General features: G+C 48.0%; 3 protein-coding genes across 3 annotated transcripts; 2 read left to right on the top strand and 1 right to left on the bottom strand.

Annotated features, from left to right (window-relative positions):
- Positions 1-30,795: 30,795 nt before the first annotated feature.
- On the top strand, positions 30,796-46,298 carry sult5a1 (sulfotransferase family 5A, member 1). Its single transcript, XM_072518054.1, has 6 exons — positions 30,796-30,937; positions 32,224-32,432; positions 41,316-41,442; positions 43,069-43,163; positions 44,883-45,063; positions 45,154-46,298. The coding sequence occupies exons 1-6, from the start codon at positions 30,799-30,801 to the stop codon at positions 45,264-45,266; spliced, it is 864 nt and encodes a 287-aa protein (XP_072374155.1). The 5' UTR covers positions 30,796-30,798; the 3' UTR covers positions 45,267-46,298.
- LOC140430217 (uncharacterized) lies at positions 46,136-48,223 on the top strand. The gene is made up of 2 exons (XM_072517654.1): positions 46,136-46,921; positions 48,158-48,223. The coding sequence occupies exons 1-2, from the start codon at positions 46,136-46,138 to the stop codon at positions 48,221-48,223; spliced, it is 852 nt and encodes a 283-aa protein (XP_072373755.1).
- A 170-nt stretch (positions 48,224-48,393) lies between these two features.
- LOC140430216 (histamine H2 receptor) lies at positions 48,394-66,451 on the bottom strand. Its single transcript, XM_072517653.1, has 2 exons — positions 65,704-66,451; positions 48,394-50,906 (listed from the first exon to the last, which is right to left on the bottom strand). Exons 1-2 carry the CDS (start codon positions 66,449-66,451, stop codon positions 50,587-50,589), a joined length of 1,068 nt encoding a protein of 355 aa, XP_072373754.1. The 3' UTR covers positions 48,394-50,586.
- Positions 66,452-71,559: the final 5,108 nt, after the last annotated feature.

The following is a 71,559-nucleotide window of genomic DNA, read 5'->3' as shown; positions in this document are numbered from 1 at the left end:
ATAAGGCGGCGCATGCGTTCAGGGTTGGGGCCTATAACTCCATTTCGCACTACGTAGCCGAGTATGGCTAGACGGTCGGTGCTAAACACGCATTTATCTTTGTTGTATGTAAGGTTAAGGATTTTAGCGGTCTGGAGAAATTTTCGGAAGTTGGTGTCGTGGTCCTGCTGGTCATGGCCGCAGATGGTGACATTATCGTGATACGGGAATGTTGCCCGTAAACCGTACCGGTCAACCATTCAATCCATCTCGCGCTGGAAGACCGAGACCCTGTTAGTGACACCGAAGGGAACCCTTAAGAAGTGATAGAGCCGCCCGTCTGCCTCGAAGGCAGTGTATTTGCGGTCACTAGTGCGGATGGGGAGCTGGTTGTAGGCGGACCTGAGGTCCACCGTGGAGAAGACCTTATAATGCGCGATCCTGTTTACCAGGTCGGATATGTGGGGGAGAGGGTACGCGTCCAGCTGCGTAAACCTGTTGATGGTCTAACTGTAGTCGATGACCATCCTATGCTTCTCCCCGGTCTTTACCACCACTACTTGAGCTCTCCAGGGGCTGTTACTGGCTTCAATGACCCCTTCCCTCAGTAGCCTTTGGACCTCTGACCTAATAAAGATCCGGTCCTAGGCACTGTAGCATCTGGTCCTGGTGGCGATGGGTTTGCAATCTGGGGTGAGGTTCGCAAACAGAGAATGCGGGTCGACCTTAAGGGTCGCAAGGCCACAGACAGTAAGGGGGGTATAGGGCCGCCAAATTGGAAGGTCAGACTTTGCAGGTTACACTGGAAGTCTAAAGCCAGGAGTGTAGCCACGCAGAGGTGGGGAAGGACGTAGAGACGGAAATTTTTGAACTCCCTTCCCTGGACTGTGAGGTTTGCTACACAAAACCCCTTTATCTCCACTGAGTGTGAACCAGAGGCCAGGGAGATTTTTTGATTAATGGGATGGATGAGGAGAGAACAGCGCCTTACCGTGTCAGGGTGTATGAAGCTGTCCATGCTCCCAGAGTCGATTAGGCAGGACGTCTCGTGGCCGTTGATGAATACGGTCGTCGTAGCAGTTGAGAGTGTTCGAGGCCGAGACTGATCCAGAGTCACCGAGGCTAGTCGCAGCAGTTGAGAGTTCTCTTCGGGCAGTGCGTGGTCAGTTGAGCTGGGGTCCTTGGGGTTCATCCAAGATGGCGTCTACCATTGGTCGCACATGGCTGGGGGATGGACAAAATGGCGCCGCCCATCCTTCCAACGTGGCGTCCGCGGAACAAGATGGCGGCGCCCGGGGTCCGCACGTGGCCCTGGGATATGAAGATGGCGGCAACCACTGGTCGCACGGGGCTCGTGGAAAAGTTAGTGGTTGCGGTCCGCATTCGCCGCTGGATACCCCCTGCCATACCCCCACGAAATGGACCTTTTTGCCGCATCCCTGGCAGGTGGATGTGCGGGCGGGCAGCGCTGGCGGGGGTACCTGGCTGACTAATGTCCTTTTCTAACAGGCGCTGGCGGATTTGTGACAATGGCATACCTGCCACGAAAGCGTCCCGGACAAGAGTTCCGTGTGTTCGCTCGCCGAAACTTGTGGGCAGCCGCAGCTTCTGCCCAACACCAGGAGTGCACGGTAGAATTCCTCCAGTGATTCCCCAGGGGTTTGTCGCCTTGTTGCAAGCAGGTGCCGGGCGTAGACCTGGTTTACCGAGCGAATATAGTGTCCTTTTAGCAGCTCTATTGCTGCATCGAAGTCTTGCGCTTCCTCGATAAGGGTGTAAATCTACGGGCTCACCCTTGAATGCAGGACTTCCAGTTTCTGCTCTCACGCGGGTGCGTTTTCGGCCATCTCGAGATACCCTTTAAAGCACGCCAGCCAGTGCTTAAAGATTGCTGCTGAGTTCGCCACGTGAGGGCTAAGTTGCAGACACTCCGGCTTGATTCGGAGCACCATCCTTTCTTCTTAAAAAACTAGCTTATTAAATTGATGCACGATCAATGACCACTAAAGCGAGCTTGTAGTCCAACTGAAGGCTTTAATAAGCTAGATGTTTCCCCCAGCAGCTCAGGTACAGAATGAAGGCTTCTGGGGCGGCACGGGTTCTTATACCCCGCCTATCAGGGCGGAGCTATCATACATTCTACCTATAGAAAGCCTACAGTTTCCACCAATGGTGCTTTAGCCTGTCAGGTACTGTAATACGTATAATACCACAACTTGCACTTCTTTTTTCCCCCCATCCAGAATCATCAAGCAGAGGCTGGAAACACTTGAGAGCATTTTTTCAGTGGGTTAATCTTTTAAAATAGTGTTTATAAATATATTTAAAATGTATATAAAGTGAAAGAAAGATATCTATATTTAAACTTATTTTGACATGGGGCTGTTAATGCCATTAAAACATATTTTAATGTGTAAAGTGAGTTTGGAGTCACAGAAAGTGAAAGATTTTATGAAACTTGGTTTGTCATGCGGATTTTAATTCCTCTAAAGGAGCTATAATGGATAGGGTGGGTTTGGAGTGTATGTTGATCACCCGCTAATGAGTATGATTGTCCACCTAAGAAACTCTGTCTTATTGGTCATATGGTCTGTGGATCTTTGCGTGGCTGATAAGCTCGATCCTTGAGTCATATCTTTTTTTTTCAATGTTTTTATTCGGGTTTTTCTTTTTATACAAAGCAAAGATGAACGTGAACATACACAGAAACTATATTCATCGGTTACCATTCACTATATACATCCAAGTGCCTAGTTCTGGCTAGTCCCCTGCCCCTGACTCCCCCTTCTTTCCCGATCTCCCTCCCCTTCCTGTTATCTGGCATGCCTTCTTTGCTCGTTGGGTCTTCCAACCTGATCCTGTTGGGGTGGCATGATGCCACGTATACTGCTTTGTGCTAGGTATGGTTGGGTCCTGTGCTTCTTTGTTCCCTCCTCCCCTCCCCTTGCTCCCCCCTGCCCCTTCCTCCGCCCCCCCCCTCTTTTTTTGTTTGCGTCTATGGTTCTTCTGTGGATTCCCTCCCTCTGGCTTATTGGCTGTTGGTTACAAACAGGTCTTGGAACAGATGGGTAAATGGCTCCCATGTTTTATGGAAGCCCTCTTCCAACCCCTGGATGGCGAATTCGATTTTCTTCATTTGGAGAAATTCTGTTAGGACGGGCAGTCAGCCCGCACTTTGGGTGGTGCTGCGGATCGCCAACCGAGCAGGATTCTCCGGCGATTATGGAGGCAAAATCAAGGGCATCGGCCCTACTCCCATAAAGAGTTCCGGCTGTTCTGATAACCTGAAGACTGCCACTCTCTCGGGCATGGTTCCACCTTCATCCCCACCACCTTGGACATCTTCTCGAAGAAGATTGTCCAGAACCCGACAAGTCGGGGGCATGACCAGAACATGTGGATGTGGTTGGCCTGGTCTCCTTGACACCATTCAAATTGTCCTCCACCTCCGGGAAGAACCTACTCATTTGGGTTCTGGTTAAGTGTTCTCTGTGTACCACTTTCAGCTGCATTAGGCTTAGCCTCGCGTAAGTGGACGTGGAGTTGACCCTGTGCATTGCTTCGCTCCAGAGTCCCCACCCTTTTTCAAACCCTAGGTCGTCTTCCATTTTTCCTTTGTTTTGTCCAGCGGTGAGCATGCCCTTTCCAGTAGTCGCCCATCCAGGTCCCCGCAATTTCCTCTCCCTAGCATGTCCGGTCCAGTAGGTCCTCTAATAGCAATTGTTGTGGTGTTCGTGAGTATGTCTTTATTTCCCTACGTTAGAAGATTTTGACTTGCATACATCTCAATTTGTTTCCGATGGTCAGTTGGAACTTCTCTGTCAGTTCCCCTAGTGTTGTCAGTCTGTTGTCTGTGTAGAAGTCCCTTACTGTCAATGTTCCCCATCCTGTCTCCACCTTTTGAGGGTGGCATCCATTTTGCTGGTGCAAAGCTGTGGTTGTTGCAGACGGGGGCCTTAGTAGACACTTTGGTTAGAGCGAAGTGCTGTAGTAGTTGATGCCACGTCCGGAGTGCGGATATCACCACTGGGCTCGTTGAATGTCTAGTTGGTGGGGATAGGAGCACTGCCGTGTCCAAGGCCCAGAAGGATATCTCCGTGCAGGAGTCCTCTTCCATTCTTACCCATTCGGCCTCTGGTCCTTTATCCAACCCTTTACTCTTTACTGCTCAGTGATAATATTGCAGGTTTGGGAGGGCTAGGCCCCCCCATGCTTCTCGTTCGGACTTTTGGGTTCTTTCTTCCCCCCCCCCCCCCCCCCCCCCCCCCCCACACACACACACAGAACGCCATGATCAATTTTTCCACTGAGTTGAAAAAGGCCTTGGGGATGTAGATCAGTATGGATCTGAACATGAAGAAGAACCTGGGCAGTATGGTCATCTTGATCGTCTGCACCCTCCCTGCCCGGGCAGGTGGAAGTGTGTCCCACCTCTGCAGGTCCTTTTTAACTTCCTCTACCAGACTGGTCAGATTCCACTTGTGGATCCATGTCAGTCAGTCATGGGCAATTTGGATCCCCAGGTAGCGGAATTTGTGTTGGGCCTGTTTAAATGGCATTCCCTCCAGCTCTGTCCCTCCCCATTGCAGGTTCACTGGGAAGTTCTCACTTTTGCTCAGGTTGAGTTTGTAGCCTGAGAAGGTTCCAAACCTTTCAGGAGTGCCATGATCCCCTCCATGCTGCTTCGTGGGTCTGCGACGTACAGGAGCAGATCATCCATATAGAGTGAGACTGTGCGTGCTCTGCCTCCTCTCCGGAACACCTTCCAGTTCTTTCCCTGCCTTGTGCCTCTGTGCAGCTGGAAGTACTTAGAGGTGGTGGTATTCATCCATACGCTCACCATGGGAGCACTTTACAGGAGTTTCACCCAGGCAGTGTACCCTGTTCCCAAGCCCAAACAGCTCCAGTATCTCTATTAGGTACTTCCATTCAACTCTGTCGCAGGTCTTTTCTGTTTCCAGGAAGATTATCACCTCTGGTGTTCTCTCCCTGCATGGGATCATTATAATGTTCAGCAGGTGCCTGATGTTCGATGTTAGCTGTCTAGTCTTAACACAGCCCGTCTGGTCTTGTTTCAGGAGGCAGTCACACCCGGTAGAATAAGTACTGGTAATTCGGTCAGTGGTCAGGGACAGAGTGGTGTGACTGCAAGGGAGGCAGGTAGAGAGATCCTGAGTTTAGGAGTTGAGGAGCCTCAGCCCTTGACCTTGTCCAACAGGTATGAGGTACTTGCTCCCTGTGTGGATGAGGAAGAGGGCTGTAGGGAGGATGCGTTGACTGACCACTGCACCGTGGTACATGAAGCCATTCAAGAGGGGGGCGCAAAAAGACAAGTGGTAGTTGTAGGGGATTCTATAATTAGGGGGATTGATGGCATCCTTTGTAAGCCAGATCGAGAATCCCGCATGGTATGTTGCCTGCCCGGTGCCAGGGTGAGGGACATCTCTGATCGGCTTAAAAGGATTTTGGAGAGGGAGGGGGAGGATCCAATTGTTGTGGTCCACGTTGGGACTAACAACATAGGTAAGACTAGGAAAGAGGACCTGTTTGGGGATTATCAAACACTAGGGACTAAATTAAAGAACAGGTCCTCCAGGGTTATAGTCTCTGGATTACTACCCGAGCCACGTGCCAATTGGCATAGGGTTGAGAAAATTAGGGAAGTTAACACGTGGCTAAAGGAGTGGTGCGGGAAAGAGGGATTCCAATTCATGGGGCATTGGCATCAGTACTGGGGCAGGAGGGACCTGTACCGTTGGGACGGTCTTCACCTGAACCATTCTGGGACCAGTGTTCTAGCGAATAGGATAAATAGGTTGGTCACAAGGACTTTAAACTAGCAAGTTGGGGGGAAGGGAAGTGTAAAGCTATGGACAGTATAATGGTTAATGGAGATCAAGGCAGCAGGTTACGTGACAGGTTATTATGTAGAGATATGGGTTCAATGACAAGGAAAATTAGGAGAAAGGGTAAGAGGAAAAATAAATTGCGAAAAGTTACTGATCAAGGTGTTAGGATTCATAACAAAGACATAAAAAACAGCATAAGTGTACTTTACCTGAATGCTCATAGTATACGAAATAAGGTAAATGAGTTGATGGCGCAAATCATCGTGAATGATTATGATTTAGTGGCCATTACTGAAACATGGTTAAAAAATGGTCACGACTGGGAGTTAAATATCCACGGGTATCAGACTATACGAAAGGATAGACTGGATGGTAAGGGTGGTAGTGTAGCTTTGTTGTTTAAGGATGGCATCCGGACAATAGCAAGGGATGATAGTTACGATAGTCCCCATCCCACAAAATATGACACAGTGTATGGAAAGGCTCAGTAAACCAAGGTCCACCACACTAAGAAAACAAAAAGGGACGGTCAATAGAGAATTAAAGGTGCTATATTTAAATGCGCGCAGTGTACGGAACAAGGTAGATGAGCTTGTGGCCCAGATTGTGACTGGCAGGTATGATGTAGTAGGCATCACAGAGACATGGTTGCAGGGGGTTCAGGACTGGCATTTAAACATCCAGGGATTCACAACCTATCGAAAAGACAGGGAGGTGGGCAGAGGGGGCGGGGTTGCCTTGTTAATTAGGAATGAAATTAAATCAATAGCACTAAATGACATAGGGTCAGATGATGTGGAGTCTGTGTGGGTAGAGTTGAGGAACCACAAAGGCAAAAAAACCATAATGGGAGTTATGTACAGGCCTCCTAACAGTGGCCAGGACCGGGGGCACAAAATGCACCACGAAATAGAAAGTGCATGTCAGAAAGGCAAGGTCACAGTGATCATGGGGGACTTCAATATGCAGGTGGACTGGGTAAATAATGCTGCCAGTGGACCCAAGGAAAGGGAATTCATTGAATGTTTACAGGAGGGCTTTTTGGAACAGCTTGTGATGGAGCCCACGAGGGAACAGGCCATTCTGGACTTAGTGTTATGTAATGAGCCAGACTTGATTAAAGATCTTAAAGTAAGGGAGCACTTAGGAGGCAGTGATCATAATATGGTAGAATTCAATCTCCAATTTGAAAGAAAGAAGGTAGAATCAGATGTAAAGGTGTTACAGTTAAATAAAGGTAACTACAGGGGCATGAGGGAGGAACTGACGAAAATCGACTGGGAGCAGAGCCTAGTGGGAAAGACAGTAGAACAGCAATGGCAGGAGTTTCTGGGAGTAATTGAGGACACAGTACAGAGGTTCATCCCACAGAAAAGAAAGGTTATCAGAGGGGGGATTAGGCAGCCATGGCTGACAAAGGAAGTTAGGGAATGCATCAAAGCAAAAGAGAAAGCCTATAATGTGGCAAAGAGTATTGGGAAGTCAGAAGATTGGGAAGGCTACAAAAACAAACAGAGGATAACAAAGAGAGAAATAAGGAAAGAGAGGATCAAATATGAAGGTAGGCTAGCCAGTAACATTAGGAATGATAGTAAAAGTTTCTTTAAATACATTAAAAACGGGAGGCAAAAGTTGACATTGGGCCGCTCCAAAATGACGCTGGTAATTTTGTGATGGGAGACAAGGAAATAGCTGAGGAACTAAATAAGTACTTTGCGTCAGTCTTCACTGTAGAAGACATGAGTAATATCCCAACAATTCCGGAGAGTCAGGGGGCAGAGTTGAATATGGTAGCCATCACAAAGGAGAAAGTGCTAGAGAAACTAAGAGGTCTAAAAATTGATAAATCTCCGGGCCCAGATGGACTACATCCTAGAGTTCTAAAGGAGCTAGCTGAAGAAATAGTGGAGGCGTTAGTTATGATCTTTCAAAAGTCACTGGAGTCAGGGAAAGTCCCAGAGGATTGGAAAATCGCTGTTGTAACCCCCCTATTCAAGAAGGGAACAAGGAAAAAGATGGAAAATTATAGGCCAATTAGCCTAACCTCGGTTGTTGGCAAGATTCTAGAATCCATTGTTAAGGATGAGATTTCTAAATTCTTGGAAGTGCAGGGTCAGATTAGGACAAGTCAGCATGGATTTAGTAAGGGGAGGTCGTGCCTGACAAACCTGTTAGAGTTCTTTGAAGAGATAACAAATAGGTTAGACCAAGGAGAGCCAATGGATGTTATCTATCTTGACTTCCAAAAGGCCTTTGATAAGGTGCCTCACGGGAGACTGCTGAGTAAAATAAGGGCCCATGGTATTCGAGGCAAGGTACTAACATGGATTGACGATTGGCTGTCAGGCAGAAGGCAGAGAGTTGGGATAAAAGGTTCTTTTTCGGAATGGCAACCGGTGACGAGTGGTGTTCCGCAGGGTTCAGTGTTGGGGCCACAGCTGTTCTCTTTATATATTAACGACCTAGATGACGGGACTGGGGGCATTCTGGCTAAGTTTGCCGATGATACAAAGATAGGTGGAGGGGCAGGTAGTATGGAGGAGGTGGGGAGGCTGCAGAAAGATTTAGACAGTTTAGGAGAGTGGTCCAAGAAATGGCTGATGAAATTCAACGTGGGCAAGTGCGAGGTCTTGCACTTTGGAAAAAAGAATAGAGGCATGGACTATTTTCGAAACGGTGACAAAATTCATAATGCTGAAGTGCAAAGGGACTTGGGAGTCCTAGTCCAGGATTCTCTAAAGGTAAACTTGCAGGTTGAGTCCGTAATTAAGAAAGCAAATGCAATGTTGTCATTCATCTCAAGAGGCTTGGAATATAAAGGCAGGGATGTACTTCTGAAGCTTTATAAAGCATTAGTTAGGCCCCATTTAGAATACTGTGAGCAATTTTGGGCCCCACACCTCAAGAAGGACATACAGGCACTGGAGCGGGTCCAGCGGAGATTCACACGGATGATCCCAGGAATGGTAGGCCTAACATACGATGAACGTCTGAGGATCCTGGGATTATATTCATTGGAGTTTAGGAGGTTGAGGGGAGATCTAATAGAAACTTACAAGATAATGAATGGCTTAGATAGGGTGGATGTAGGGAAGCTGTTTCCATTAGCAGGGGAGACTAGGACCCGGGGGCACAGCCTTAGAATAAAAGGGAGTCACTTTAGAACAGAGATGAGGAGAAATTTCTTCAGCCAGAGAGTGGTGGGTCTGTGGAATTCATTGCCACAGAGGGCGGTGGAGGCCAGGACGTTGAGTGTCTTTAAGACAGAAGTTGATAAATTCTTGATTTCTCGAGGAATTAAGGGCCATGGAGAGAGAGCGGGTAAATGGAGTTGAAATCAGCCATGATTGAATGGTGGAGTGGACTCGATGGGCCGAATGGCCTTACGTCCGCTCCTATGTCTTATGGTCTTATGGATATTGGTGCTATGGAGGACAAGGTTGAATCAATTTGGGTGTAAATCAGGAATAGTAAGGCGAAAAGGTCACTGATAGGAGTAGTCTATAGGCCACCAAATAGTAACAGGATGGTAGGGCAGGCAATAAGCAAAGAAATAACGGATGCATGTAGAAATGGTACAGCAGTTATCATGGGAGATTTTAATCTGCATACCACCCTCACACCACCCCAATGCCCCTCCACCACTCCCACTCCTGTCCGGCCCATGGTCTAATCTTGCGCCCTGTGTTGTATCTTAGTGGTGATGGGGGTGGGTCCTTCTGGTGTCTCCCGCCCCCAGTCACATCCAGAGTCAGAGCCCCAGTGCCGAGCGGTGGCGAGGATACCGACATGGACGAGAGCCATCAACTCGAGACCCAGGACACCCCAGAGCTTAAGTCTGATGATGACACTGACTTCCCATCACAGCTGTCTCCAACACTCTCCACCATCCCAGAGACACTCACCTCGGTTGGGTACGTTCGTGAAGAGGCTCCTGGGACACTACCTGGTGTGCACCACACAGATGCTCCGGTACATCAGGTTGAGGTAGGAACTCCCGAGGGGACGGACAGTCAGAGAGCGGGCTGACCCCAGGAACTAGCTGGCATCCTGGTTTCGCTCTTCTGGAACGGATGGTCCCATTAATTGTGGAGATGCAGTCGCAGAGCCAGGGACTACATGAGGGATTGTTGGCGCGCATCCAGCGCCTGCAGGCAGAGGTGGTGGAGTCCAACCATGTGCAGGAGCAGGAAGTGGTGCCGGCCATGCGTGCCACCCAGGCCAATACCGCATGGGAGGCATCCATGGTGGAGGCCTTGCGGGGGGTGTGTAGCCATCTGGGATGGCCATTTACAAAGGAAACATGGATACTTGCAAAGACTCAAGGGAAATATGGCCAATACAGGATTCAGGCAAACTCAGAGCCTAAATGTATATTCGCTAACAGAGAACCAGACAGTATCAAAACCCCTAGCCAATTTACATTCTAATGGCTCATTTCCCCAGGACAAAGCTACTCAGGTATCAGATACAATTCCAGACACATTGGCTCCACTCCCTTTACTCAGGAAGGCCAAACAGCCACGGTCAATGACCGCTCAGGACACACCCAGCCATCAAGACCTGCCCCTTCATTGGCTCGAATCGAAAGCAGTGATCGAAGCCTGCCGAAATATTGGGTAAGGACCGTCCAAAAGAGCGTGAAACCCCAAAGGATAAAGAGAGACACTGCCATGTGTGCGATCTCTTTTGGCCCTGGCACACCGGCACTCTTCGGCCCGGCCTATACCTGAAGCCAACTGCAGCACCACGACCAGAAGCAAGTTCAAGATCAACGATCGCTACCAGACGAATAAGCCCAGCAGAGCCGAAGTTACTTCTCCAGACCCAGCCACTCCAGATCCGAACAAAGGCCTTGTTCCTCTGCCAAAGCCGGGTGTCTGAAGTTAAGTACAGGTTGTTGTAGTGTTAGGTATAATTTAGCTTGTAGTCTTTTTATGTTGCATGTATAAATTTATCTTGTGTGTAAATAAACCATTATTGAACTTGAACTAACTGACTGGTTGTTGGATCTTTGATCAATATCCGGTTGAACCTTGTGGTGGTATTATTTGATACCTGGCGACTCTGAAAAGCAATTTCATCATTATTAATTGGCAACATTCTTGGTGACGCTGGTGGGATAGTATCCCACTCAGTATTAAAAAGGACAACATTATTGGCGCCTCCAGTGCAAATTGGCAACAGGGTGGGGGGGGGGGAAACAAGGGTTTTGTCTATGGATCAAGAAGTCCAAGGCCTGGGGCATTCTGTGCAGGCGCTGGCCGAGGCCTCTCACAGGCAGCCATGTGCCAGAACCACCTGGACATTTCAGCGGCGCTCCTGTGTGTCGGTGGCATTGTCCAGGCGCTGCCCGACGTGGCACAGATACAGAGGGCGGTGACCCAGTCCCAGAGGGAAGAGCCACTTGCTGATGTGTCACAGACCCAGAAGGTGGTGGGACAGTCAATGGGTGATGTGGCGCAGTCCCAGACAGAGGTGGTCTACTCCCTGTGCTCCATGGCCCGTGAGAATGCAGATCCTGGTCGAGATGTCAGTTGGCCTCCAGGGCTGCTAGCGCCACGTGTTGGGGGAGCCTCAGGAGATTGGTCCCCTCGCACTCCCACCCCGTGGAGTAGCCTGGGGGCCATTGGGTACCCTGAGGGAGGATGAGGTGCTGGGCCCGTGCCGGTGACTCCTGCAGGGGAGGTGCCAGAACACCTTAGCACCTTGGTTTTCTCCCCCCCTCCTGTCCCTGGTGCACCTGGTGGGCAGCGGGCAGAACAGAGCATCACTATGCCACCTGGGACACCCGAGCTGCAACTGTTCAAGCCCAGTTGCCCCAGAACACGCCCATCAAAGGGGACCCAGGTCGCAGGGTGGAAATCACAGCAGGCCACCTCCCCTCCTAATGTACCATCTGGGGGTCAACCTAGACATAACGTTAGGGCCCATGAGACCAGAAAACTAGACACCAATTAAGTTGGCACAGGTGCAGGGCAGTTTAGTGCTAGGGGCTCAGGCAGGTATTTGTATATGTTTTCACATTAAACACCTATGCACAATGCTACAACCAACTCGGTGCTCTGTTAGAATGGTGTGAGGGATGGGCTGGCCGCGGGGGGCTTGGCTCAGGGACCAAAGTTCAGCCAGCGCTCACTGCTCCGGTGTCCCACCCACCGTCCCCATCTCTGCTACCCCAGAGAATCCGTTGCCACCCATGTTATGGAATGGCCAGCTCGCATGCAGGAATCACCCAAGTGGATGGTGGGAAGTTCTACCATTGGCAGGAGTCAGACATTGTCAAAACGATGCGGAGCACCAGAGCTCATCCCAGAGTGGGTTGTCATCATCCTTCATCCCATTGACCAGACCCGCTGTTACTGCCAACCCAGGGTCTGCACTCAATAGTGCGGCAGGTATGTATCACGAAGGGGGTTACAGATGGGGAGTGGGAAGTGTTGGGGTGGGATGTGCTCCTGGCCAGTGCACCCCCTCCCAGTTGGTGAACCTGGAGGCGATCAGAGCGTCAAGCGCATTGGCCCTGGCCTACCGTGCATGCCTGGGACCCATATCCTATCCATCTTTCCCCTCCCTTGCATTATCCTCTTTGGAAGAGGCCTGGCATTCACCCTCCTCCTCCAGCACGTCTCCCCTCTGCTGCACGATGTTGTGGAGGACACAACAGGTCGGCACGATGCAGGCGACCCTCTCAGTGCCATACTGGAGGACCCGCCCAGAGCAGTCCAGGCAGCTGAACTGCATCTTCAGGATGCTGTAACACCGCTCGATCACGCCCCTGGTCGCTGCATGGGTGTCTTCATAGAGGGTCTCCGCGTCTGTCTGTGGCCTCTGGATAGGCATCAGAAACAACCGCAGTGGATACCACCTGTCACCCAAGAGCCAACCCCCCTGCAGGGGGTGCACCTTGAAGAGGCTGGGCATTGTCATGTGCGCCAGGGTGAAGGCGTCGTACACACTGCCCGTGTATCGGGCGCAGACGCAATGATGCACAGCTGATGGTCACATATCAGCTGCACGTTTATCAAATGGAACCCCTTTCGGCTTGCATAGAGCAGCCTGTCATCTGCAGGTGCCTCATAGAGTGACATGCATCCCGTCAATTACCCCCTGGACCTGGGATATCTCCGATCTTGGTGATGGCAGCGAACCCTGCTACCCGTCCATCTTGGTGGGCTCGGTCCACATTGAAATGGATGTATTGTGCCGACTGGGCATATAGGGCCTCCGTGACACACAGATACACCTGTGCACTGAGAGATCCTGGACAAGTCCCCACTTGGCTCCTGGAAGGACCCTGTGGCCTAGATGTTCAGGATGACCATCAGCTTGGCGGCCACCAGGAGCTGGTGTCTCCCCCATTCCCCCGCAGTGAGAGGTGCGCCATGATCCGATAGACATGTCGCATCGTTTGCCTGCTCAGCCGGAGACTTTGATGGCATGCCCGGTCCGGCAGGTCCTCCAATGACAGGCGCCACTGGTACACACGAGGCCTCACATGGCGCCTCCTTGGCACCGCCTCCTCCTTGCCCTGTTGGGCGGCCGGCTCTCCATCCTCAGCGGCTACCTCCTGTTCCACCGATGCATGCTCCACTGATGCAGCTTCCACGTCCTCGAACAGCTCCAGCTCATACAGCTGCAATGCATCCAGCAGGGCTGCAGCGACTAGGAGGAAGGGCGCCATTGCTGGTTGTATTCCAATATCACTTGTCTGCAGGGAGTGCAAGGCCGACATGTTAGCATGGTGCGTAACCCCATCAGGTCAGCCGAGCTACACGGTGGCCCCTTTGGCACTGCGGACCTTGGCCCCACATCTTCCCCCCCTCCCATATCCCCACACCCCTAGTTCCATTGGTGCCCGGCACCTGTGTCCCTGGTGCCCGTCCCTGCTGTCAGGTGCACCGCTGCCCATGCCAATAGTATGCTCCGCAGCCCCCATCCGGTGCCTCCTGAAGGGGCTGTGGATGTCCCCCTTTGGGTGGGACACGAGATGCCCCGGCAGTGGATGGCGGACCGATGGTGAGGGTTGGTATGGAGGACAGTGGGGTGCGGGGGTTGTGGATTGGGAGAGTGGGGGCTGGGGTGGGAGCACGCATACAGCTGATGGCACTGCAGAACCAGGGGCTAAAGTGGGTGGTCATAGAGGTGTGCAGGCCTCGGCAATGGTGGTCCATGCCTGGACACCACCCCAATCACATGGGGCAGTCACCCCGGTCCCATGTTCCTCCCTCTCATCACAGTTCCCCTCCCCCCACTCACCCACCCCAGCCAGTGACAGGACCGGCACCCACGGTCACGCCTCTCCACGTCCTACCTCCTCTCTCTCCCTCATCAGCCAAGGCGCCGGTTTCTCGATTTTTAAAAGCACAAGTGAACTTCGATGTCGGGAATTCCCCCCAGTGGGGGCGGAGAATTGTGGAGGCCCCGGAGAATACCGGGTCAGGCCTGCAAGTGAATTGCAAATGAGCGGAGTGGAACGCATTGACACCGCTGTCGAGGCACCGGAGAATTGCGATTTGGTGTGAATCCGGCACCTGTCACGATTTCGGCCTCAAAACCAATTCTCCGCCCAAATGCCTTTCCTGATTTCGGCGTCGGCCAATGAAGAATCCCACCCAGTAAGCCAGAAATATGCAATTTATTTCTCGCTCCATTGACACTGCCTGACTTGCTGCGTATTTTCACCCAATTTCACATTTAGCTAATCCAGTTGTTTTAGAAATCTCAGAGCCATCCTCCCAACCAACAGCTGAATGAAAGCTGGAGGAACAGCAACTCAACCTTCTATTAGGTTCTCGATCAGGAGCTCAACAATTTCAGATCAGAACCACGGTCTATTGTTCAGACAGAAGCTGTTGGTTTTGATTCTGTATTACCATTTACAGCTCCTCCAGGCCATCTTTTGTTTCATTACCTGTCTCAAGCACTAAAAGCTCATGTTTCAGTTGGGTTTATTCATCAGAGCTGATTTTCATAGGGTTGCTGTTGATAAAGCAAGGGGACTTCAACAAATAGTGCTCAGCAACATTGACATCTTACGTACTTTCAGAAAGAGGGAAGTAACAGGTCAAAACCTATAAATTGAAATATAAATAGATTTAGAATTAACAAAATAAACCTTGTGAGGGTAACAAAGAGTTACCAAGAGGAGAAAAACAAAAAGGAACTGAAAGCTCCCAGAAGTTAGGGAAAGTAACAGATTCAACTAAAGCTTTAGCTGGTTTAAATGGATTCAAATGGAGTGTCTGGTCCCATTCGAGGCAAGTGTGGAAATATTAGCAGAAAGTATATTCGCATAATTGGACACTATTCTAGAACTTTTACAAGTTGGGCAGCATGATACCACAGTGGTTAGCACAGTTGCTTCACAGCTCCAGAGTGCCAGGTTCGATTCCCGGCTTGGGTCACCGTCTGTGTGGAGTCTGCACGTTCTCCCCGTGTGTGCGTGGGTTTCCTCCGGGTGCTCCAGTTTCCTCCCACAGTCCAAAGATGTGCAGGTTAGGTGGATTGGCTATGGCAAATTGCCCTTAGTGTCCAAAAAGGTTAGTTGGGGTTATGGGGATAGGGTGGAGATGTGGGGTTCTCTTTACAAGGGTCAGTGCAGACTCGTTGGGCCGAATGGCCTCCTTCTGCACTGTAAATTCTATGTCTATGTTTATGACTATTGTAGTTTCACAGGCGGAAATTGGAGAGACGTATTTTGCAGACAGACATCTGACTCACCGCCTGGGCGGCAGCGAAAGTGACTGCTGTCGCACAACTAATTCACTGGCCGCACATCGTGACCCAACCTCCTGCAGAATGAGGAGATGAATCCAAGCTGGAAGGAAGGCTGTTGAAATTTAATTCCCAGAAATTTGATATTCGTATGCTCGGTGTAAGGAGCTCAAAATTAAAAGTCATGCTTAATAGGTTCTCTGTAAAAATAGCAGCATTTAATTCAGTGAACATTTCCAATACTCCACAGCAGTCGATGAGAGGCCAATGTACTTTTACTGCGCTTATTATGAGGTGAAGGAAACGCAATGCTGGAAAAACTGACCACATTTGAAACTTGGCTGAAGGCATTGGATTCTTGTTAATGTTGCTGCTGAGTGGTTTTAATCCACTGGATAGAATTATAATGAAAAGATTGCTACGGCAGTTAGAATCTGTGGAAGACTTTTTCATGTAAAATTGAAGAATATTACTTCATAACAAAGAAATTGAGGCAATTGTGCTGAGCGTTAAAGACCCACGCTCTGTTCCATCAAAGATTTTGGGTCATTAGTTAGGACAGTTTAGGTTATTTCCATTAGTAAATGCTTTTGTACGCTATTGTTCACTGACATTTGATGTTCTTTTCGGAGGCTGGGGTGGGGGTTGAAACCACATTGATCTCATATTGCAATACAGTTCTCACATTTTAGCACACTGGGCTAAATCGCTGGCTTTTAAAGCAGACCAAGGCAGGCCAGCAGCACGGTTCAATTCCCGTACCAGCCTCCCTGAACAGGCGCCGGATTGTGGCAACTAGGGGCTTTTCAAAGTAACTTCATTGAAGTCTACAGGACAGACAATAAACCAAGAGGGCAGGCAACAGGAGCCATTCCTATTTCCAGGATCAGAACCTGCCCCTGAGGGGATTCAAGTCACTGATTGGCATTTTGACCTCTAAACTGAGATGGAGTCAGGTTCCTTGTTCAATTGATGGCAGCAGACAAGCGATAGCTCACAAAAAGAGAGAAAGTCAGAGACCCTGCAGCTTCAGCCACCGGCTGCAATGGATGCTAAGTAACTGAGAAGATGTTTCAACTTGAAGGCGCACGCTCAACCACTTCTCAATAAACGCAATTAAAAAAAAAAAGCAGCCATGGCACAGATGTGGCGATGTGTGGAGAGGAGTCCCTCTACAGGGCAGCCTTTGTTCACGTAACCATCCAGGAGGCCTGCAGGCCTGCCTCGAGTACAGGCGCCCTGGCTTGCCACTTGCTGTCCACCTCGCAGACAGTTGAACTGCTCCCCCATCCTGGCCCATCATGTTAGGAAACTGGAGGCTTTCTAGAAAAACACAGACAGACAGCCTCCGTAACTGACCTTTAACAAGGCTCTCAATGACTTCCGGTATGGGGGATGTGCTGAGAAGTTGCACATCGGGTGGCTCTCCTCCCACGAACCTGTAAAATAGGCTCTTTTTGCCCGAAAAACACCCGCTAATACCACAAAACATCCCCACACCACTGCCAAGCCACAGAAGGAGGAAACAGCAGCCAATTAAGAGGACGAGTGGTGACCAGGAGCGGAAAAAGCCTGGGCAAACAAACGACTGAACCGGCCGACGCACGAGGCGGGGAAACCCGGGCCTTGCCAGAGCGAGAGGGATCGGCCCACCTCACGAGAAGCCCCGACTACACCAGGGGATGGATGGAGGATGTTTCTTTCAAGAGAATTAAGAGAGCATCGGGACGAAACAAAATTGGACATCCAAGCTGTGGTGAAGTGTGTGGTCGCCGAAGCTCCGGTGACATCACTGGTGGCCCGAGATAAGGCGGAGAGGCGACTGGTAGTCCAAGAAGAAACAATCAAGGCGCTGGATACGGCTCAAACAGACCAGGGCGACCGGATCATCGCCCTGGAAAAGGAGGTAGCAAGGCTGGTCGCGACACAAGGGAACCTGAAAGGGAAAGTCGAGGACCAGGAAAACCGGTTGAGGCGGCAAAACCTACGAATCGTGGGCCTACTGGAGGGATGAGCCCCACAGGCAATATGGCCCAAATGCTGGGCAACCTGGTGATAGCTTCCCCAACCCACCAGAAATCAACAGAGCACACCTGTTGCTTCAACCAAAGCCCAAAACAGGGGAACGGCGGAGGGCGGGAATTGCCAAGATGCACCGGTACCAGGACTGGGAAAGAATCAAGCGCTGAGCCAGGCAATAAAAAACTGTAGTTGGGAAGGCTACCGGATCTGGATTTATCAGGACATTTAGTTTGTTCTAGTCAAGCGCCGGGCCGATTTTAATAGGGCGAAGGCCGCGCTCTACAGAAATGGGGTACGGTTTGGAATGCTGTACTCAGCCAAGCTCTGGGTCACGTTCCAAGGCAGGGAACATTTCTTCACGGCCCCTGCGAACATGGACAGGTTCGTCGCAGAGAACAGACTGGAAAAGCGACAGAAGGGGCAGCGATGAAGAGTCCACAGAAAGAGACTCTTCACATTCAGTGTTCAAGTTTTTTCTTTTCACACACTGTACAGCCAACTGTGAACCGTCACCAGAGCGATCACTTTACGCGGCAGTGGGCTGCCTCGAACTGGGGATGAGAGCGGTAAGAGAGGGAGGTATGAACGAGCACAGCAAAGCGCAGGAGAAGGTGGGGGGAATGGCGGACAGGGATCCCAGGGATCAGGAGAATGTACAACTAGCCCCGGGAGGGGGGCCACCACGCTAGCGAGGTAGCTAGCACCGGGAATTATGCAGGAGGGGCCGCGGAGCATGGCGGTGGGAGGGGTGGGGGGGTGGGGGTGGGGAGAAGAACCACATGGGAGAGGTAGATAAAGAAAGATTGAGGGCATTAGGCTGGGTACAACAGGCCACAGGTGGCAACTTGGAACAAAGTGACTCTGCAAGCAACCACTTGGGTGGGTCCATGGACAAAGGGAAACCCCGGTGTGCAGTGACGCATCCACCAGGTAAGTATGGTTGATCCCGCAGGAGCAGGGGGACACCCCCCCCCCCCCCCCCACCCCCCCCCCCCCAACATCAAGATAGTCACCTAGAAGGTCAGGAGACTTAACAGCCCAGTGAAAAGATCCAGTCTTCGCCCACTTGAAAAGTATGAAAGCCGACATAGTCTCCCTCCAAGAGACACACCTGAGGGAGAAGGACCGATTGCGGGTAAGTAAGGGCTGGGTGGGATAGACCTGCCATTCCTGCTACGGGACGAGGGCCAGGGGGGGTAGCCATACTGTTAAATAAGAGGACGATGTTCACGGCGAATAGGACAGTTTGGACCCAGGGGGACGGTACATCATTGTCAGCGGTGTCCTTGATGTAGCACCAGTAGTCCACGTTCACATGTACACTCCCAACTGGGACGACACGGTGTTTGTAAAGAAGACCATAGCGGAAAACCCTGACATAGACACACACCAACTAATCATGGGGGAGGGGGGAGACTTTAACTGTGTACAGGACCCACAGATGGACAGGTCAATCCCCAATCTGGCGAAGGAACTCAACCTATTCATGGCACATATGGGGGCGGTGGACCCATAGTGATTCATCCACTCAGGGGAAAAGGAGTTCTCCCAAGTACATGATGACTATTTACAGATTGACTTCTTTGTAGTGGGAAGATTGGTGCTTCTAGGGCTGCTAAGAGCAGAATATTCCGTGATCGTAATCTAATTATATGGATGTGAGGTTGGAGACGGGCGTGCCCAAGGCCCACCATGAAGGTTGGACACGGCCCTCGAGAAAATATCACAAGCCGAAGACAAGTGTATTACTAATAAGCAGAATGAGGATGTCTCACCCTCAATGTTCTGGGAGGCACTGAAGGCTGTGATCAGGGGTGAAGTTATTGCTTACAAAGCACAAAGAGGTAGGGAAGAGAGGGTGGCTAAGCAACAGCTAGGCGACTCCATATTGGAAGTGGGCTGGCGATACGCCGTGGCCCCGACCGTAGAGTTCCTGGTGGAGAGGAAAAAGCTATATGATGCACTATCAATTACGATGAGACAAGAGTAGAGAGTAATCGAGGCTTTATTACGCAGAGATGTGGAGCCTCCTACAGCTGCTGCCGAAATGGCTGCAGCTCGGTGAGCACATACATTTATACTCCACCTACTAGGCGGAGCCAGCAGGCAGGGATCTACCCCGTACCTGTAGTACCGGAGCCTTACCGTATTACTTCTCATATACGTCATATATACAAACAGTGGTGACTACCACACTATACATGATTTTGACCTGCTCTCTATGCAGAAAGCAGAGCATCAATTCCGCCAGGCACCGGGGACTCTGTACGGACATGGAGACAAGGCCATCACCAGCTGAGAAAGCAGGCAACCACGAATGAAATAGCCCAGATTAGGGATAGCAAAGGCAAATTAGTAGTGGAGCCGGACAAGGTCAACAATGCATTTGAGACCTTCTACCAGGGGGCTGTACACCTCAGATTCCCCAGCAGGGGACTCGGGGATGAAGAAGTTCTTCGATGGACTGGACATGCCAGTCGTGGGGAGGGTCTCAGCAGTGTCTTTATATATTTTATGGGCAACTCAGTAGCACAGTTGCTTCAGAGTCCTAGGTTTGATTCCCGGCTTGGGTCACTAACCATGCAGAGTCTGCACATTCTCCCCGTGTCTGTGTGGGATTCCTCCAGGCGCTCCGGTTTCCTCCCACATGTCCCGAAAGATATGCTGTTATGTGAACTGGATATTCTAAGTTCTCCGTGTTCCGAACAGGCGCCGGAATGCAGCGACTAGGGGCTTTTCACAGTAACCTCATTGCAGTGTTAACGTAAGCCTACTTGTGACAATAACGATTATTGATAGGAGACGGGGCATGGAAACACCGCTAGAACTGGGAGAAGTGAGGGAGAATATCAGCTCCAAGCAGGTGGGGAAGGCTCCGGGACCGGTCGATTTCCCGGCAGATCATCCACATAGAGAGAGACTCTGTGCTCTCTGTCTCCTTCTGGAAAAGATTCGCGACAGCACTGGTCCCGCATCTGTGGGACATGTTCACAGACTCACTGGCGAATGACACACTGCCTTCTACATTAGCACAAGCTACAATCTTGCTGATACCGGAGAAAGACAAAGACCCAACAGAATGCGGTTCCTACAGACCCATCTCGCTGCTAAACGCAGACCTGAAAATACTGGCCACGATCCTAGCCAAGAGACTGGAGGACTGCGTACCAGAGGTGGTAGCAGAAGACTAGACATGCGTTGTCAAGGGTAGATAGCTAACATTGAACATCAGGCACCTGCTGAACGTGATCATGAGCCCACCTGGGGAGAGAACACCAGAGGTGATTGTCTCCCTGGACGCAGAAAAGGCCTACAACAGAGTTGAATGGAAGTATCGCATAGAAGTACTGGAGCGGTTCAGGCTTGGAACAGGATTCACTGCCTGGGTGAAAGTCCTGTATAACTCCCCCATGGTGAGCGTACGGAAAAACACCACCAGCTCCAAGTACTTCCAGCTGCACAGACACAAGGCAGGGATGCCCGTTATCCCCGCTGCTGTTCGACCTTGCGATCGAAACACTAGCGATCGCGCTTCGGAAAGAAAGAACTGGAAAGGTCTGGAGAGGAGACAGAGAGTCTCTCTCTATGCGGATGATCTGCTCCCCTACATCTCGGACCCCCGAAGTAGCATGGAAGGAATCAAAGTGCTCTTGAAAGAGTTTGGAGCCTTCTCGTGCTACAAACTTAACCGGAGCAAAGGGGAGGGGAAGAGCTGATGTGGTTGCTGAGGCACGATCAATTTGACTGGAGACGAAGTTGAATTCAAACTGAGACTTTATTAGTATCTGATGTGTGGCCTCCTACACCAGCTGACAAAATGGCTGCAAGCTGAAGGCCACGCATATTTATAATCCGGCTCCTGGGCGGAGCTGGCATGCAGGGGCCCAGGTGAACCTGTAGTGCCGGTTCTACCGTACAACCCTTAATATAAGAACACAGTAGTTTACCACAGTTGCCTTTTAAACAGACCTGACACAGGCTTGGCACAAATTCCACGACCTGGAAATCCAAATTGCTCACGACTGGGTGGGGGTTCACAAGTGGGACCAGCCTGATGGAGGAAGTCGAAAAGACCTGTCGAGATGGAACACACTCCCACTCTCCCTGGCAGAGAGGGTGCAGACAATCAAAATGAACGTACCGCCCAGGTTCCACTTCTGGTTTAGATCCATCTCGATCTACATCCCCAAGGCCTTTTTCAGTTCACTGGACAAACTGAGTATGGCGTTTGTGTGGGGCAGGAAGAACACAAGGATCCTAAAGAGAGTATTGCAGAGAACGAGATCCATGGGGAGCCTAGCCCTCCCAAACCTGCAATATGACCACTGGGCAGCGACCACGGAGAGAGTCAAGGGGTGGATAACGGGACCAGAAGCCATGGGTGCTAATGGAGAGGGGCTCCTGCAGCGGGAGCTCACTCTGCGCCCCAGACACGGCGGCACTCCTATCCCCACCTAACAAATATTCAATCAGCCCAGTGGTGGCAGCAACATTCCGGTCATGGAACTAACTGCGACAACATTTCGGGTTAACCGAAAGGTCCGACAAAACCCCCATCTGCAACAACCACAGGTTCACACCAGCGTCTATGGACGCCACCTTCAAAAGGTGGAGTCAGGACGGGGCGAAGCTGACAATTAGGGACTTTTACACCAACAACAATGTGATGAATGGGTAATGTGCCTTTAAGGTCATGCATGTCATGACCCTTTAAGACCGGGTGTGGAACTCCGGGGGACTCCGCCTCCGGCTCCACCTCCCAGGGGCCGGATATAAGGTGACGTCCTGTGGGCGGCGCTCAGTGAGCACTCATCTCTCCGGCTGGCCAAGTTCTCTGTTTATTAAAGCATTCGTTTTTCGAGTACACTCTCTCGTGTCATAATTGAGGGTATAAAAACAGGCTAACAACGCTCGAAGAACTGACAGAAAGATTCCAACTGATGGAGGGAAATAAACATAGGTACCGACAAATCAAAAACTTCCTACGAAGGGAAACAATGACGTACCCACGGTTGTGTTTTGTCTTCTATATCGTACGAAGGAACTCACCAGACACTTCGCCTTGTCCAAACCAGAATCTTTTATTGAGTCTCAGGTGGTAAGATAGCAATCTGACACAGAGCACAGTATCATGGAGTCTTCTTATTACTCCTCCGGAATCTGCAAGTTCCACCGGCCATTCACTGGTACGTCTTATTACCCTCTCAATCTTGTTCTGAAGATGGCTGGATGTGTCTCCCCTTATATGTGAGTCACTGGTCACATGAGCTTGGTCTGGAGACCGCATGGTGTGTCGGCACTGCCACCTGCTGGTTGGAGGTCGCACGCCCTCCATTTATGATATCGCCCACAGGCATAACACCACATCCTCCTTCCTCACAAAACATTAAGATAATGGTACAGGCAACATTGAATGTCAAACTTTATACATTCATCATACTTGGCTAATAAAGTGAATGCGTTTTACTCAGGTGTGCAAAGCATGCTGTGCCTGACAAGTGTCCGTTTCCTTTGCACAGATCATTAAGCCACCCTTACGGGATCCCCTGTGCGCTCATTCCAGCTGTTGCCAGCCTCTGTGAAGACTGGTTTACATGCTGGCCTCTTGTTTCTCTTGATCTTCGCTCTGTGCCTTTGAAAGGTCAGTGTCAATGATTGCCATACTTGTGTCACTAGTCACTTTGTCTTTTGCTTCCTTGCATGATGCTGTTTGCTATTTGCGACTGTTTTCGTTTGCTGGGATGCGCTAGCTCTCCCAGTCTTCTCCTCTTTTTCCTCTCCACTTTGAGAACATGGTGATGGATTTTGGTGTGCCTCTTGGTTGAGTTGCTCTTCATTACTTGAGATGACAATGCTCTCTGACTGAGCTGATCCAGTCACTGGACCATCTTGATCAAATATGTGAGTAGTCTGTGGAGCTGCATAATGAAATTGTCCAGCTTTTCCTCAGGATCAGCCTCTGAGTTGCCCACTAATGCAATCTCCACGTCACTGTCATCAGCATCATCATCTATGTCCTTCCATTTGTCATCGGTGTCGTTGATAGCTTGGGAGTAAATTACCAGAGATGTTTCAAAGACTTGGAATGGGTTACCACATACCTCTGAGGCCAGCTTTTCCAATATTGAGTCGACTTCTTGGGGGTCACTTGTCACATGACCTTGGTCTGGAGACCGCATGGTGCGTCTACACCGGCACCTGCTGGTTGGAGGTCGCATGCCCTCCTTTTATAATATAGCCCAGAGGCATATCAACACACCATGACAATCACTGATAGAGGACCTATTAGATGCGGACACCAAAGGAAAGGAAAGTGATACGTACGGGGGACTGCTTAGGGGACCAATACCCAACTGGATGAGACAAGGGAGAAGTGGGGGGTGGAATTGGGGTTTGAAATAGGGTGGGGACTCTGGAGCGAGGCACTGCACAGGATCAACTCCACCTCCACATGCGCAAGGCTAAGCCTAATACTAAAAGTGGTACACAGAGCTCACTTAACCAGAACCCAAATCAATAGGTTCTTTCCTGAGGTGGAGGATAAATGCGAATGGTGCCAAGCTGGACTGACCCAACCATGCCCACATGTTCTGGTCTTACCCCAGACTTGCTGGACACCTTCTTCGAGGCAACATCCAAGGTGGTGGCGATGAGGGTGGAGCCTCGTCCGAGTGTGGCAGGATTCGGGGTATCGGAAAAGCCAGATCTTTCATGGGGAGGAGGGCCGACGTCCTTGCCTCCCTAATCGCCCGCCGGGGAATTCTGCTCGGCTGGCGGTCAGCAGCACCACCTAAAGCTGCAGACTGGCAGTCCGACCTGTTAGAATTTCTCCAAATGGAGAAATGCCACCCGTGGGTCGGAAGCGAGCATCCACAAATCATGGGGGCCATTCACTCCGTTGTTCCAAGACCTGTTTGGAGTCAACAACTAGGGAGCCAAAGAACAGGAGGGCGTAGCCACGACACAGCAAGGGGCAGGGGAAAGGGAATTGGGGGGGGGACAGGGAAACATGGAACCCAATATGCCCAACAAAAGAAGAATGAGAAACGGGGGGGGGGGGGGGGGGGGGGGTGCGAATTCAACAACCTGAACCAAGGGGAGTAAAAAGAAAAGCGGTGGGGAACGAAACCACAACTGGCACTGTAAATAATGTAAGATGAAAAAAACTACGATGTATGTATTCCCGTACCAGCCTCCCCGAACAGGCGCCAGAATGTGGCAACTTGGGGCTTTTCACAGCAACTTCGTTTGAAGCCTACTTGTGACAATAAGCAAATTTCATTTTTCATTTCTTTTCATTGAAATCGACCGGTGTAGTTATATTTTTAATTTTAATTTTTTCCTCTGTCTCCTGTTTGTCCATATTTATCCTTGTTTTGCATACCAAAAACAACTTGTGGTGGTATGTATTGGGGGTCATGTGGGACTGGAAGCCCTAATGTCATTGGCTGACAGATCCCGGGTCCTGGTTGGCCGTTGACCTCAAGCTCCGCCCTGAAGGCGGAGTGTAAGAAGCCGGAGTCTTCCCCCGCAGGCCAGTTTACTATCGAGCTGCGGGGGAACAGACACGCTTAATAAAACTTCATCGACTTCACTCTATTCGTCTCATGGAGTCTTTGTGCGCTACAATTTATTAAGCGTGCCTAAAAAGGACTATGGAGCTCAGCCTCATTCCGGAATGCCTGAGGATCAGCCCCCACGCAGTGAACGCGGCAGCAGCCTTCAAGCACTGGCAGACTTGCTTCGAGGCCTACCTCAGAACGACCACCGGCCGAGTCTCAGAAGACCAAAAACTGCAGGTCCTGCACTCGAGGGTGAGCACGGAGATTTTCTCCCTCATCGAAGACTCGGACGATTTCCAGACGGCGTTCGCAGCACTGAAAAGTCTCTATGTCCGCCCAGTTAACCAAACCTACGCTCGCTACCAGCTCGCGACGAGACGGCAAGCTCCCGGAGAATCGATGGACGAGTTCTACGCCGCGCTGCTGATTTTGGGACGAGCCTGCAGCTGCCCGTCGGTGAACGCAAACGAACACACGGACATGTTAATGCGCGATGCTTTTGTGGCAGGAATGCAATCCTCCCAAATCCGCCAAAGACTTCTAGAAAAAGAGTCACTAGGACTCTCAGAGGCACGGGCCTTAGCAGCCTCCCTAGACGTGGCCGCGCGTAATACCCGCGCCTACGGCCCCGACCGCGCGGCAACCCATTGGGCCCCGTGCGTACCCGTCGCGGCAAACCCCCTACCCCCCCCCCCCCGGACACCCCACAGGCTTGCGCGGTCCAAACGCCGAGTCGCACCGGGGGCACCCGCTGTTATTTCTGCGGCCAGGCGAAACACCCCCGACAGCGCTGCCCGGCCCACGCAGCTATCTGCAAAAGCTGCGGCAAAAAGAGCCATTATGCGGTTGTGTGCCGGTCCCGCGAGGTCGCCGCCGTCCCGGGAGCACAGGGAGCCCTGCAAGCAGTTTACGCGCCCCAACCCCCCCAGCACGCCATGTACAACCCGCAAGCGCAGCAGCTCTGGGTCCCGACCACCGCGGTCCCCGGCGAGGGAGCTCCGCACGGTCCCAGCGCTCGCGGCCCCACGCCTGACCCGCCGACTTGGGCCCCGACCACCGCTGTCCCCGGTGAGGGAGCTCCGCGCGGTCCTAGCGCTCGCGGTCCTAGCGCTCGCGGCGAGGGAGTTCCGCGCGGTCCTAGCACTCCCCAGCCCCCCCAGCACACCATGTGCGACCCGCAGACGCCGCCATTTTGGGTCCCGGCCACCACGAGGGGAGGAGGGGCGCCGATGTGCGACCCGCAGACGCCGCCATTTTGGGTCCCGGCCACCACGAGGGGAGGAGGGGCGCCGCCATCTTGGACCGCCCCAGACCTGTACGACGCATGGGGGCGGCCATTTTGTCCACCCCGCCGCCATCTTGTGACCCCCCAGCCACGTGCGATGTATGGGGGCGGCCATTTTGTTCATCCCCGCCGCCATCTTGGACGGCAACAACGGACCCCACTCCACTACTACAACCACGGCTCGCTTCGATTACGCTCGATCAAGCCCGGCCCCGGACACTCCAGACGACGACGACAACGGTACTAATAAACGGCCACGAGACACCATGCCTAGTCAACTCCAGGAGCACGGAAAGCTTTATACACCCCGACACGGTAAGACACTTTCTTGACCACCTATCCCAGCGCACAAAAGATTTGCCTAGCTGCAGGATCCCACTCTGTACAGATCCGGGGATTCTGCATAGTTACCCTAACGGTGCAGGGGAGGGAGTTCAAAAACTACAAACTAAACGTCCTTCCCCAACTCTGTGCCCCCACCTTGCTGGGATTAGATTTCCAATGCAATCTACAGAGCCTTACGTTCAAATTCGGCGGCCCCATACCCCCACTCACTATCTGCGGCCTCGCAACCCTCAAGGTGCAACCCCCTTCCTTGTTTGCGAACCTCACCCCGGATTGCAAACCCGTCGCCACTAGGAGCAGACGGTACAGCGCCCAGGACCGGACCTTCATTCGGTCCGAAGTCCAGCGGCTACTAACGGAGGGCATAATCCAGGCCAGTAATAGTCCCTGGAGAGCGCAGGTGGTAGTAGTGAAGACAGGGGAGAAACAAAGGATGGTCATTGACTATAGCCAGACCATCAACAGGTACACACAACTAGACGCGTACCCTCTCCCCCGCATATCCGACATGGTCAATCGGATTGCCCAATATAAAGTCTTCTCCACCGTGGACCTCAAGTCCGCCTACCATCAGCTCCCCATCCGCCCAAGTGACCGCAAGTACACAGCCTTCGAGGCAGACGGGCGATTATACCATTTCCTACGGGTCCCTTTTGGCGTCACAAACGGGGTCTCGGTCTTCCAACGGGAGATGGACCGAATGGTTGATCAACATGGGTTGTGGGCCACGTTCACATATCTCGACAATGTAACCATCTGCGGCCACGATCAGCAGGACCACGACGCCAACCTCCAAAAATTCCTCCAGACCGCCAAAGCCTTGAACCTCACGTACAACGAGGACAAGTGCGTTTTTAGCACCGACCGGCTAGCCATTCTGGGCTACATAGTGCGCAATGGGATAATAGGCCCCGACCCCGAACGTATGCGCGCACTCATGGAATTTCCCCTCCCACACTGCCCAAAAGCCCTGAAACGCTGCTTGGGGTTCTTTTCGTACTACGCCCAGTGGGTCCCCCAGTACGCAGACAAGGCCCGCCCCCTAATACAGACCACGGCCTTCCCTCTGTCGACAGAGGCTTGCCAGGCCTTCAGCCGCATCAAAGCGGATATCGCAAAGGCCACGATGCGCGCCGTCGACGAGTCCCTCCCCTTCCAGGTCGAGAGCGACGCCTCCGACGTAGCTCTAGCGGCCACCCTTAACCAAGCGGGCAGACCCGTGGCCTTTTTCTCCCGGACCCTCCACGCCTCAGAAATCCGCCACTCTTCAGTAGAAAAGGAAGCCCAAGCCATAGTGGAAGCTGTGCGACATTGGAGGCATTACCTGGCCGGCAGGAGATTCACTCTCCTCACCGACCAACGGTCGGTAGCCTTCATGTTCGATAGTGCACAGCGGGGCAAAATCAAAAACGACAAAATCTTAAGGTGGGAGGATGGAGCTCTCCACCTTCAACTATGAGATTTTGTATCGTCCCGGAAAGCTGAACGAGCCGTCCGATGCCCTATCCCGCGGCACATGTGCCAACGCACAAATTAACCGCCTCCAAACCCTCCACGAGGACCTCTGCCACCCGGGGGTCACTCGGTTTTACCACTTCATCAAGTCCCGCAATCTCCCATACTTTTTAGAGGAGGTCCGTACAGTCACAAGGGACTGCCACATCTGCGCGGAATGCAAGCCGCATTTTTTCAGGCCAGATGGAGCGCACCTGATTAAGGCTTCCCGCCCCTTTGAACGCCTCAGTCTCGATTTCAAAGGGCCCCTCCCCTCCACCGACCGCAACGCATATTTTCTTAATGTAGTGGACGAATACTCCCGCTTCCCTTTTGCCATTCCCTGCTCTGACATGACCGCGGCCACAGTCATTAAAGCCCTGAACAGCATCTTCACACTGTTCGGTTACCCCGCATACGTCCACAGCGACAGGGGGTCCTCTTTCGTGAGTGACGAGCTGCGCCAGTTCCTGCTCAGCAAGGGCATAGCCTCAAGCAGGATGACCAGCTACAACCCCCGGGGGAACGGGCAAGTAGAAAGGGAGAACGGCACGGTCTGGAAGGCCGTCCTACTGGCCCTACGGTCCAGGGACCTCCCAGTTTCAAGGTGGCAGGAGGTCCTCCCGGACGCTCTCCATTCCATCCGGTCGTTATTATGTACGAGCACTAATCAAACGCCTCATGAGCAACTCCTTGTCTTCCCTAGGAGGTCCTCCTCTGGAACGTCGCTGCCGACCTGGCTGGCGGCCCCAGGACCCATCCTGCTCCGAAAGCATGTGTGCGCACATAAGGCGGACCCGTTGGTCGAAAGGGTTCACCTCCTCCACGCGAACCCCCAGTACGCCTACGTGGAGTACCCCGACGGCCGACAGGACACGGTCTCCCTGCGGGATCTGGCGCCCGCCGGCAACACGCACACCCCCCCGACACCATCAACCCAACCCCCCCCTTCCTGCCACCGCCGCACCCCGCGACCGCCCCCTTCCCAGGAGGATTGGTTCCCCTCCCCTCAGCACCGACCAAGAATCAAACCCGAGCTGAAACCGTACGGCTCCTGGAGGCGACAACACTAGTACAAGTACCACCACCACCGCCGGGGCCGAGGCAATCGACACGGATGACCAGGCCGCCCGACCGACTCGTGGCGTCGATGTAAAACAAATATGGACTGTTCACAAGAACATTTTGCTTTTCTTCCTATACCCTCTGTAAATAGTTGCAACAGGACGAAATTGTCCAATACTGTATTGCCATGTGAATGTTTTGTCCTCCCAGGACCAGCCCTGTAAACCCTTACCACCATACGAAGCATCACCCCGCCGGGTTCATTTTTGACAAGGGGTGAATGTGGTAGTATGTATTGGGGGTCATGTGGGACTGGAAACCCTAATGTCATTGGCTGACAGATCCCGGGTCCTGGTTGGCCGTTGACCTCAAGCTCCGCCCTGAAGGCGGAGTATAAGAAGCCGGAGTCTTCCCCCGCAGGCCAGTTTACTATCGAGCTGCGGGGGAACAGACACGCTTAATAAAGCCTCATCGACTTCACTCTATTCGTCTCATGGAGTCTTTGTGCGCTACACAACTCAATAAAACATTTTTTTTAAACAAGGCTCTTTGGCTGCCTGACCTCGTGGGGCCAGTAGGTCCTGGCAACTCTGAACCCGCTTTGGCTAAAATGGCCGATACTGAGAATGGGTTTGGAAAACTGGCAAGGTCTGCTATTTTTGGACCCCATCAAGCTCCCTTCCCAACCTCGGCAGTCCATCCCAGAGTATCTTTTTCAGCAGGATTTGTAAAAGTGGATGTGAAATTGATATGGGGCTGGAATGCAAAACAGACAACAACAAATCAGCAGCCACTTTATGCCATCTCCAACCTTCTTTTCTCTTGTGGAGCAGTTTCATTCTCCCTATCGTTCGAGTATTAATTATTTGGATTGAAAGCTGGTTTTATACCAAATTCAAGGCAACTTTAGTAACTTCTTCAAAAATAGCATCAGCATCGCTCAGTAATGAACCATTCTGAGATATCTTTCATTGGTGACACAAAATCGATCAGGTTCTTTTTATATCATTCGAGTATGTCCTTTTGCTATCCGTTATTCTGAGATTTAACTGAAGGGTAAGGAAAGTGTTCTTGAACTAAGTACATTTTCAATCCATTTATTGCAATAGATATGCTTTAGCTTATCGCATATGGTCTGTTGACTTCCACAAGTTTATGCCGAAGTGTCAAATTAATAGTAACAGGAAGCATTTTTTAAGTCAATTAATTGTTACTAAAGAACTAACAAGGCAACTCCTGGCTGTAAGGTTGGGACCATATTCGGCTCTAACGCCCTCCGTGATAACCACACGCTTGGAATTGACTCACTGGAGCATGAGTGACTGTTGCTAAGGAGGGAAAACATTCCTTAAATGCCACAAAAAAGGAGAAAGCCTCAGATCTAACCACTTTTTTTTTCTTGTACGAATGGGTTTGACTTCCTGTTATCAAGACTTAAATAGAAAGCTTGAGCGCAGCTGGTCACACGCGGTAAGCAGCCATGGCTAATCTGGATGTGACATTGCGGTACTCTGGCATCAACTTTCCAGGACATCTGCACTCAGCTCAGTCGATGCGATTCGCCGAGGAGTTCAAGTTTCATGATACTGACACACTTATCGTTACGTACCCCAAATCAGGTAAGAGCATCTGTATATGCCAGTACCTTGGTGGTCAATTGCTACTTTGTGTATTCTTTTAACCCCAAATGCTGAATTCTGACAACTTTTTTTTCCTTTATTCATTCATGGGATATGGGCGTCGCAGGCATTTGTTGCCCATCCCTAATTGCCCTCAAAATGAGTCGCATTTTAAAAAAAAGAGCCAACCATTGCTGTGGATCTGGAGTCACGGTTAGGCTGGAAGATTTCCTTCCCTAAAGGACATGAGTGAACCAGATGGGTTTTTACGACAATGAACAATGATTTCATGGTCATCATTAGACTTTTAATTCCAGATTTTCATGTAATACAAATTTCACCATCTGCCGTGGCGCGATTCGATCCTGGGTCCCCAGAGCATTATCCTGGCTGCCTGGATTATTAGACCAGAGACAATGCCACTACTCTACCGCCTCCCCTGTCAGTGCTCTATTTAAATATGGTAAAGTACTGTAAATATTTTACAATGAGATATTACACAGATGTAGTTGTCGACTGTCACAACCTGTGTGCCATGGGGTTTTCACACGTGTTTTGTATTTGTTGAACATGATTTGTATGTGTGTGCATACATATCTTAGGATGGCGAGGGAGGTATCCTATTTGTTCTATATTTTAAATTTATTTTATTGTACTAGTTGCCAGTGAGTGGGTGTGCAGATGGTCTGAACAGCGTACAGCTCAATTGTTTCCTCGATTTAGCTCTTCACAGGTACAGAGGATCTAACCATTGCAGAGAGCTGCCAAATGGTTCATGTTTGGAGTTTAAAAACAATCCTAGTTGTTCAACCCAGCTCTGATCCAATCATTAGAGATACAGGCTTTGAAAAATAAGACGGTATCGTGGAACCATAATTGAACCCTGCCAATGTCTTGGTCTGCATTTCATGATCTATTATCAATGAGCATTTAAGAGAAATAAACTATACCTGTGTGCATTAAAGAATGATATCCAAGAATTAACAAAGTAAAACGGAGACTAACTGTAGGGAGCTGGCATTGCACCAGTGTTAGCGCCTGCTCCAATGCACCAGGTTGCTGAAAAATCAGGGGCAAAGGTTCTGGAACCAAAGTTTAATATGAGCCAAGGTTTAAACAAAACCAGGAATCCAAAGTCTACAACCCTATTCAGCTTTGTCATTGGTAGTTCTGCACACTGCATTGCATCATTATAGTAATAGATTGAGCTGCTGCAACCATTTCATTTACAAGTGATCCTGGTTGATTGATGTAATGCAGTAATTCAACTGGCTTAACTTCCATAGGTACAACATGGATGCAGGAGATTCTCACACTTATTTACAGTGATGGAAACCAGACACCAGCTAAAACCATTCCAAACTGGCTTCGAACTCCATGGCTGGAACATTATTATTGTGAGGATGTTCTGCAGGACAAATTAGACCATCGAATTATCACCACGCACCTTCCCCAACATATCCTCTCCAAGTCCCTCAAACAATCTAATGCAAAGGTACGCAAACTCGGAGCAGCCAGATTGCAAGTACAGGCTGTTTCAAAACTGTAACTTGACACTATTTATAAAAGATCTTCCAGAAATATCACTGTAGTAAAAGCCAGTTTGACGTTGCACTTTTGCAGATTTTAACTTCCGACAGGTTTGTACTTCCTCCTGAGCGTGGGTGAAAAAGTAGCATTAATGTTTTTTTCGATTTTGAGGCTAGGTTCGACTGAAACAAAACGTAGCATACCAATCAAAGCACAGCATTAGCCAGAATCAACTTGTGGTTATGAGTTAACTGCTAGAATTCCACTTTAGCAAGGACTGTTGAAAAGTTGCATGGCACTTGTTTTAACTGGTTTCTTTTTGTTTTTATACTTAAAAAAATATATATATTTTATTCAAGATTTTTTGGCCAAACATAACAGTACGTAGTGTTTCTTTTAAACAACAATAAAGCAATATAAATAACAGTGGCCAGTTTTAAACAAATAAATAAATAATATATGAACAGAAACAAAAACCAAATTAAATGGCAACTGCCTTGTCAAAAATAAATACTCTCCAAAGATACAATCCAACAGTCCAATAGACATTACCTAAAACAAGTGCCTATACATATACAATAACATCCCTGAGAGTCCGTCCGATTCCTCCCCCCCCCCCCCCCCCTCCCCCCTGGGTTGCTGCTGTTGTCTTCTTCTTTTCCATTCCCTCTATCTTTCTGTGAGGTAGTCGACGAACGGTTACCACCGCCTGGTTAACCCTTGAGCCGAACCCCTTAGTATGAACTTAATCCGTTCTAACTTTATAAACCCTGCCATGTCGTTTATCCAGGTCTCCACACCCGGGGGTTTGGCTTCCTTCCACATTAACAATATCCTGCGCCGGGCTACTAGGGACGCAAAGGCCAAAACATCAGCCTCTCTCACCTCCTGCACTCCTGGCTCTTCTGCAACCCCAAATATAGCCAACCCCCAGCTTGGTTCGACCTGGACCCCACCACCTTCGAAAGCACCTTTGCCACCCCCACCCAAAACCCCTGTAGTGCCGGGCATGACCAGAACATGTGGGTGTGATTCGCTGGGCTTCGCGAGCATCTCGCACACCTATCCTCTACCCCAAAAAATTTACTGAGCCGTGCTCCAGTCATATGCGCCCTGTGTAACACCTTAAATTGTATCAGGCTTAGCCTGGCACACGAGGACGATGAGTTTATCCTACGTAGGGCATCAGCCCACAGCCCCTCCTCAATCTCCTCCCCCTGCTCTTCTTCCCATTTCCCTTTCAGCTCATCTACCATGATCTCCCCCTCGTCCCTCATTTCCCTATATATGTCCGACACCTTACCATCCCCCACCCATGTCTCGGAGATCACTCTATCCTGCACCTCCTGCATCGGGAGCTGCGGGAATTCCCTCACCTGTTGCTTTGCAAAAGCCCTCAGTTGCATATACCGAAATGCATTCCCTTGGGGCAACCCATATTTTTCCGTCAGCGCTCCCAGACTCGCAAACGTCCCATCTACGAAGAGATCTCTCAATTGTGCTACCCCTGCTCTTTGCCATGCTCCAAATCCCCCATCCATTCTCCCCGGAACAAACCTATGGTTATTTCTTATCGGAGACCGCACCGAGGCTCCCGTCTTTCCCCTATGCCGTCTCCACTGCCCCCAAATTTTCAATGTAGCCACCACCACCGGGCTTGTGGTGTATTTCTTCGGTGAGAACGGCAACGGTGCCGTCACCATAGCTTGTAGGCTAGTCCCCCTGCAGGACGCCTCTCCAATCTCTTCCACGCCGTTCCCTCCTCTTCTCCCATCCACTTACACACCATTGAAATATTGGCGGCCCAGTAGTACTCACTTAGGCTCGGTAGTGCCAGCCCCCCCGGCCCACACAAAACTCATAATACTCTTCTCGATTCTTTTGAAAAAAGCCTTCGTGACCACCAACGGGAGGCACTGAAACACAAAAAGGAATCTCGGGAGGACCACCATTTTAACCACCTGCACCCTACCTGCCAGTGACAGGGACACCATGTCCCATCTCTTAAAGTCCTCCTCCATCTGTTCCACCAACCGCGTTAAATTAAGCCTATGTAATGTACCCCAATTCTTGGCTATCTGGATCCCCAAGTACCGAAAGTCCCTTGTTACCTTCCTCAACGGTAAATCCTCTATTTCTCTGCTCTGCTCCCCTGGATGCACCACAAACAACTCACTTTTCCCCATGTTCAATTTATACCCTGAAAAATCCCCAAACTCCCCAAGTATCCGCATTATCTCTGGCATCCCCTCCGCCGGGTCCGCCACATATAGCAACAAATCATCCGCATACAGAGATACCCGGTGTTCTTCTCCTCCCCTGAGTACTCCCCTCCACTTCCTGGAACCCCTCAATGCTATGACCAGGGGCTCAATCGCCAGTGCAAACAATAACGGGGACAGAGGACATCCCTGCCTCGTCCCTCTATGGAGCCGACCCCCGTCCATTCGTGACCACGCTCGCTATCGGGGCCCTATACAGCAACTGTACCCATCTGATATACCCATCTCCAAAGCCAAATCTCCTCAGCACCTCCCACAAATAATCCCACTCCACTCTATCAAATGCTTTCTCGGCATCCATCGCCACCACTATCTCCGCTTCCCCCTCTGGTGGGGGCATCATCATTACCCCTAGCAGCCTCCGTATATTTGTATTCAGCTGTCTCCCCTTCACAAACAAACAACAACGAACAAAGAAATGTACAGCACAGGAACAGGCCCTTCGGCCCTCCAAGCCCGTGCCAACCATGCTGCCTGACTAAACTACAATCTTCTACACTTCCTGGGTCCGTATCCTTCTATTCCCATCCTATTCATATATTTGTCAAGATGCCCCTTAAATGTCCCTATCGTCCCTGCTTCCACTACCTCCTCCGGTAGCGAGTTCCAGGCACCCACTACCCTCTGCGTAAAAAACTTGCCTCTACTCTAAACCTTGCCCCTCTCACCTTAAACCTATGCCCCCTAGTAATTGACCCCTCTACCCTGGGGAAAAACCTCTGACTATCCACTCTGTCTATGCCCCTCATAATTTTGTATACCTCTATCAGGTCTCCCCTCAACCTCCTTCGTTCCAGTGAGAACAAACCGAGTTTATTCAACCGCTCCTCATAGCTAATGCCCTCCATACCAGGCAACATTCTGGTAAATCTCTTCTGCACCCTCTCTAAAGCCTCCACATCCTTCTGGTAGTGTGGCGACCAGAATTGAACACTATACTCCAAGTGTGGCCTAACTAAGGTTCTATACAGCTGCAACATGACTTGCCAATTCTTATACTCAATGCCCCGGCCAATGAAGGCAAGCATGCCGTACGCCTTCTTGACTACCTTCTCCACCTGTGTTGCCCCTTTCAATGACCTGTGGACCTGTACTCCTAGATCTCTTTGACTTTCAATACTCTTGAGGATTCTACCATTCACTGTATATTCCCTACCTGCATTAGACCTTCCAAAATGCATTACCTCACATTTGTCCGGATTAAACTCCATCTGCCATCTCTCCGCCCAAGTCTCCAGACAATCTAAATCCTGCTGTATCCTCCGACAGTCCTCATCGCTATCCGCAATTCCACCAACCTTTGTGTCGTCTGCAAACTTACTAATCAGACCAGTTACATTTTCTTCCAAATCATTTATATATACTACAAAGAGCAAAGGTCCCAGCACTGATCCCTGTGGAACACCACTGGTCACAGCCCTCCAATTAGAAAAGCATCCCTCCATTGCTACTCTCTGCCTTCTATGGCCTAGCCAGTTCTGTATCCACCTTGCCAGCTCACCCCTGATCCCGTGTGACTTCACCTTTTGTAATAGTCTACCATGAGGGACCTTGTCAAAGGCCTTACTGAAGTCCATATAGACAACATCTACTGCCCTACCTGCATCAATCATCTTAGTGACCTCCTCGAAAAACTCTATCAAGTTAGTGAGACACGACCTCCCCTTCACAAAACCGTGCTGCCTCTCACTAATACGTCCATTTGCTTCCAAATGGGAGTAGATCCTGTCTCGAAGAATTCTCTCCAGTAATTTCCCTACCACTGAAGTAAGGCTCACCGGCCTGTAGTTCCCGGGATTATCCTTGCTACCCTTCTTAAACAGAGGAACAACATTGGCTATTCTCCAGTCCTCCGGGACATCCCCTGAAGACAGCGAGGATCCAAAGATTTCTGTCAAGGCCTCAGCAATTTCCTCTCCAGCCTCCTTTCATAAAATGCCTTGAACACTCCATTCACTCTCTCCGCTCCCCGCTCCATCTCTCCCTCCTTATCTCTCACCCCCCCCTATCTCCCTCGCTGCTCCCCTTTTCCTCAGTTGGTGGGCCAGCAACCTGCTCGCCTTCTCCCCATATTCGTACTGTACACCCTGTGCCTTCCTCCATTGTGCCTCTGCATTACCCGTAGTCAACAAGTCAAATTCTACATGTAGCCTTTGCCTTTCCCTGTACAGTCCCTCCTCCGGTGCCTCCGCATATTGTCTGTCCACCCTCAGAACTTCTTTCAACAACCACTCCCTTTCCCTACCCTCCTGCTTTCCTTTATGTGCCCTAATAGATATCAGCTCCCCTCTAACCACTGCCTTCAGCGCCTCCCAGACCACTCCCACCTGAACCTCCCCATTATCATTGAGTTCCAAGTACCTTTCAATACACCCCCTCACCCTTAAACACACCCCCTCATCTGTCAATAATCCCATGTCCATTCTCCAGGGTGGACGCTGTTCTTTTTCCTCCCCTATCTCCAGGTCCACCCAATGTGGAGCGTGATCCGAAATAGCTATAGCCGTGTACTCCGTCCCCGACACCTTCGGGATCAGTGCCCTTCCCAAAACAAAAAAGTCTATCCGTGAATAAACCTTGTGGACATAGGAGAAAAACGAAAACTCCTTACTCCTAGGTCTACTAAATCTCCAGGGGTCTACTCCTCCCATCTGCTCCATAAAGTCCTTAAGCACCCTAGCTGCAGCCGGCCTCCTTCCGGTCCTGGACCTCGATCTGTCCAGCCCTGGGTCCAGCACCGTATTAAAATCTCCACCCTTTACCAACTTCCCCACCTCTAGGTCCGGGATACGTCCTAACATACGCCTCATAAAGTTGGCATCATCCCAGTTCGGGGCATATACGTTCACTAAGACCACCGCCTCCCCTTGCAATTTGCCACTCACCATCACGTATCTGCCCCCACTATCCGCCACTATGGTCTTTGCCTCAAACATTACCCGCTTCCCCACTAGTATAGCCACCCCCCTGTTTTTTGCGTCTAGCCCCGAATGAAATACCTGCCCCACCCATCCTTTGCGTAGTCTGACCTGGTCTATCAGTTTCAGATGCGTCTCCTGCAGCATAACCACATCTGCCTTAAGTTTCTTTAGGTGTGCGAGTACCCATGCCCTCTTTATCGGCCTGTTCAGCCCTCTCACATTCCACGTGATCAGCCGGGTTGGGGGGCTCTTTACCCCCCCCCCCCCCTTGTCGACTAGCCATCTCCTTTTTCAATCCAGCTCCTCACCCGGTTCCCACGTAGCCGTATCTCCCCCCAACGGCGCCCTCCCGCCCCAACCACCCCACCCCATACCAGCTCCCCCTTCTCCCCAGCAGCAGCAACCCAGTTAACCCCCCCCCCGCTAGATCCCTCACTAGCGTAATTGCACCCCCCATGTTGCTCCCAGAAGTCAGCAAACTCTAGCCGACCTCGGCTTCCCCCCGTGACCTCGGCTCCCACTGTGCGAGGCCCCCTCCTTCCTGCTTCCCTGTTTCCGCCATGATTACCATAGCGCGGGAACAAAGCCCGCGCTTCCCATTTGGCCCCGCCCCCAATGGCCGGCGCCCCCAGCTCCTCATCCTCCCTCCCCCCCGACATGGGGAAGAGAGAAAAGTTACAGGGTCGCAGGATTAACAACTTGGGAAATCATCTCTTCCCCCTTTTCCCCCTCTTCACCCCACATATTCGCCCCACCACTTTGTCCCAAACGTTCTTTTTCTAGCCCGCTTATTCCAGTTTCTCCTCGACAATAAATGTCCACGCCTCTTCTGCCGTTTCAAAGTAGTGGTGTTTCCCTTGATGTGTGACCCACAGTCTTGCCGGCTGCAGCATTCCAAATTTAACCTTCCTTTTGTGCAGCACCGCCTTGGCCCGATTAAAGCTTGCCCTCCTTCTCGCCACCTCCGCACTCCAATCTTGATATACGCGGATCACCGCGTTCTCCCACCTACTGCTCCGAGTTTTCTTTGCCCATCTGAGGACCATCTCTCTGTCCTTATATCGGAGAAATCTCACCACTATGGCTAGAGGAATTTCTCCAGCCCTCGGTCTTCGCGCCATAACTCGATAGGCTCCCTCCACCTCCATTGGGCCCGTCGGGGCCTCCGATCCCATTAACGAGTGCAGCATCGTGCACCCATATGCCCTGACGTCCGCCCCTTCTGCACCTTCGGGAAGACCAAGAATCCTTAAATTCTTCCTCCTCGCATTATTCTCCAGCACCTCCAGCCTTTCCACACACCTTTTGTGTTGTGCCTCGTGCATCTCTGTCTTCACCACCAGGCCCTGTATGTCATCCTCATTCTCAGCAGCCTTTGCCTTCACGACCCAAAGCTCCTGCTCCTGGGTCTTTTGCTCCTCCTTTAGCCCTTCAATCGCCTGTAATATCGGGGCCAACAGCTCCTTCTTCATCTCCTTTTTAAGTTCTTCCACGCAACGCCGCAGGAACACTTGTTGGTCAAGGCCCCATATTAAACTGCCTCCTTGCAACGCCATCTTGCTTTGTGCCTGCCTTCCTGGCCGCTGCTCTAGAGGATCCACCGCAATCCGGCCACTTTCCTCTCCTTTTTCCATCCGTGTCCAGGGGGGATTCCCTTCTGGTTTACCGCACAGTGTTTTTAGCCGTTAAAATTGCCGTTGGGGCTCCTATTAAGAGCCCAAAAGTCCTTTCCACCGGGAGCTGCCGAAACGTGCGACTTAGCTCGTCATCGCCGCACCCGGAACACCTTGTTTTTATACTTTTAATTCAAAATAAACAATTTTTTGAGAGCCTGCTTATGGCTCGAGGAAAGGATGTAATGTCCTATTGTACTTTAAAGATTACCTGATGAATTTGCTAATACAATGGGGCAGTCAGTACGTCCTGGATTTCTGACAGACAATATCATCTGATACTTTTTTTTAAGAACTTTGCAGCTAGTGAGCAGTTACATGTGTTCCAAAAGCAAATCTGAACTTGGTTCAGCCAGCTCAACATTGCTGTATAGAATGTGATTTGTTTATAATTGATGTTTTATTACGAATATTAATACGGAGAAATTAAACATTTATTAATTTTCGCCACCCAGCGTCAGAGTCAAGCGTACCCAGATTGGATATGGCAGTAAACAGCTTTGACTTCGTTCTTATACCAAACTATATGAATAGTTTCACTTCTTATGCACCAGCCATCGCAATTAAACTTTCTACATGCCAGGTTTTATACGATTTGCCACTTGGAACTAATTAATATTTGCCGAGTGCATTCCAGACAAAGCTTTTAGCTAGCCAAGGGCTCTTTTGCTGTTCGGTTGGGTTGGATTTGATGGGGGTGCTGAGTCACCCAATCCTTACAGCTCAGAATTGAAGGCAACTGTGTCCAAGCAGTCTTCATTTAACTTATTTATGACCTTTTGGTAGAATCAAGCCAGAGGTCAGGTGTAAAAGCGGTTCTTGTCTGCTTGGGTCTAGTTTGTGGGAACCGTGAATTAGATTCTGTTTGAATTGGAATTGTTTTTTGGAGAAAGCAAGGGGATAGATTAAGGGCTTGCCATGGCCACACTGCGCATCGGCTTATTAAGTCTGAGAAAAGAATAAAACTTTAAAGAAAAAGCACTGGGTACGACTTACAGTCCCGTTTTGGGCACATCCGGCAGGGTGTCTCTCGGACTTGTAGCGCCCAGAACAAGCCCACTATCAAATGGGATTCGTTTTTTTTTGGTCTCAGTGAGGAATGCTCCGCCGAGGTTGCACTTCCCCAATTTCCTGCACGGATGAGCAGGAAGAGATCTGGGTGCCATTTATAAATGCCACCCAGTCTCTCGAACCCCCCTCTGACTCTCCACCGTGGCCGCCTGATACCACCAACATACCTCTTAGGAGGTCCTCAAGCCCCCGCTCATCCCACCTCTTACGGACATGGCACCCCCCGGGCCCGATGCCTTACCAAGGTTCCCAGGTGGCAGGAGTGCCAGGTTACCACCCTACGCAGAACCCAACCACCCACGGGCCTCTGATGGCCAGTCAGACCACCCCAGGTGCAGTTACGCCTGGTTCACATCTGTGCACACCAGTGCTAAACGACACCATGGCGAGGTCTCCTAGGCACGGTCTCCCAGGCATGTTCCGAGGCAGAGAGAATCGGGCGCCAACATATTTAAATCAGCTTAATGGCTCACTTAAATATGTAAATCTGAACGTCTCAAGGCGTTCCTAGTGTTGTAAATCTCATGAGAGGCCCCTCGCGAGATTTAACGGCATCAGCATGTCACCAAATGGAATTTCAAAACCATGGTACCATTTCTGCTGTATCAAAATATTTTCCAATTCGCTGAACACATCATGCGGGTGGGCGACACCAGAGCATGTGGGCAGCTTGGTGGTATAGCGGTTAGGACTCCTGCCTCACAGCATCAAGGATCCGGGTTCAATTCTGGCTGTGAGTTACGGTCTGTGTGGAGATTGTATATTCTCCCCATGTCTGCGTGGGATTCCTCAGGTGCTCCCTCCCAAGGTGGATCGGCTATGCTAAATTACCCCTTAATACACAGGTTGGTTTGGCTCTTTCAGAGGTTTCTAATTCTATCATTCTCTCCCCATCACACAGGTGATTTATGTTGCAAGAAATCCAATGGACATAGTCGTTTCATTTTATCATTTCCACAACCTTGCAAACTTCCTGCCAGAGCCTGGAACTTTTGGAGAATTTCTGGAAAATTTTTTACTTGGAGAAGGTACACATTTTGACCTTATTTAATTTACTTCCAAAAGTCGATGTATATGGAGATTTCTATAGCCGACATTTTAACCTTCTCACCAATGTAATAAGAATTCTGTCCTTTAAAGGAAGCTGTTCGGCAATAATTGGAGACGCTTACAGCCATGATGATGACTTGCACATTTCCTCATGAACATGAAGAAATATAATTTGTACTTAATGTTTACTAACCAGAAAGCACAGCGAGGAAGTGCTTTCCTTTGTGCCCTTGTCTGATGAATTCATTCCTTACATTGCACAGAAGTGAGATCCAAAAATGCAAGTCAAATTATCTGGACGTTGAACAACAGGAACTGTAACATAAATACACTGTCCTCAAAGTTGTGAAATTGTGGCTTTGTGAAATTGTAGTTTAAGGTTTATGTTGTAATAAACCACTGACATATCACAAATTTATTAGGAACAGGAGGGATTGTGAATATTAAGTTCAACAACCAGTTATTGGATTTTTCCAAAATTGGTTTGATTTCTTTATTCACATCCTTACATATTGAATTGGAAGGTGATGCATTCATTCAAAGTCACCCTCCAATGTGAGCACATTAGGCCAGGTATTACCACAAGCTTTGGGACTTGACATCAGGGTCCAAAGTTACACTGGGACTGCTCGACAATTTTACCAAAGGTGGACTCTGAACTGTTACCTGCAGGGCTGCTGTCCAATTAAGGACGTCAGGTGGGCACTCCATACTGCCAGCAGCTCAGGAGATGGGCACTGTTGAAGCAGGCAGAGTCCTCAAGAGTCCATCCTCTGGGGGCCATGGATGGGAGTTAAAATCACAGAAAAAGAGCCATGGAGTATCTGGCTTTGATGGTCCCTCTCACACCCCAGGCTTCATCTGGCAGTTTCTCCCTCGCATGGGGAAGGGGGCCATTCGGTTGTCAGCAAAAACTGGTGGTCCTATCATGGCACCCAATTGGGCCTTCAAATTGGCTTCCCACCTCCTTGAAAATTCCCAAGTGGTGGGACTGCATCAGGGAACAGTGGCAGGTATACTCCACTGTTTACCAGGCCCCCTGCTCCGCTTCCCACTCCAGGATCGGTAACATTCCACCCATATTAATAGACAGAAAGTACTAACCTAGCCATCATTCCTCTACTATCTAACAATAATGTTGCTAATTGTGGGATCCTGCTGTGCACATATTGACTGTCCTGTTTGCCTTAGAACAAAAACAACAACATATTGGGTATAACGTGTTCGAAAGATTCTGGAAATATGTTAAGGCATCAAGTATAAAAATGTTATTTATTTCTAAAGGGATTAATCTTTAAGACAATATATTTCACTGAATTAAGGGAAAACATTCAAATATGCGTAATCAGAATTTAAAAGAACTTTGTAAATAAGAAAGGCAAGGAAAGATAAAAACTCAATTCTATACCATGATGGCACAATTTCATTTTAGAATCCTACAGTTTGAAGCATCTATGCATAACAGATTGTGGTAGTGTCATAAGAATTTCACAGGCAAAATTTCAAAATAACCTCCAATGTTTGGAAATGGAATTCTGTTTCACAAACTCAAAAGAATTTAATATAGTCAAGTCTAAATCTGTTATTCTTGCATCATATTTTAGTGCATTTTGGATCATGGTTTGAACACATAAAAGGCTGGCTAAGCCACAGAGAAAAATTCAACTTCTTTTTCATCACCTATGAGGAGCTGAAGAAGGTAGGAATGAGGTTTTATGTGGTTTATGCTGGTGAACAACAATTGCTCGATTACATTTGAATTAGAATGTTTGCAGACTTATAAGCAAATTAATGAAAAATGTTTCCTATATCTCAAACCTTTGCTATATTCTGCTTCACTCAAAGAATCATACGACACTGAAGGAGGCCATTTGGCCAGTCATGTCCATGGTGACCCTCTGCAAGGACAAGCGTGTTAGTCCCATTCTTTGGCCTTTCCCCCATAGCCCTGAAAGTTCTTTCCTTCGGTACTCACCCAGTGTTCTTTTGAAAACCTCAATTAAATGAGGTTTACGCACCATTTAAGCAATGCATGCTAGGTCTTAAACACTTGCTGTGAAAAAAAACTTCATGTCGCCCAAGGTTCTTTGCGAATCATCTTAAATGGGTATCTTCTGGTTCTCAACACTTCTAGATACACGGGGCACCTATACCAAACCTCCTCTTAAAAGAACAAGTCGTCTGACTTCTCCAATATATCCACTTAACTGATTAACCTCATGCTTAGAACCATTTGCGCAAATCTTTTCTGCACTCTCTCTAAAGGCTTCACATTCTTTTTAAAGTCCAGTGCCCAGAATTAAAATCAAGACCAGTGTTTCATCGAGATTTATCATAACTTCCTTGCTCTTGTACTCCTCTTCCTTGGTTTAGAAAGCTCAGGGTCACATCAAGGACTTCAGCGGTTCAAAAAGGCAGCTTGCCACCACCTTCAACAGATTAGCAATAAATACTGGTCTAGCCAATAATGTCCACATCCTGTGGAAGATGCCTTTCAAACTCTTTCCCAGCCTACCCTGCCAGCAACAATTTGTTAGGATAGACCCCAAGGTTCTCTGGTTCCCTCTTTAGAATTGCATCCTTCACTTTAGGTCATCTTTCCCCATTCTTCCTACTGTCATTTCACATTTTTAGTGCATTAAATTTCATCTGCCATGTGCCTGCCCATTGCTCTGCTTGTCAATACCCTCTTGAAATCATCACCTTCTTTCTCACTGTGGGAAATACTTTGCAAGTTTGCAAACAACAACAAAAAATCCAACAAACTGTTTTAAATCTCTAAATTGGCAGAGTACTTTGCAAGTTTGCAAAGTACTCTGCCAATTTAGAGATTTAAACGTTTGTTGGATTTTTGTTGTTGTTGTTTGCTCTCAATGATTGAACAGTTGTCCCATAAACAGATGTATCCCCTATGATGTGAGCTGGTTATTATAATGTCTTTCCAGAGATGGCTACCGGAAAGACCAATTATCTCACTTGCAGTTACGTGATTACTGGATTTAATGCACCACCCTGCTTAATTCTTTTTGAAATGCCACAAAGGGTGGGATTCTCCAGTCCCGCCCAAGGCAACCCTCCACAAAGGGCTCCGTAGCAGCAGGATGGGCGAGTTACGCAAAATACCATGACATTGGCGGGACCAGGAGATCCTGCCAGTGGCCAATGGCCGAGCAGCCTCCACTGCCAGAAACCACGCCGCGAGGGAGGTGGGAAACCCCCCCCCCCCCGGCAAACGTTTTCACACGTCACACGCCAACCATCAATAAAACATACATCCCGAGACCCAAGAGGATGTGGGCCAGTTGAAATTTTGGCTAAAGGGCTAGACAAGAGGACTTTGGAAAACAAAAAGAAAACATTTAAAAATGTTACGTGGTGTTTTCTTCCAGTCTTCATTTTAATTTGTTATTTCTCACAGGACCTGAGACATTCGGTGGAAAAACTCTGCAATTTTTTAGAACATTCTCTTTTACCAGAGACAATCGACACAATTGTGCGGCACTGCAGCTTCACAAACATGAAGGACAATCAGATGATCAACTACACACTCGTTCCCAAAGAAATTATGGATCACGATAGAGGAAAATTCATGAGGAAAGGTTAGCTGAATTAACTGGATTAAATCAGCTAGAATATGGTGGTTCCCTTTGCCCTCCGCATGATGATCCTTCTGTCTTTTCTTTACTTAGGTGCTGTTGGAGACTGGAAGGAACATTTTACAGAGGAACAGAAGGAACATTTTGAGAAGATTTTCCAGGACAAAATGAGAGATTCCAATATTCGGTTTAGCTGGGCTTTATAACTCTTACTTTTAAGACAGACTTTAAGTCAGACAGACAATCGCTAGCCTCCCAAAACACATCTTATATTTCCTTTTTATGCACTGAATAGGCTTCAGTAAATTAGAAGGAATAAAATGTGTATTGTCAGCTGTATGATCACTATATAACCATGCACTGTACAAATAGAGAATGCTCAGTAGATTTAAGCTATATTAATTTTATTTGATTATGTGGAAAGAAATCAAGATCAATAGCTGTTATGGAAGCATTTAACAATGTTGAGAATGTAGACAAACGGAGACCCACCTTGCAGGTCTATTAAGATATTGTATTGGCTGCAACATCTTTAGTACTTATAATTCAATACAACAGAACAAAAAATAATGATGAATGTGTCTGGAAATAGACCACAGCCAGCAAACTGTATATTGCAAATCAGCAATGTCTTAAGCGATCTTAATTCAAGAGCAAACTGGGATTTACTAAATAGTTGCAGCGGATTAGAGTAGCTATTCGGTAATTCAGCTCAGTAAAAACATCTGCAAAAACAAACTCCTTGTGAAGATCGCCAGATGTTTTCAACACTTTTAATGGTCACCATCAAAAATTACTTGGGCAAATTATTTGCAGGAGCATGGAGATTAACAGGATCATGTGGGTAAATGCATCACATGGTTTACATGAGAAGAGAAATATTCTGGCTTCTGCCATTAATTCCATGCAGAGTTAGTTGAACTCAGTCGAAGGACACAGTTACCTCTCCGGAAAAGGAGAAAAACAAATCATCTAAGATTACTGTCTGTGAAGTCCCTATGGTGACCTCTTGACAGCAGTGAACATTTGGTCCTGAATCAATATATTTTGCATTTTAAAAAAATAACATTTTAACATGAATAATCCATGCTCACACAAAGGATGGCTTCTTACAAGAAGCACCAGAAATCTGCCAGCATCAGCCACGGATTTCAACAAAGGGGACGAGAATGGTCGGTTCGGGGGAAAAGGGGACGAGAATGGTCGGTTCGGGGGAAAAGGGGACGAGAATGGTCGGTTCGGGGGAAAAGGGGACGAGAATGGTCGGTTCGGGGGAAAAGGGGACGAGAATGGTCGGTTCGGGGGAAAAGGGGACGAGAATGGTCGGTTCGGGGGAAAAGGGGACGAGAATGGTCGGTTCGGGGGAAAAGGGGACGAGAATGGTCGGTTCGGGGGAAAAGGGGACGAGAATGGTCGGTTCGGGGGAAAAGGGGACGAGAATGGTCGGTTCGGGAGAAAAGGGGACGAGAATGGTCGGTTCGGGAGAAAAGGGGACGAGAATGGTCGGTTCGGGGGAAAAGGGGACGAGAATGGTCGGTTCGGGGGAAAAGGGGACGAGAATGGTCGGTTCGGGGGAAAAGGGGACGAGAATGGTCGGTTCGGGGGAAAAGGGGACGAGAATGGTCGGTTCGGGGGAAAAGGGGACGAGAATGGTCGGTTCGGGGGAAAAGGGGATGAGAATGGTCGGTTCGGGGGAAAAGGGGACGAGAATGGTCGGTTCGGGGGAAAAGGGGACGAGAATGGTCGGTTCGGGGGAAAAGGGGACGAGAATGGTCGGTTCGGGGGAAAAGGGGACGAGAATGGTCGGTTCGGGGGAAAAGGGGACGAGAATGGTCGGTTCGGGGGAAAGGGGACGAGAATGGTCGGCTCGGGGGAAAGGGGACGAGAATGGTCGGTTCGGGGGAAAGGGGACGAGAATGGTCGGTTCGGGGGAAAGAGAGAAATGGGGAGGGGAGGGGAGGGGTGGAGAAGAACAGTGGCTGAAAGGAGGGACAAATGAAAGGGGCAGGAAGAAAGATATGGAGGGAAGAAGGGAGGTAGATATACATTTCATGAACTACCATGCATCTTTACAGAAATATAAAGGACTTGGTTTACATAGATGGAAAAAACATAAGCTGCTTCAAAAAAAATATATGGAACAATTTATTTTCTGACAGTATAAATAAGCTTCTAAAAATTAGAACCGATGCTGAAGGACTTCAGGAATTTTAAAGAGTTGAGTTCATGGTGTGTCTAGATTGAATTCAATAAAAACATTGGAAATAAAGTTTATGCTCTATTTGTTCCTCAAATACGGACCTGGATTCTCCGCCCCGCCACATTTCTGTTTCACCCAACCGGCAGGATGCTTTTGTTTTGCTGGCTGGCCAATGGGATTTCCCATTGTGGGGCAGCCCCACGCCGTCAGGAAACCCCTGGGCTGCTGGCAAAATGGGAGAATCCTGCCAGCGGAGCATCCAGCCCAGGTGTCTGGTGATCTGTAAATGAAATGAATGTACATGGTGTACTGATATCATGGCTGTGTTGTAATTCACCGACTGACCACTAGGAGTCTCAATTGTCTTTTAAAATAAATTTAGGGTACCCAATTCATTTTTTCCAATTAAGGCACAATTTAGTGTGGCCAATCCACCTGCCCTGCATCTCTTTGGGTTGTGGGGGCGAAACCTATGCTGACACGGGGAAAATGTGCTCTCCACACGGACAGTGACCCAGAGCCGGGATCGAATCCGGGACCTCGGTGCTGTGAGACAGCAGTGCTAACCACTCCGCCACCATGCTGCCTAGGAGTCTCATTAGTATATAAGCAAATGTTAAGAGTCAGGTGACCTCAGACTGACTAAGGAGCTGGAAGAGAGGTTGCTTGTCCATATTAATACTGTTATTCACCTATTGTTTTGTATATATTTGACCACAGTTAATGTTAATAAATTGTTTATAGCTTCAGCTACAAGTGTTCTTGTAAAATTTTTTTTAAAAATCAGGCTATCTGCTGTTATCTGCTGTTAAAAATCAGGTTATTACACATGGAATGACATTTTTTGAACATATGCCATAAAAGTTGCAATTATTTGATTCTGTTTTTCTTCATCAGAATCCATTTGGCTTTGAAACTGTACGTAGATGTTTAGACAGCTTGGCTCCAAATGTGGAAGATTGAAATAAATTGATCAACCACTGAGACCAAATTACAACAAAGGGTAAATTTCCTTCATAAAGAGGAAGTTTACATTTTCTCATGGTCACGTTAACCACAGAATGTTTATGAACTGGTAACAAATTATAATTTAAAGTGTTAAATGCATGAGAAATGGAGAAGTGACAAGAATCCTCTTAAGGCATCATAGCTTTATTTTCAGATATATCAATTCTGTTTTATTGTCACAATCCAAGAACTTTTCAGAGCACCCAAGTCAAAGAGAAAGTGTTTAACTTTAGGTTATTAATTTGTATGCATAGATCCTATGAAAGCTATGCACAGACACAAATAAAACTATTCAACATGGCACTTAACTAAGTGAGCATCAACAAGTGGACACATTGCACAAAAATGTTAAGAGTCTCCTAATTCTACCCCCCTCCCCTGAAAATATAAGTTTTAAAACAGGACATCAAGACAATTGAAAAGACTTTCTTTCAAACGTTTCCAGTAAAGAGTGTTATTTCCGTACTCTGCAGAAACTTCTGCTAGCTATAACATGCCTTTATTTGTACACACGATAACACAAATACACGTGATTTCAAAGCTGAATTGTTAGCTTGCAAGATTGGTTCCCTTAATTGGAAGCTGAAGAATCTGTTCATAAGCAGATTTAAATTGAACATTAGGCACTTGAACACTGCAAAAATTCTGATAATCCCAAGACTTTTAAAGTTTATGTCAGAAAAAAGGGTAATTGTTAAGAAATTAGTCTTCACATTTTAATCACTTATTTAAAAAAAGTAAATTCACTTTTCGGTAACCATGCACAGACTGATTTCCAAAACTATTATATAATACATTAAAACAGATTTTCTTTTAAAACTTACTTTTCTATTAAAAATTCATGCAAATACTGTGCATGTTCATTTAGTAACAATCTACGAATATCAGTCATGGGGACTATTGTTCTAGAAATGTGTCGATGGTAGATTTACCATTCGCTAATGCAGGCTGGTCTGAAACAACTTCAAGTCAACATGACAGCAAGAGCTTGGTTTGGAGGAGAACAAAGGATTGCCGCTCACCCAATCTGAATGACTGGAGGTGAAGAAAGTGCAACCATGCCAGGTGAACTTTTTGTCAGGAAAAAGAAAACACAGCAAGCTTTCTAAATTGTGAAGTTGAACAAAAGTCAAGCACACTTGAGCATTTGCCACCCTTGAGCTCCACCAAGTGGATCACTTATTTCATGGTGATATCTTGGGTGGTTCTAACCAGACATCCTAAACCCTTCTATTCACCCCCGAATCACGCAAAAAGTCAGAGTCACGGGATAGCTTAATAGTTTTACCACTACCAAACATAAGAAAGGGAAGCAATAGCATAATGAAAAAGGTCCACTGGTTTACAATTAATGAATATATGATTCCTTTTTATTAAGTAGGGTTATTGAATCTTTAACTTGTTTTGGGGATAGCATTCCATGATCGTCATCTTTTCTGAAAAACAAGCTATAAATTAATGACCTTTGTTAAAACCTATAAATCATAGCTAGTGTTCTTATACTGATGTAGGCCTTAAAGTTCCCACTGTTGATCCAATGCCCATACATTCTGTAAGTTGAATATATGGACTGTTAGCGATTGGTTTCAAACAGATTTTAATTTCAACATGGGGCATTTGAACTAACAATGCTAAGTTCTGCTCAGCCTAAGAATTCAAACGTTTATGTCACACAAGAGTAGAAGAAATTCATCTTATTTTTTTGCAATCACCATTAGTAAAATATAATTTTAGAACTGCATTGGTTATTTCGCCATTGCTATGGAAAATAAAAGCATGGGGGCAGGCATTTTGGTTTGATGTAATTTAATGTCTCAACTAGAAACTCAAGCCTAATCTCAAGACTGGGGCTCTTTCTCTCTTCCCCCCCACACCCCTCCACCAGGACAGTAGCTACATAATTGTTTCGGGAGAAACTTAACCAGGAACCAAACTAATCTAAAAATAAGCTACGCAGATTTTTGGCATTTGACAGCTCCAAGATGGTGCAAGTATAGCTGGCTAACTTTAATAAATTCAGAAGACCAAACACTGAAAAAACAAATCAACATTGCTTGTGACGAACAAATTCTACCAAATTGTTTCATAGATCTCATCAGAGCAAAAGGTGAAGCTGGAATTCATTTCCAATTCTACTTCAATTCCAGCTATTATGTTAAAGGGAACAGATACATAAACAATGATTCCTCACCCAGCAGGTCTGTTGATACGCTTCCTGCTAAACCACACTATGTTACTTTGCCTTAAAAATAGTGTTGGTTTCACAGCTGCAAGGGCCTTTCTACAATCCATGTCTCTCTTTTTTTCATAGTTGCAGTCTATGTATTTGCTAAAATGGTTTCGCTGCTGGAGGACACCAGATTACAAGTGGATGAAGAGATGCTGCAAGCCCTTGCTGTTGTACTGCTGTGCTGTTTCCAAACTTTGATGATATCTTTTCCATCACAAACTTGTGAAATTGAACAATCTTGGGCAACAAAGCACTTACACCTGCAGAGATTTTGTCCCATTTCCTGGAACTTTTTTCTGAAACTCCTGTTTAACCAGAAGTATACAATGCAGTTGAAGAAACCATTTCCACAAGGTAACCACAGGGCCACGAATTCCAACCACTCTGGCGCCCTCTGCTCTGTTAGAGCTGAATTGGAAGGAATTAGCAATCAGTTAGATTCCACTCAGTTCAAGACACACGGCATTACTGAGCATTGCTTATTTGAAATAAGTAACCAATTCAAATTATATCCCCATCTGTAATCCTTTATTTGAATATTAAATCAGTCATTTAAATATTTTGCCGATCAAATCCATCTAAATGGGTCGTTTTTGAAAGACCATTAACTAACAAACATTCTCCTCTTCCTATCGGAATTAAAAATAGAATTCAGTTCCCTTAGCCAATCCCAATGAAGGCCCCTACTGCAATATTTTCAAATTTCTATATTAACCACATCATCGTCTCTGAAAAAGGCTCCTTGGTGTCAGATTAAGGGCAGTTATATGTTGTGGGTCAACAACCACAGGCGACTAGGTTACCACTGCTCAAAATTTCGGATAGTTCTCCTACAACCAAACATTTATGGATAAACCTGAACCATAGGGCGCGATTCTCCGGCCTTGTTGCTCTCACCTCAAGGGTAACTGGACAGTAAATAGCGGGAGAGCGAAAAACGAGATCTGCTCTAGGCAGCAAACAGTTTGCGATGCAGCCAGCCCGCCCCCGTAAGCAAAATCAGGATCTCACCGTAGTATGAAGAGAAAAAAATTATCACTACTTAAGCCCAATTTCCATACAATACAACCCCATATCCAACCACCTCCCGAGCGATGCTCACACTGGTGCCAATTAGGACCCCTTTTGAAAAACGTGAATCTGGCGGAAGGAATTTTGCGAAGAGCCGAGTAGCCATTTTTGCTCACAGGCAAAGAGCCCGGGGGTGTTGGGCTTGCCATCCCGGTGCTCGGGCTGGGGGGGCAACCACTCGCAGCACCACAATGCCAACCTTGGATCATGTTAAGGGCAACACTTGTCCCTTCCTGTCTGCCCCACTGATTGTCCATATCTCCACCGACTGCTGAGGACTCTGGCTGTGCGGCTGAAGGCTTTTGCTGATAGCGAATTGGCAATCGTGGTTAAGTGAACACTTTACAGATGCCAAGTGGGTTCCCATGGGTAGGTGGGCCAAGTAGCATGTGGGAATCATTGCCTAGCATCCCAATCATACCCTGATGCCTGAACACTGGGCTTGAAAATTGCCGGAGGCAGCACCACACTCCGAACACCTTGGGATGGGGCATAGCCCTGGGGACATTTCCATGGCAGGAGGGTAGTGAATGCTACAGTGGGCAGGGGGGGTGATATGCCTGAAGAGATGGGCAAAGGGTCCGGGGTCAGCCCGCGTTGCAGAAGAAAGTGACAGGGGCATTATAATGGTTGTGCAAAAAGTAGTTTCATGTGCTGTACAATACTCCATTCCAGATAGTGCCAGCTCCCGACCAGCCCCCAACCCAGCATGTATAGCCGGTGCCTTCCTGTCCCATGTGCTGACCTTGAGACATGGCCTCATAAGAGGGGTGGAACTCAGGGAGATGGTGCCCAGCATAGCAACTCCATGGGACGGGTCCAGGTTGGCACTCAACGCCCCCTCCTCCCGGTCGGTCCCCATCGGGCCCACCTTGGTACAGAGGGGCAGCTGGTTCGAGCCCCCCGGCTGGCCTTGCATCATCTGGCTCTGCCAGCCCTGGTGGTTCCCCAATGCCTGCACCATTGTGTCGACACCCTCGGCGATGCTACTCTGGAACATGCTCTGCAGCACCTCAGCAATGCCCACCTGCGACTGGGAAAAGGTCCACAGCGCCTTGGCCATGCCCATCTGAGAGTGGGACATGTCTTGAAGCACCTCATGTCTCGAAGTACCTCATCAAGGTCAGCCTGGTACAAGGTGACATCCCCCAGCGAGGCAGACATTCTGCTGAGGCCCTCAGACATGGCCATCACCGACTGCACAATGCCTTTGACATCTTCACTCATGGTGCCAACATCATGCACCAGGCTTTCTACTGCAGCACCACCCTAACAGTGTCGGCATCGGTGCCACTCATTGCCAGTGCCATCTCCTGCGGCCCTAGTCTCTGGGACTCCTTCAAACAGCTATGGATCTGCTGGGGCTAATGCTGACATCTCCCTCCGAATTTCTCGACTGCTCCCGATCATCTCCATCAGCAACAGGTAATCCACTTCCAGAGGCTCAGCATCAGGCTGGGACCCAGCTAGGTCCTGGGATCCAGCAGACCTTCGACTGCAGTTTCGCCTGGGGGTTCCTGCCTCTACCAGATGTACATCAGCAGCAGTGTGGTGCTCCCCAGATTGTGCCCCAGAAGCCTGTCCACTAACATTTCCCACCCAGGTGTGTGTATCTGCACTGGTGGAGGGTGGGGATGGCAGTTGTCCCACGACTAGAACAGTTGCATCCTTGGAGTTCTCATCCGAGGTGTTATCCTCAGTGTCAGGGGAGGGGACACCCAGAATGGACCGGCTCCGTCGGCTGGACGACCTGTCGGAGAACGGACATGTGGTCAGTGGGAGGGCTAGGTCGGTCAGTCAGTTAGTAAGGAAATCAATAATCACGTTTGACAGATCCTTCGGGTGGAGCCCTGTGGTTCCTTACCTCGGCAGCATCCGCCAACCTCCGCGTTGGTGACCGCCCTGTCCTAGGCCACATCAATCACCTCCAGGACCTGCTCCTCGAAGGTGGTGAGGATTCTGATGTCTGGCACCTCACCGCCAATCTGGGCCCTCGCCCGTGGGAGACCTATTCCTGAGGAGACACAGAGGGTATCGTTAGCCACACGTGTGGTTCACTGTGGTGGGGGAGAGAGTGAAGATGGGGTTGGGGGGGTCGCTGGTGTCTATTCGCTCTTGCTGCCCGGTGTAGGTCGTTCATCTTTTTTCAGCACTGAAGGCCAGAAATCCTGATCACACGCCTGAAGCTTTCGGCTGCTGCCACCTCGTCCTAGGGCACTGGCTGCCCTATGGCCCACCCTCTGGGACCCTCGGGGGAACACTGCTTATAGGAGCCTCTCTCGGTCAGCATCCCCGAATCTTGGGGCTGGTCTCCTCGGCACCATTGTTGCGAGCTGGCTGGGGTTGGCTGAGCCAAGTTCAGCTTGAACTTGTTAGCAGGGGCCTGGCGAGCACGGTCCCTGCAAATCAGCTGAAGAGCCATCATTTGCTCCCAATATACATATTGTACAGCCTGGACTTTTGTACAGAGAGCACAATTTCAAATGATACTTGGCAATGTGGTAAACAACAGGCAGGATAATGGCAGGCTTCAAGAGAACAGGCACACTAGTGAAATGGGCACATACCAGGTGTAAGCGATTAAGTGTGAAGTTGTGCACTTTGGACAAACAACATGGAGGCACAATAATTTAAATGCTACAATTTTGTGCAAGAGGGGAGGAATCTGGTGGCGCATATTTACAAATCTTTCAAGGTGCAGAGCAACGTAAAGCAGTTAAGTATGCATACGAGTTTTGCAATAGGGACATAGAACTTTCATCGTGTGTTAAATCACGCTGTGTCATATCGGGCCGGGTATCAGGCACAACTTCCCGGGGTGCTTCCCGCCAGACGAGGCAGAGAGACCAAGGCCCGAATTTAACGGCAATTAGTGCCGGAAATGAACACCCTCTAGTTTCACGGCAGATGGCTCCCCCACGACCTTCACACCCACGCCAGCCAGCTCTCTGCTAACAAGGGGGAGCAGCTCATTAACGCTCCTGGAACTAACTCCCTGGCAGCACACAACCATGGCACCAAATAGACCTGCACCACGATTCGGGTATGCCGACTAGGCCAGGCTGCTCGACGCCATGGAGGCAAGATGGGAGACCCTGCACCCCCAAGGGAGTTGGAGGACCATCAGGGTCACCGGGTAGGCATTGGCATCAACCGTCAGTTTGGGCGGTGTAACCAGGAAGCCAGCTGTACAATGCAGGAAGACGACCTCGACTGTGCTGCACGACCAGCTGTCTGGGCATACAGGGCATCCATGGATTATTGGATGCACTTGTGGGTTGTAGCTTGGGATGTGCTGCACAAATCCCCGCTCGAGCCGCCGCAGGTGCCACAATGTCTCCTTGTTGAGACAGAGCCTCCTGTGGCACAGGCTGTCCACCATCTCCTCGAACGACTGACGGCGCCTCTACACCTTGGGCAGTCAACAGTGTCCCCTTCTGGGTCCCTCCTCTGCCTGATGGGTGGCTGGGCCTACAGGGTGTGCGGCATGTTGCAGCCTCTAGCCTGCGTGGACGCCACTGCCTTCTTCTCCAGCGTCTGGCCATCTGGGCTGCCACCAGCAGCGGGAGGGCTGCTGGCGCAGGGTCAACAACACTGTCCATCATGCTGTAAGGATTTGGAGATGGAGGGAGGCCAACAATCAGTTAGGGCTGCCACACCGGGACACTAATCCCCCAAGCCTCCCTCTCCCTCCTTTACATATCCCGCCTTCTCTCAAGTGTCCAGCGAGCAGTTGTGCAGAAAAACCTGCTCTGCACACACCCCCTACCCACAGCAGGAGCCTCTAGATCCAGGACCCTCGACCCCCTGCCAGGAACATTTGTTACCCTGTGCTCAGATGCCCTCCTCTGATCCACACACACACCCTGTGGTCGCGGGGATATCCCCAGTGCCAAGGCCCAGCTCTGGAGTGTTTGATTGTGGGCTGCTGCCTCTGTTTTGTCGATGCCCCCAGGGTTCAGGAAAAGTGCTTGCACCTCAGTTTGATTGGAATGCTAAGCAATAACACTCGTCTGAGACAGAGCATGTATACCCATTGAAGTGCTCACACAACTAACAATGCCAATTCCTTACAAGCAAGAGCCTTCAGCGGTGAGGCTAGGGACTGCTCACAGTCAAGGAGAGAGTTAGGGTGACCACCAGCATATAACCACAAACAGGGCTGTGTCCTTGAAGTGTTTGGTAGGACAGACCGGCAGCAGCTGTAGTTGCCTTGGTTATGGGTATGCACAATATAGGAGGATGGCCTGTAGGCCCTGCAGATGCCAAGCCCCATGCCACTCCAGTGGGCAATCCCCAATTTATGGCCCCCAGCCCTCCAACCATACCCGTCAGCCCTCTTTTTCTCCCCCCCCCCCCCCCCCCCCAAAACGGATCCCCTACGTTCCCCAAGCACTGGGGCAGTAGTTCCAATGCCCCTGGGATGTATGCTAGGGAATGGCAATGGCTGAGTACCTCCCCAGCTCGTCTCAGCAGCTATTGCGTGAGCTTCACGTTTTTAAATAGGAGTGCTAAATGGCACCCGCGCGACCTCCCATTGGAGATCCGGTTAGTTCCCAGGAGGCCGTTAGATTGGGCATCTCGCTACATGATGGAGATCGCCCTAAATTGGTCTCAACTGGTGTCTCATCACATCTGGGTGGGATCCAGAACCCGCCAACAGGAGCGGGCCGGTTAGATCGCGAACCAATTTGCGCCCGGGGCTGATCCAGATTTCAGCCTCTCCCATGGTTTAACAGATACTCTCAGATCCACGCTGGGCACAACACAGTGGTTAAATCACACCCATAGAATATAAAAACAAGGAAGAATGGTTTTAATAGGGATGCGGTGGCATAGTGGTATTGTCGCTGGACTAGTAAACCAGAGACCCAGAGTAATGACACTGCAGATGGTGAAATTGGAATTCAATAAAGATCTGGAATTAAAAGTCTAATGATGACCATGAAAACATTGTCAACTGCCGTAAAAAAAAAAACATCTGGTACACTATGTCCTCAAGGGAAGGAAATCTTCGTCCTTACCTGGTCTGGCCTACATGTAACTCCAGACCCACAGCAATGTGGTTGACTCTTGACTGCCCCCTCAAGGGCAATTAAGGATGGGCAATAAATGCTGGCACAGCCTGCGACGCCCACGTCCCATAAACAAATAAAATAAACAGGGTATTGCAAAGTAGATAAACAAACTAGGTCATGTCAGAAAGATAATGAGTCTACTCACGGTGTTCAAGATAATTTGCTGCATTGCATTATTGACTGGAATTTACCACAAGACTAATAGCAATCTGCACTCATTATTATATGGAGAAAATCTGACAGCAACTTTTAGAGTCCGCACCTGTGCGGTTAAACAGGAACATGAAAATCTAGAAACTGCTATCCCACCCTGCTCACGATGCTGCAGCCCTTGCCGTTATATCAATTAGAGTCTATCAGCAATCATGTGAATCTCCTGTACATGCCACTAACCATCAAAACAGTTGAAAACTGGTCCTGTGTAATGAGGCAGTATTGATTAATGATCTCATAGTTCGGGATCCTCTTGGAAGGAGCGACCACAATATGGTGGAATTTAAAATACAGTTGGAGGATGACAAGGTAAAATCAAACACTAGTGTTTTGTGCTTAAACAAAGGCGATTACAATGGGATGAGAGAAGAACTAGCTAAGGTAGACTGGGAGCAAAGACTTCATGGTGAAGCAGTTGAGGAACAGTGGAGAACCTTCCGAGCGATCTTTCAGTGTTCAGAAAAGGTTCATACCGACAAAAAAGAAAGACGGTACAAAGGGGAAAAATCGACCGTGGATATCTAAGGAGGTGAGGGAGAGTATCAAATTGAAGAAAAAGACATACAAAGTGGCAAAAATTAGTGGGAGACTAGAGGACTGGGAAGTCTTTAAGGGACAACAGAAAGCTACTAAAAAAGCCATAAAGAAGAGTAAGGTAGACTATGAAAGTAAACTGGCTCAGAACATAAAAGCAGATAGTAAAAGCTTCTACAAATATATAAGACAAAAAAGAGTGGCTAAGGTAAATATTGGTCCTTTGGAAGATGAGAAGGGAGATTTAATAATAGGAGACGGGGAAATGGCGGAGGAGCTGAACAGGTTTTTTGGGTCAGTCTTCACAGTGGAGGACACAAATAACATGCTAGCGACTGATGGAAATAAGGATATGATAGGTGAGGACCTTGAGATGATTGTAATCACTAAGGAGGCGGTATTGGGCAAGCTAATGGGGCTAAAGGTAGACAAGTCTCCTGGCCCTGATGGGATGCATCCCAGAGTGTTAAAAGAGATGGCTAGGGAAATTGTAAACACACTAGTGATAATTTATCAAAATTCACTAGACTCTGGGGTGGTCCCAGAGGATTGGAAAGTAGCAAACGTGACACCACTGTTTAAAAAAGGAGGTCAGCAGAAAGCGGGTAATTATAGGCCGGTAAGCTTAACTTCGGTTGTATGGAAAATGCTGGAATCTATCATTAAGGAGGAAATAGCGGGGCACCTGGAGGGAAATTGTCCCATTGGGCAGACGCAGCATGGGTTCACAAAGGGTAGGTCGTGTCTGACTAATTTGGTAGAATTTTTTGAGGACCTTACCAGTGCAGTAGATAACGGGGAGCCAATGGATGTGGTATATCTGGATTTCCAGAAAGCTTTTGACAAGGTGCCACACAAAAGGTTGCTGCATAAACTAAAGATGCATGGCATTGAGGGTATAAAGTAGTAGCATGGGTAGAGAATTGGTTAACTAACAGAAAGCAGAGAGTGGGGATAAATGAGTGTTTCTCTGGTTGGCAACCTATAACTAGTGGGGTCCCTCAAGGATCAGTGTTGGGCCCGCAGTTGTTCACAATTTACATAGACGATTTAGAGTTGGGGACCAAGTGCAATGTGTCAAAGTTTGTAGACGACACTAAGATGAGTGGTAAAGCAAAAAGGGCAGAGGATACCGGAAGTCTGCAGAAGGATTTGGATAGGTTAGGTGAATGGGCAAGGGTCTGGCAGATGGAATTCAATGTTGCCAAGTGTGAGGCTATCCATTTTGGGAGGAATAAGAGCAGAATGGATTATTTAAACGGTAAGATGTTAAAACATGCTGCTGTGCAGAGGGACCTCGGTGTGCTGGTGCACGAGTCGCAAAAAGTTGGTGTGCAGGTGCAACAGGTGATTAAGAAGGCTAATCGAGTTTTGTCTTTCATTGCTAGAGGGATGGAGTTCAAGACTAGTGAGGTTATGCTGCAATTGTATAGGGTGTTGGTGAGGCCACATCTGGAGTAGTGTGTTCAGTTTTGGTCTCCTTACCTGAGAAAGGACATATTGGCACTGGAGGGAGTGCAGAGTAGATTCACTAGGTTGATCCCAGAGTTGAGGGGATTAGATTATGACGAGAGGTTGAGTAGACTGGGACTGTACTCATTGGAGTTTAGAAGGATGTGGGGGGACCTTATTGAGACATATAAAATTATGAAGGGAATAGATAGGATAGATGCGGGCAGGTTGTTTCCACTGGTCGGGGAAAGCAGAACTAGGGGGCATAGCCTCAAAATAAGGGGAGGTAGATTTAGGACGGAGCGTAGGAGGAACTTCTTCACCCAAAGGATTGTGAATCTCTGGAATTCCTTGCCGAGTGAAGCAGTTGAGGCTCCTTCTTCAAACGTTTTTAAGAAAAAGATAGATGCCTTTCTAAAGAATAAAGGGATTCGGGGATATGGTGTACGGGCCGGAGAGCGGAGCCGAGTCCACAAAGATCAGCCATGATCTCATTAAATGGCGGAGCAGGCTCGAGGGGCCAGATGGCCTACTCCTGTTCTTATGTTCTTATGAAAGATGTAGGTACATTTAGCAGCGAGTGAGAGTTTAAACTCAATTACTAAGAAACCTCTGCCGTGAAAAAATATTTTTTCAAACCTGGAGCCCGATTCAGTCAGTAGAAGATTAGTGTGGGAGGTTTTTTTTTTCCCTTTTTATTTATAAATCAGTTTTTAAAAATTAAAATTCTGTACCTATTTTGTCTCTCCTTCTAGCCATTTCTATTCCCCAATCCTTATTTCATTTTCTGTACACAATTTGAATTTCCCGTTTCTGAATCAAGTGATTCAATGAGGGTTCTTCAATCGGATTGATTGAGGAACTTCCCTATTGCTTGTCCTGTTCACAGACACCATATATCCCCCATAGAGGGTGCTGTAGTGAAGGTTGTAGAGAGTGCTGAGCTTGCTCAACAATTCGCAAGATAGAACTGGCTTATATCCCTAACTGGCAACACCTCATACTTAACCCTCCAATTAACCCTCCAAAACAGCCATGTAGAGCAAAGCAGCCAAGTAACAATGTAAAACTAAAAAAGCATAGAACAATGCAAAAAAGATCACAGATCTGAAAGGATAATGGTTTCTTTCTCCTCTGATACTACTGAAGCTGGTGTACTTTCAGCATTTTCTAGGTCGAACACATTCTTTCCATTATGTTTTATTTTTTTTCCTGCTTTGCATCAGTATTGACAGTAGAAGTGGTCAGCACCTTGACATCCCAGGAAATTAATATTGAATCAGGGACAGGGACTCTGAAAGTAATATCACAGTAATGAAGAAAACAATGGCACTGCAGAGTGACACATTCCCAGGACCAATGAGTTTCATTGCAAAGTTTTAAAGGAAATAAGCAAGAAAATTGGAAGATTAAAGCTAGGACACCTGCAAGAGCCTAGTTATGGCTCTTCTTGTGGCCTTCACTCCACTTGTCAGTCTGTCCCTCATAATCATTGATCCTTTGCTGATCAAAAATCTATCTAACCACAGCCTTGAACATATTCAATGACTCTGCCTCTACTACTCTCTGGGGAACAGAATTCCACAGAGCAACAACACTCTTTTTCCTCAACTAAATCTTTAATTGGAGAACCCCAATTTACAAAAAAATTAATTGTGCCCCCTAGATCTAGACACAAGAGGAAGTGGCCCCTCAGCATTCATCCTGTTAAGTCCCCTCAGGTCTTATATATTCCAATGGATATAGGTCCAACCTTTCCTCATAAGATAACTCCTTAATCACAGGAGTCAGGTCCTGTACAGCTTCAGCAGTACTTCCCCGCTTTTATACTCTATCACTCTTGGTAAAAACGACAACTTTCCATATGCTGTCGAATCTCTTGCTGTATCTGCCTACTAGCTTTTGTGATTTGTGTACCAGGACACCCAGACTCCTCAATACTGCAGAGTTCCAAGTATCTTTCTATCCAGAGTAAATATTGCTTTAATATACTGCTTTTACTATTCTTTCTACCAAGTGGACAAGTTAATCATTTTACCCACATTTTTCCTCCTATCTTTGTGCCATCAGAAAATTTAGCTACCATACATATTTGCTCCCTTGATCCAAATCATTGGTGCAGATTGTAAATATTTAAGACACCAGCACCAATCCCCATGACACTCTACTAGGAACAGCTTGCCAACCCAAAACTAGCTCATTTATTCCTACTGTCTGCTTCATCCCGGTGTCATGAGTTCTTATTTTATGTACTGCCTTTTGGAAATGTCGTTTTGAAATCCCAAGTACACCATAGATATACAGCTCCATCCCTTTTTCCGTCTTGCTCATTTCTTCCTCAAAGTATCCTAATAAATTTCCCTTTCACCAAACCATGTTGACTGCCTGATTGTATTATGATTTTCTAAATTCCCTGCCGTTACCTCCTTAATAATGGATTCTAGCATTTCCCCCATGTCAGACATTAGGCTAACTGGCCTGTAGTTTCCAGTTTTTGGACTCCTTTCTTCCTTCTTTTTTCTTATAAATTTAGAGTACCCAATTCATTTTTCCAATTACGGGGCAATTTAGTGTGGCCAATTCACCTAGCCTGCACATCTTTGGGTTGTGGGGGCGAAACACATGAAAACATGGGGAGAATGTGCAAATTCCACACGGACAGTGACCCAAAGCCAGAATCGAACCTGGGATCTTGGCGCTGTGAGGCAGCAGTGCTAACCACCGTGCCACCCCTTCCTTCCTTGAATAAGGTGTTACATTAACAATCTTCCAAACCACTGGGATCTTGGAAATTTTGAAAGAACACAACCAACGCAGCTACTATTACCGCAGCCATTTGTAAAACCCAAGGATGAAAGCCATCTTATGCTGGGGGCCTGTCAACCTTTAGTTCTAGTGGTTTTCCCAGTACCTTTTCTTTAGTGATTCCTCCCTTTTAATCTATTGATTTTGAAGCATTCTTGGTAGGTTTCTTGTTTCTGCTACCGTAAATGTAAAATACCTGTTCAACGCTCTCTCAATTTCTTGGTTTCCCATTAGCTATTGGCTATTCTTCGCAGTTTCCTAAAATTTGTCCAACCTTCTGACCTAACCTTCATAATATTGTACACTTTTTCGATCAATGCTTAGTTAACTATAGATGGTGTCTGCTTCTCAAGAGTTTTATCTTTACTGAGAGTTATGAAATATCTCCTCAAATGTCTCCCATTGTTTCCCCGACTGTCCTAGCCTTTTACCTATTTTCCAGTTCAGGGCAGGGATGGTTTAGCTCAGTCCACTGCAAACCAGCTAGACCACTGGTTTGCAATGCAGAACAAGGCCAGCAGCGCGGGTTCAATTCCCGTACCAGCTGAGAATTCTGAATTCTCCCTCTGTGTACCCAAACAGGTGCCGGAATGTGGCGACTAGGGGCTTTTCACAGTAACTTCATTGCAGTGTTAAAGTAAGCCTACTTGTGACAATAAAGGTTATTTATTTATCTAACTCATTTTAACCAACTCAATCTTCATCTTTCATCCATACCCCTCACCCTCAAATTGAATGTGAAATTCCATCATGTTATGCTCACTATTGCCTAGAGGCTTCTTTGCTAGGAGGTCATTAAATAATCATGTCTCATTGCACTTTACCAAGTCGAAAATAGCCTGCTTTCTTGTTGGCACTAGAATGCACGAAGAAATTGTCCTGAATACACTTATATTTTTTCAGACTATCTTTGCCAATCTGATTCATTCATTCTACATGAAGATTAAAATCACACATGATTATTGCAATACCCTGCATACGAGCCATTATTTATTTTCCTGTACACTATCCTACAGCGTAGTTAAATGTTAGAGGGCCTACAAACTACTCCCACAAGTGATCTCTTACCATTACTAGTTCTCATTACCGAAAGTGTAAAATTGCATGTGTCACTCCATTGCTTATGGCGAAAATAGGAGCAAAAAACCCAGAGAATTATAGGTCAGTTAACTTAACATCTGATGCTGGGAAATTGCTACAATTAAGGATAATCAAAGATAGACTGAACACGTTGAAGATTTTAGGCCATCCAAGATTTCCCAAAATTTGGCAACAGAGTAAACCTGAATTTGATGAGATCATAGATTTTTTAAACATTTATTTAGTTATTTATTTTTAAAAGTGGTGACTAAAGCAGCAGGCCTTTGATATCATTTATATAGATTTCCAGATAAATCCCCCTAGAGAGGCTGTTGGTAAAGTTGAAACACATGAAATTAAAGGCAAACTATTGACCTGGTTGGAAATTGCTGAGAGGTATGTGGCAGAGAGTAATGATAGTGGGCAGGTACTCAGATTGACAGAATGTGACTAGTGGTCTCCCACAGGGATCTTTATTGGGGCCTCAACTATTCAGTAATGACTTAGATAAAGCAACAAACAATTTGCCAATTACACAAGGAAAGGCGACATTATAAGCAGTACAGTGGAGAACATAAAACTACAAAGATATAGTCAATGGCAAAACTGTGGGAATATAATTTCAATATAGGAAATATGAGGCCATCAACTTTGGATCTAAAGAGGATAAATTAGTGTACAATCCACATGGTAAATGCTAGAACAAGCAGGGTTCAAAGAGATTTAGGAGTCCAGATACATATATCATTTAAATGCCGTGAACAGGTACATAAAATAATCTTTAAAAAGTTAATGAAATTCTGGCCTTTCATCTGGAGTGCTATAATAAGGAGATAGAAGTTATGTTGTAGCTACACATGGCCTCAGGTGGTCCTCATCTTGAATGCAATGTTCAGTTCTGGGCACTGGACACCACAGTGAGTGAGAAAATATTGGGCTTGGAGGGTATGTAGTGTAGATTTACCAGAATGAAACCTGGACGACAGTGGTTAAATTACAATAGCGTGTGGTGGCGGTAGGGTTAAAAAGATAGGGGTGTACGCTGAAATTTAGAATTTTAAGGGGTAATTGATTGAATTCTTCAAAATGTTAAAGGGGAACCAATCTATACAGTAGACAGAGAGAAGCTATTTCAGCTAGCTGTAAAGTATAGGACTGGGGGGAAGAGGGGAGGGGGGCGGTTATAGCTTAGAAAATAGAGCCAGAAACCAAGAAAAACACAAAGGGAGATAGAAGCTTGGAACTCTGCAAGGAAGGACAAGTTGATGCATTGCCACCTGTTAATATTAAACTGGAGATCAATTTTTTAATAAAAAAACAAATTTATTAAGGAATATGGGGTACATGGCATCAGGTCACTAATCAGTAATGATCTCCTTGAATACAGAATATGTTCAAGGGACAGAATAGACTTTGCCACTTCATTAAGAATATCCTGCTCAATCTTTACAAATTCCTGGTTTGGCCTCAGCAGTATTGTTGTGTACAGCACTGGGCACTACACTTTGAGAAACCTTGGAAAGGGTACAGAGAATTATCAGGATGGTACCAAGGAAGGGGAACCTCGGTTATGTGGATAAACTGGAATTCTTCTCCTTTGAGGAGAGAAGGTCAAGAGGAAACCCAATAGAGGTATTTAAATTGATGAATCTTGATAAGGCAAATAGAGATACCATATTCCATTGGCAAGTGGGTTAGTGACTGGAGGTAACAGTTTTAAAATAATTGGGAAGAGAAATCATCACACAAAGGGACTAACTTGGACAGCTCTTAATAAGCTGATGGGCTGAATGGCGTCCTCCAATTCTGTAAGATTTTGGTCTGAAATTTTTAACCCTGCCATCCCAGAGTTGGTGGGGAACAGGTCTCCATGGGTTCCCACAGGCCTGCTGCCTATTTACACTCTAATGAACGTGGATTTGCAAAAGAGGGCCTTCCACCCTCACCTGAACGGAAGCCCTGTCTTGGCAAGCCAAGAGTTAATCAGATTGGCTGACAACTTTCCAGCCCATCCAGGCACAGCACTGTAGCGGCCCGAAGAGGCACTTAATCGAATAGGTGTAACAAAAACCTGAGTAAAACCCTAAAGAGCCAAGATTTGCATTTTAAGGAGAGTTTTAAAAGGTGGAGAAAGAGATGCAGGGCAGAGACACAGATTGAATTACAAGTATTAGAACACAGAGGGTCAAATGGTGAAGCAAAGGGAGAAGAAAAGGTTGCACAGATGGCTGGAGATGGCCTACTTGGTCACAGTAGGCGAACTAATAGTACCTGATGTTACTAAACATCTGTTGCATAAAATAGCCCATACACACACTATGAAATGAATGAAAATCGCTTATTGTCACAAGTAGACTTCAAATGAAGTTACCGTGAAAAGCCCCTAGTCGCCACATTCCGGCACCTGTTCAGGGAGGCTGGTAGCTATAGAGGCTTTGCTTTGGAAATAAAACCTCTACTTGTGAAGGTGAATTCTTGGATTGACATAACTCAAGATTTGATTATAAGAGCAGAAGTGTTCCAAATTTTACTCATTATTTGTACAAGTTATGTTGGAGAACCCATGAATTGATAGGATTTCCAGACATACAAGTAGCACCGCTGGATATATTTAGGGAGGATATATCACTCAAACATCTTTAAATTAAAACAAAAAAAACAAAAAATCAATTTAAATGCAAAAACTCAGGTTCAGTCGAAGCAATGAAACCATGTGGCTTCCCCTCTTCACAAAGGCGCCCAATCAACAGTCAAATTGGTGTTCAGTGGTCATCAGGCACAGCCCATGGCTCAAAAACACAAACAGTGAGAGGGTCCCTGCCCAAAGAACATTTTCCTTTGTAAAATGTATAAAAACATAGCTTTAGTTGCTTCGCTTGCACTGAATCCGTGACACATGAAGGCTTATTCCAACTAAGATGAAAAGTAGACGCCAATAGAAGTCTGCTGCCTTTTGCAGTTTGAACACTCACCCTGATAGATCATGTTGCAGACACAGGGGCTCCAGCAGATGTAATAGACTATAACCACAGGCACTAATACTCTCGAAGCAGCATCGTGCCTCCGGCTCACCCTCGACACTTTAAATCGATTCTTCTGACTCCTGGCGACAAACCAGAGGCGGAAATTAGCCAAAGTCATGATGAGGGAGCAGGGGAAGAAGATGAAGGCGGTCAGCAGGAGGGAGTAGGCGACGTTGCTGGAGAAATCCAGATTGCAGATCAGAGAGGCCCTGGAGAAGTAAACCTTGACAATTCCTCGGGGGATGGAGATGGGAAAGGAGAGGACGGGCGGCAGGAGCCAGACCAGCGCGATGAGGGCTTTGACCCGGCCATTGGTCATCACCGTGCTGTACCTGAGGGGGAAGAAGACGGCGATGTAGCGCTCGATGCTGATGGTGGCCAGCGAGTAGATGGAGGAGGTCAGGATGCTGGCGTCCAGGAAGACCACCATGTGGCAGAAGGGCGAGTCGAGCTGGTCGCGCAGCTGCCGCACGCTGTTGCCGTACAGGTTGAGCGGGATGACCACCAGGGCGAGGGCGGCGTCCGCCCCGGTCAGCGACAGCAGCACAAGGCGGCTGTTCCTGGACCAGCCGGACACCGGCGACGAGATGACCAGTAGCACCGCCACATTGCCCAGGATGATCAACACGCACAGCACCCCAATAATCCACAACTTCAAACGGTCATCCGCCTCCCCCACAGCCCCGGCCAGTCCCATGCCGGTCACATTGACCCCAGCCTCCCCCACAGCCCTGGCTCCAGCCTCCCCCACAGCCCTGGCCAGCCCCATGCCGGTCACATTGACCCCAGCCTCCCCCACAGCCCTGGCCAGCCCCATGCCGGTCACATTGACCCCAGCCTCCCCCACAGCCCTGGCCAGCCCCATGCCGGTCACATTGGCTCCGATCCCGCCTCCCTTCCCTCCCGAGGACAGATTCCACCCGGTCAGTCTGCTGTGGCCGAGGAACATTGTGTTGGTCGGTGGACAGACTCGAGTTGCTGCCAGCCAAAAGTCCATTCGGGCCCAGCTTTTGTCAAATGTAGAAAAGCAACCGCGGCGGCCATCCCTCACCTTTAAATACTGATTACCACCTGGGCCAGGGGGGGCTAAACAGGCTGAAACAATCCTCGTTAGCGGCGCTTTAGTTTTATTTAAATGTGAGTTGGGAAAAAAAGGGACACGTGTCTCAATGACTGAAGCCAAGTGGAAGAGCTGGCCACCCATTGGGTACCGTTTGAATAAGTCAGCGTGAAAACCGTCCTATTTACATTCCTGTGTCCAGGAGGCCTCAAGGTTTTGTTGCAAAAGTAGCCTTCTCTTGGGAAAAGTTCAGGTCCACATTATTTGCCAACAATTGTAGATGTGACAAATTGAGCAGATAAAACGTTTCACTTCCATGGAGAAAATGGTGCTGCGTGTGACTCCATTTCATCCCAAACAGGCTGAACAATTCTGATTTCCCCCAGAGGTCTTTATTGGTTAACCTGTCCACCTTCCACCTCACAAGTATTCCTCCCCTCCACTCTGCTGACTCTTCAATCTACTTCATTCATTCCCCATGTTAGCTTTGTCCACTTTAATGTCTCCTTATGCTTCCGGCCAGGCAGTATTCCAGACTGTGAAGGTTAACACTTCAGGATAGCAGGACAGTTTCTATTTCACAATTAACATGTGTTCTATTATGGGTCCTCCCAACTCAATCAAGACAGGATTTCCAGGGTGCTGCAGAAAATATAGGGTGCGTTTCAACCGGACAAAATCTATGTTCGGTTTTCGGTGCCTTTAGCAGGGTATTTCTCGCCACTATTCAACAGTACTTTGCGAGATTCAACTGCCTCGTCCCGACACCAAGTCGAACACGACAAGGCCGTTTACTTGCATCCACTGTCTTTATATTGAGAGGATCCATGATAATTATTGGCCATTAGTGGAGTTTCTACACTTTTTTTTTGACCATGAATATTTTCTGTAGAACTGACAGCAAACACTGGCCCAATTCTGAGTGGTTACAGAAGTGGAGAGTTAGGCAGCACCTTTCCAATGTGGGGCACAGCTGCAGATAGGTGGAGGAACCTTGAAAGAGAGAACAGTAAACTGAATATCCCGATTGGAAAAAAAAAATCTAAGACGAGCTCTTATTTTACTCGTGATTATTCCCTTATGAGAACCAGCTGCATTGGACCATAACTTGCTTAGGATATTGGGGAATATCCTAAAGATCTGCTAGGAATCCCTCTCTGAATGTCGTAGGTAAGAATTTGGATGGCAATTGTCCAGAAGTGCTAACTCACTCTGGGCAATTGCACTGCACTAGGATCCTTCAGGAAAAAGCAATTTACATCACTAACTTCAGAAGGCTTCTCTGTCACGCTAATAGTTATTCTGAAAAAGCTAGAAGTAATAAAACCTCTCCTGATCCCTGCATGGGACTCCCCCCTCAAACCCCCCATGTGGGATTCTTCCCCCCCCCCCATCCCATCCCAAACCTGACTCTCATACCCGAGCCAACCCAGCTGAATCCCCCCCATCCCCACCCCTCCTGAACCAGCCCACGAACCTGACCTCCCCAACCAGGCTGTATCCTCCCCCTGACTCCGATTGGACCCTCACCCAACCCGGCGTGACAACACTCCCTTCCCCCTCCCCATCTCCGGTGTCTGCCCGCTCAACCCACCCACCCACCCAAAATATCTGACCCCTGAACCAATGTGTTGGAATAGTCAAGTGTAGCGACACAAAAACACTGATGAGGGTTTCAGCAGCACATAAGCTGAGGCAGGAGTGGAGTTGGGAGATGTTACAGAGGTGGAAATAGATGGTCTTAGTCACAGTGTGGATATGTGGTCAGAATCCACTGTAACACCCAGGATGCAAACTGTCTGCATTGAGTTAGGCTGAACCCTGAGTTTTACGACAGGCTTAAAATGTAATCGAACATAGGTGTCTGATAACAGCATATAACAGATGAGGAAAGGGGCCTGAATCATACCATTAAATCCCATATGAGGTCTTCTCTTTGTGGGGTTAACGGTTTGAATGTATAGCAATGAGGGGTGGAACAGTTACGTATGCTGATTGATACTGTAAAGGCCTTTTCAATCAATGAGGGGAAAGTGTTTCCCTTGCCTCAGTGCACAGCATTATTCCTCCTGTGTTGCTTAAGCTGGTCAGGTCTTTAAAATTCATCTTTTAACTTTGAATAGCGGTCTGGAGAAGTGGGAGGGTAAGAAGTGGCACTTGCAGCTCCCCCCATTGTGCCTGAGCTGTTTGCTTAACATGTCTGGTTCCCTGTAATTTGAACAGGATGTTCCTCCTGCACAGCCTCAATGTTCCAAACCTAATGCTGCTTTTCAAAGTTAGCGGCCCACTCTCCAGGAGCTGACCAGCCTGGCATTTGGTTTTTGCATTGCTCCTCCGCAGGTCACAATGAAACTCCTCCAGTGATGCCTGGCCTTTGAGCTTCTACAGGCAATTAAATCGTGAAGCAGCATTTCATTCTCGCTTCCCCAGTGGTCGCTCCCATATCATTAATTAGCTTTTCTGTTGGCTACTCCATCAAATATTAAAGTAATAACCTTATTCCGAGTGAAATTTGCCAGGTCAGAACAGGTCTAACATCAATTTATTGTGTCTCCTTCACAAATTTGAAGATTCAAGTTTGGGTTGAGATATTTATAATGAATTTTGGGGTTGTATAATTAAGGGTACAGTGGAAAATGTTCACTTGTTCAAATCACAGACCACTCCTAATTAGTTTCCTATATTTGCTGAAAGGACCACCTATTGTAATGAGTGTCTGTTTAATTTCTATGAATTGTCATTTTGAATTTATTCCTGAAGTTGGACCTGATGTTACAGTCATGTTGGTCAATGTTAGTCAAGTTATTCTGTCCAGAAAGATAAACAAAATTGAGACCTAATGTTTAATTTATCTCTTTATTAGTTTTGCTTATCAGAGCTAGTATTGCAGCTTGCGTGCTAATGCCATCGCAAAAACCACAGAATACCACTTAATTAGGTGTGTGTATTCCTCATCAGTAACTTCACATTGTTGTGAAGGGAGTTGACCAGACTGTGCTTGCAGGCTAGCTTTGTCCTTTCGTGAAAAATGTAGCTTGCTGAAGAGTTTTACCGAAGAGTAATTTTTAATCTAATATCTCTGTAATAACTATATATTGTTTGACCTATTCCGTGAAATGGTGGGTGGCCACTTCAAGCAATACGTGGCTTGGAGGGGAATACCAACTTCCCTTTATCGGACCTAAATGCTTCAAACTTTAACTTTGGACTCTTGCATATCATCTCCTTTATGTCCTCTGCTGACAGCCCAGACGTAGCTTCCTGAATCACTTCCCTGGCTATACAAAGATAAACTCCCTTTGTTCATTCACGTTTGTATTTTGGTTTCACCTCTGACCTGAGCCTATTATTCTCCCTCCATTTTATTCTCTTTGGTCATTCAGCATCTTCTCTCTTTTCTCCTCCTCGCTTTGCCACATTCTCATCTATCCTTCCTCAGGAACTATTTTCCCAATCCCATTAGTATCCCAGTCCACTCTTTCCATTTCCCACTCACCTCATACTCTGCCAATATATCAATGATTATCACCACTCTCCTCATTTCCCTCCAGAATTATGTTGTCATCAAGACTTTATGGGAGATAATTGCATTGATGTTGTGGGCTTTGACTGAAACTTGGCCACAGGTTGCAATATATTGCCTCTTACTGAAGCCAAACTGCCTGGTTATATTTTCCATCATCTGCTCAAGTTAGTGGTTGTGTTGTCCTTGTCACACCTTTCCAGTTTCTTCACCATTTTCACTCCTCAAGCCTCCTTTAAGATTCTCACTTTCTACTGAGTTCTCCCAAAACCCCATTCCAATATTCTCCATCAGTTGCCTTTCCTCCCTCAGCTTCTGCACCGAGCAACATTCCATCCTCACTGACTTCCAGGTTCACCCTAAGTTGCCTTATCCTCTCCTCTTTGAATTTACTGCCCTCACCACCGCCAAACCACATCTCTCCCCCCTCCCACCCCGCCATACCTAAACCTCTACCTCAATTATAAATAATCCAACCCCTATTGATGTCCAGCCCAGGCCTGGTTAACGTCCATGGCTGCCTTACCCACAAGTCTCAATCATTGACAAAGCCATTTCCTGTCTTGTATGTCTCGATCTATATTTCCCACCGTCCTAGTGACCAGATCTTACTGACGACTATCTCAGACTGCACTATTTTTGGAGGCGTTGTGAATCACGCTGACCACTGTCCAATAATTCATAAATATCCCCAATTCTGCAGGACCTACAGGAATGAACATGAAGGCTGAGCCCAGTCCTGGCTGCATCTGACAGCCATACCCTGCCAGTAGGAGTTGCTGGAGAGCCATTGGAAGTTGTGGCAGCATTTGCAGGCACATTTTGTGAGTAATTCCAGTTCTAACCCAGTGCGGTAGCGAAGTAAATGTGCAGTTCTATTTGGATTATGTAAGAGTCAATTTATTCAGGATTAAGTTGGTCACAAACTTTACATCAGAGCCAAGGACAGCTGGTGGCAGTATAGCACTATACACAACTCAGTGGTTGCTCACAGGATTCAAAATAATGCTCAGTTCAAAGCATGCAAGCTGAGGGATGTCGGTTTTGTAACACAACTGGTGTGAGAAATGTGCTCAAAGGTTTTCTCTGCCTGTTCTTGTCTTCCTTTTCCAGAGGACAGATCCGGGCAGCATAAAATAAAATCACGAGCTATTTAGATTGTTTCAATGGTGGTTTATGGTATCCACATTTCATGGACAGGGTTTTTTATTGGGGATGGGGT

This window comes from Scyliorhinus torazame, chromosome 10 (assembly GCF_047496885.1).
Source record: "Scyliorhinus torazame isolate Kashiwa2021f chromosome 10, sScyTor2.1, whole genome shotgun sequence".
NCBI classification, from domain to species: Eukaryota; Metazoa; Chordata; class Chondrichthyes; order Carcharhiniformes; family Scyliorhinidae; genus Scyliorhinus; species Scyliorhinus torazame.
Note: the sequence above shows the minus strand (reverse complement) of the source record. Positions and strands in the feature narration are given on the sequence as shown.

Bases quoted from the DNA above. Each gene is read 5' to 3' on its own strand.
- sult5a1 (XM_072518054.1), top strand. From the start codon at position 30,799: ATGGCTAATCTGGATGTGACATTGCGGTACTCTGGCATCAACTTTCCA. The intron at 41,443-43,068 runs GTACACATTTTG...ATCATATTTTAG, and splicing joins AAATTTTTTACTTGGAGAAG to TGCATTTTGGATCATGGTTT. The intron at 45,064-45,153 runs GTTAGCTGAATT...TTCTTTACTTAG, and splicing joins AGGAAAATTCATGAGGAAAG to GTGCTGTTGGAGACTGGAAG.
- LOC140430217 (XM_072517654.1), top strand. From the start codon at position 46,136: ATGAATAATCCATGCTCACACAAAGGATGGCTTCTTACAAGAAGCACC. The intron at 46,922-48,157 runs GTCGGCTCGGGG...TTTCTTCATCAG, and splicing joins GGGGAAAGGGGACGAGAATG to AATCCATTTGGCTTTGAAAC.
- LOC140430216 (XM_072517653.1), bottom strand. From the start codon at position 66,451: ATGGGACTGGCCGGGGCTGTGGGGGAGGCGGATGACCGTTTGAAGTTG. The intron at 50,907-65,703 runs GTGAGTGTTCAA...CTTCCAATTCAG, and splicing joins CTGCAACATGATCTATCAGG to CTCTAACAGAGCAGAGGGCG.